The 72,089-nt window shown below is 36.3% G+C and overlaps 3 long non-coding RNA genes across 14 annotated transcripts; 2 read left to right on the top strand and 1 right to left on the bottom strand.

The window, feature by feature from the left end:
- Positions 1 to 37,716: 37,716 nt before the first annotated feature.
- Positions 37,717 to 44,400, top strand: LOC127737909 (uncharacterized). The gene is made up of 3 exons (XR_007999863.1): positions 37,717 to 37,871; positions 42,359 to 42,457; positions 43,694 to 44,400. It is a non-coding gene; the product is annotated as an uncharacterized LOC127737909 (long non-coding RNA).
- Positions 44,401 to 52,692: 8,292 nt separating this feature from the next.
- Positions 52,693 to 59,181, bottom strand: LOC127737910 (uncharacterized). 2 transcript variants are annotated; one of them, XR_007999864.1, is made up of 4 exons: positions 59,110 to 59,181; positions 54,991 to 55,035; positions 54,401 to 54,479; positions 52,693 to 53,451 (listed from the first exon to the last, which is right to left on the bottom strand). It is a non-coding gene; the product is annotated as an uncharacterized LOC127737910 (long non-coding RNA). The 2 variants fall into 2 exon arrangements; XR_007999865.1 differs by having other exon boundaries at positions 59,081 to 59,165.
- LOC127737911 (uncharacterized) lies at positions 55,042 to 57,177 on the top strand. Of its 11 annotated transcripts, none has more exons than XR_007999873.1 (5): positions 55,042 to 55,800; positions 55,904 to 56,068; positions 56,205 to 56,237; positions 56,706 to 56,837; positions 56,939 to 57,177. It is a non-coding gene; the product is annotated as an uncharacterized LOC127737911 (long non-coding RNA). The 11 variants fall into 11 exon arrangements; XR_007999870.1 differs by having other exon boundaries at positions 55,904 to 56,169; XR_007999871.1 differs by having other exon boundaries at positions 55,904 to 56,237; positions 56,939 to 57,004; positions 57,042 to 57,177.
- Positions 59,182 to 72,089: the final 12,908 nt, after the last annotated feature.

Below are 72,089 nucleotides of genomic sequence, written 5' to 3'. Positions count from 1 at the left end.
TCTGCTTATCCTTCCAGGGCACCGGAGATCACCGCAATTTTTTGGTGGAGTTCATGTGGGTTCATAGTGTATAGTTTTCTATGTTGTGTTTTGTATGCCTTTAGGTCCTTTACTTTTTATCAAGATTCATCAGTTTATCTTTGACTTACAATGACTTATGAGTTCTAATGTTCCTCTAGTATCTTTTGTCCTTTTTTCCCAAAATCAACAGACCACAACTCAGAGAAAAAGTAAAAATAAGATCCATGAAAATGGGGTATAGCGCATATCATTTAATTCCTTAAAACTGACATTACCCAAACTTTAACAGAAGACCTTATCAACTTTAACAACTTAACTGACCTCATCACAAACTTGTTTACCCTGCTGGAAACAGCATGCCTTTGTATGCCTGGAACACTTTGGGACAAAAAACCAACATGAAAAGTGATTTAAATAACCAAATGTGATTTCATTGCCACTTCTCTGATACATAAATTAAAGAATTGTAAATGAAATCATCATTATGTTACTGTTCATTCATGAAAAGGGATATTGGGAATTTTAGTTAAAAATTAATGTAAAATAATGATTTCATAATCTGCAATATTTTTAACACTCAATCTTCAAATACAATAACTATTAATCTACAACCCCCTCCATAGCCAAAAGATAACAATGTTTTATCAAAGGCGCATAATACAGCCATTGCAATAAGGAGAAAAAAATGTACTTTTGATAAATTGATTGGAATTAAGGAGTAAAATGACATTTAACAAATCTCTTACAAATAAGCTCTTTACTGGATTTTTCTTTCCTTCAGCAAAATCATTAGTAACACTCTTTCCCAAAAAAATTTAAGCAAAAGAACTTTTCTAAACATTAAAAAAGCTATGAAAGAGCAATATGAATTTTTAAAATTGTGCTTGAATTTTATTAGCATCTTTAAATCCACTGAAATGGTCAATTTTTATTCCTAAATCAAAAACATTAAGAGTTAAAAATTCCAATATATATTTAGCTTAAATTGGTACAGAAACACTTAAAGGGCATACTATACAGTTTTAAACCCACACTGATATTTTGATGAAAGTTTAAATACAAGCTTTTTTTCCCTTCAGTCAATTCAAATTTGAAATGAAAAAATAAAGCTTCATGTGCTAATTTTTGGAGATAAATGGAGTATTAATTTTGCACATGACTAGAATTTCTGGTTTCTTGGACATTTCTAATCTTTGCTAACATACCAACACTTCTTGTTTTAAAAGATAATTACAAAATAATATAAAATAAAATTTGAACGTCTTCTCTTCTCAAGTTTTCTTAAAATAATTGTTTTCCAAATGTTGCCAAATTTTTTTTTTGTAAGCGATTACATTACCACCCCTGTAACTGTTTCGTATGCCCTAAACTTATTGAGATTTCACACAAAAGAAGTCAATGACGGACTTAGTAATACCATAACACAGAATATTTCAGCCTCAACGAAATTCAAATGTTTTACCAACAACATGAAAAACATTGTAGACAATGATCTACCACTCTCCATGAAGTTGTACATTTTATTTATTGATTGATTGTTGTTTGCTTTACGTCCAGTGGCAAATATTTCATGCATGTTCAGGACAATACCTTTTATTTCAAGTTCCTTTTCATTTCACTACATTTAATAACAACAAAGTTCCATCTATTCCATATATTTCTTCAAATGTTCGTCAGTCATAAGTTTCAAATAACCCATAAATACCTAATTATAATTATTAAATTAGCAATAAAAAAAATCATTCAACAAAATGAAATGTTTTTAAACTGTTCCCAACAACATGAAAAACATTGTAGACAATGATCTACCACCCTCCATGAAGTTGTATGGCAGTTTAAAGCGATTTACTTTTAAATAGTAAAAATTTTAATAATTTTTCTTCTAGATTAACCAACCCATATTTCATGTATTTCTCAAGTAACTTAAAAACGGAAATAAAATGATTTAAATAGACAACTTAAAAAAAATAAAGAAAATTAGATCACTTCATTTATATAAGAAAAAAAATATCTCATTTGTTTCCTATATATATCAAATTCAGGGATGTCTTTCTTTAAAATTTGTTGGATTATTTATGGAAAGTGAAATGACCTTTACCTATTATAATATGAAAGGGGTTTTAAAAATGAATTAACTTAAAATCATTTAAAGGTGACCTAAACTTTTCCTTTGCAAGGTGTTAAGAAACGGACACAAAAGTTAAATTTCCATGTAAAATGATTTTTTTTTGTTCTTTAAATATAAATATTTCATTATTCAATATTTATTGGAAATAAGAATTTGGTAGAAGGGGCTAAAATTAATTGAAAAATTGAACAAATGTATGTTTTTTTGTAATTTACACCTCATCACAAGGCATTTCATCACAAAGCTCCAGAGCTGTAAATCATTCCATACACCAAATATAGTTAAACAGTATCTGATAAACTGACAAATCAGTGAAAAATTATCATTGACCAATGAACCATGAAAAAAGTCAAGGATGTATGAAACCTGCCAGACATACATGTATTCCTTCGTCATTTAATACACCAAATGTAATATACAAGAAAGAGACAAAACAACAAAAACAAAACATTGAACAATGAACCCTACAAGTTTAAAGTCACATTGGGATGAAACCTGCCAAACGGAAACTCACACCTTACAATCATTCAATACACCAAATAAAGTAGCCCTAATCATTCAATACACCAAATAAAGTAGCCCTTATCATTCAATACACCAAATAAAGTAACCCTTATCATTCAATACACCAAATATAGTAGCCCTAATCATTCAATACACCAAATAAAGTAGCCCTTATCATTCAATACACCAAATATAGTAGCCCTAATCATTCAATACACCAAATAAAGTAGCCCTTATCATTCAATACACCAAATATAGTAGCCCTAATCATTCAATACACCAAATAAAGTAGCCCTTATCATTCAATACACCAAATATAGTAGCCCTAATCATTCAATACACCAAATAAAGTAGCCCTTATCATTCAATACACCAAATATAGTAGCCCTAATCATTCAATACACCAAATATAGTAGCCCTAATCATTCAATACACCAAATATAGTAGCCCTAATGCTGAAATAGTATAGATCTGAGAGATAGATCAAACCAAAACAACTAAACCTTGTCAATCATTCAATACATCAAATATAGACATGTACATATTGAAAGGAACCTATATATATATACCAAATATAGTTATCCTTACGAGGTCAAGGAAAATAGACATATGACAGACGAAAACTTCGTAACAGAAGAACCCAGGTACTTAGTTAGGCACATGCAGACAGTAAGAACTTCTTTAAATTCCAAACTTGAAGGACTATTGAACTACCATTCTGGGTAAATACTTCCAATAGCCCTTCTGATACTAAAATAAAAACGTTTAGTACCTTCATCATTCAGATGAACACCATCACGCTTACTAAAATAACCCTCTGAACTTGTTATACCACCCCTGTGGTACCAAAACACAACACCAGGTGATGCATGCCTAACTGAATAGTGAGCATCCAACTCCCTATTCAACTTATCTTTTTCCTCATTATAAAAGTCAACATCAGTTTCCCGGACTTTAAGACGAGGAAAAATCTCGCACAGAACAACTTTTTGTACCTGGTATACGGTCTGGAGCTTTGTGATGAAATGCTTCACAGACTCCATGTACAACTGTGGATGATAATCTTTTGCTTTATCAATATCGTTGCCACCAATCTGTAGTATCACCATTTCTGGACGAAAACTATGGAGTTTGCTGTGAAGTCTCCCTGACAGATCTTCAATAAGGTCACTGATAACACCCCCCCTGAAACCAAGACAGTGAACTACAGCCTGATCAAGGTCAAAATCAGGTCTTAAAGAAGAAATCCTAGAAACATCATTTCCCAAACGAGCAACAAAACTATGTCCAAGCACCAGAACATTATGTTTCTCTGGTACTTGAACACAAACTAAATCTAAATTACTCATAATTTGTGAAAAAATATAAAAAATTAACTAATAACTATGCTTACCCTGAATACACCTGAAAAGTGTATACGATAAGAAAGTAAAATAAAGGGCTTTGTTTAAGTAGCAATCTTAAATGAACACCAGAAAATGACCTAATACATTTGTACAAGTATGCATGCTATATCAAATATTAGAGTATGTAAAAAACATTTCGTTTTAACTTTATGAACTATGAGTGCATAGTTTAGACAAGCAGATAAGAGACATTTAAAGTACTAGTCTTTATTGCAAAATTAAATATTTAGACTTAAGGAATGCTGACAATATTACCATATAATATAATTTTAAATTTGTAAAAAAAGAAATTAAAAAAAAATTAAAACACCAGTTTTTTTCAAACAGGAATAAATTCAAAGTAAATTAATATGAAATTAAGATGATCTGAATACACAGATACAACAGTATAAATGGTCATTTCTGGCCTCCAATTGAAAAATAAAATAACTGAAATTAATATGATAATGTTGTACATTATTATTTCCCTTCCCTTCAACCCTTTGTCAATGTGTCCAAAAACTAGTCATGTTCATCATTTACATTAATCTTAAAACCATTACTTATAAGGGGTTTTTGGCCATAATTCAATAAACTCATTTTTAAAGTGGTTGCAAGTACTGGATATACAGTATGCTACAGTACTAATTGAAATTCATTAGGATTTAGAATCCTCTTCGCACAAATTGGTGGACTGCTGTCTCACTGGCTATATACCACATAGGGATTTTTCTTTGTTGGTGGAATACTGTCTCACTGGTTAATATACAAAATCATCTTATTTTTATTGCTGGAGTGCTGTCTCACGTGCTATCATGGCCATATACCACATAATTGTTTTTGGGGAAATACTGCCTCACTGGTTAATATACAAAATGTTTATTTTTATTGCTGGCGTGCTGTCTCACTGGCTATCATGGCCATATACCACATAATTGTTTTTGGTGGAATACTGCCTCACTGGTTATTGTAGAAAATGTTTATTTTTATTGTTGGAGTTCTGTTTCACTGGCTATCATGGCTTTATACCAAATATTTTTTTTTTGTGGAATACTGTCTCTCTGGTTATTATACGAAATCTTCTTATTTTTATTGCTGGAGTGCTGTCTCACTGGTAATTATACCATAATCTTTCATTCTTGTTCAAAATTCACAGTACCACAAGTTCAGATGATGTACTTTAACTTTCCAGCAAAACTTAAATGTATATATACATGATATATGTATTATTAAAAAAACGGATCAAACTAATATACAAGTATATATTAAAGATCATCAATTTTGGAGTTGTCCTTAATCTCTGATTAGTAATTTCAAATATTGTAGTTGATAAAAATGAATCATAATGATAGATATTTGATTTCAAATTTGTACTTGGGGGATTCTGGATTCTAGTGTATTTCAATTTGTACTGTAACATATATATTGATACAATGGAATTAACAGGAACACACCATACAGCCGATACATATCATCCATATTAAAAACACAACAGATACAACCAAACCTTGCTGTGTACTTAAATGAGGGTTGGGTGGAGTAGGGAATAGGTAGATGGGGTGGATAAAGGGGATAGGTGAATGGTGGAGAAGGGGAGTTATTTGAAAAATGAATAAGAATGATAACTACACAAAAATAACTTTTCAGCAGAGGAGGAAATTAAACATATTCTACAAATTACAAAATGCAGGAGACAAATGTATGAAACTAAATACATACAGGGAGATAATTTCTTTTCAGTCAGCAATGTTTCACATGTTGGGTAAATAAAGATGATAGAACAGATGGGGCTTTGCTCATTGTTGAATGCCATTCTTACACTGATAGTTGCTTAAATCCACTGCACAAGGATAGCGGTCTCGTTGGCATTCATACCTTATCTCCTAATTTAATATGTATAAAATTGAGAATGGGAATGGGGAATATGTCAAAAAGACAACAACCCGACCATAGAACAGACAACAGCAGAAGGTCACCAATAGGTCTTCAATTACTTATCATTTACAATGTATTTTATCATAAATGGATGTTATTATTGAAATAATAATAGAAATAACCTTCAGAGCTCATTTTCCTAACTTAATACATAAGATATAAGCCTTTGATATAAATTTAAAAAATAATCTTAACAATTGTGTATCCTTGACAATGCATTTGCATAAACATACTTTTTTAACTTGACGGAAACGTTACTGATATTAAACTTTAATGTAAATTGCAAAAACACCTGATAAGAAAAGTATGCTTGATTTTTTTTTTCATGGACTTAACATATATTTACTTAATTGACTCTGAATGTCAGTGGTTCTCTGCAGGTTCCTCTACCAACAAAAATAGACGGCCATAACAATTCCACTGTCCAACAGTGATTAAAGTGGTGTTAAACGTCAATCAATACATTCTTTAATGGACTTTGGGGCTGCTATTTTAAATAGACCGTATTGTGCTAGGAAAATGGACTAAACTTAAAAATCCTAGTGTTATATAAAAACAGCAAGGCATGGTTGTATTGGAAGGGTCTTTAAACAAAATGAATCAATTGTAAGGTGCGAAGAAATACTCGGCAGATTTACAGATCTGGTACTAGCTCACCTGTTAAAAATCCAAAAGTATCCCAATATTGCTGAAACTCTTCTGATGGGTGAGATGGGGCAATTTGCACTTCATCCTCACCTTCATCAGAATTGGAATCAGAATCAATATCGCTACAAGCATCTAACTCAATATCAGAAAAACATTCTAATTCATCAAACAACTCTGGAAGTTCATTTTGACAACTAGCAATGTTCTTACAGTTCTGACACTTACAACCTGGACCACAATAACCACCAACACTAAGACCAGACTTCCTGCAACTGCATCTATTAGTGGTACAACCACTTTTGCAAGAGCAACCCTTGGTGTACCACTTAATAGTTTTCTCCACTTTATCTATGTTTACATCAGAATCCCAAACTACAGATACAATTGTGTTTTTAATAATCCAACCAGATTTGTCTATGGGTTCTAAATGCATAGAATTATCAAGTGCTTGCTTCCAGTACTTGGCAACCCAACAACTTCTATCCCAATGAAGCTGTAAAGCATCCGAATTGGGGAGCATATTATCCTCAGATTGTATACGCTCCCACATATGCTCACGTATGATCTTAACCAATGCTGTGTGACTTTCTAATCCGTCACCCAGTTCAAGTGTGTTATATAATTCACTAATAGAAGCAGATGGCCGAAAAGCAGGTCTATGTTTAGCAAAGTATACTGATGCTACCAATCTATAAAATGAACATAGCCCTGTTTCATCGTGAGTGGAAAGGTTCAAATCACCTGTAATAAACTGTGCATTCTGGTAAAAGCCATCTAAAAATGCTTTCTTACCACAACCATGGAAGAATGACACAAAATCACACCCACTGCAAATATACAACATCTGAATGCATGATTCAATATCATGTATACCTTGCAGAGAGAGGTCATGAGAAAGAAGTGAAAGGAAGCTCATCATATCTATAAAAGTCTTCTCATAGGGAGTCTCCTTAGTCTGTACAAAAACAGACTTCCTCAGAGATTTAACAATAGGGAGACCAATGAAAAAGGTGTCTGTATCAGGACTATAAATAATAACTCGACTGGCAGCTGTCTGAGACGCATGTAACCAAACCCGTGTATCACCTTCTTCGTGATTTGCAGACAGCTGTGCAAACTCTACAATGCCAACGTGAAGATAAGAGATCCCAAGTGCTTTGTCACGGTTGTCGTCGTCAAAACCACCAGCTGTAATGACAGTACACAATCCATCTATGAAAAATGACAATGCTAGTCTTAAAAGCTCATAGGACAAAAAATTCACCAAGTTTCTCTTGTTTTCACGGTTGGCTAGAAAAGACCTCCAACTGGAAGGCAGCAAAAGACCTTCATGTACCACTGAACTTAGCACAGTAGAGTCAGTCGCCTGAACACTACTATCTCTTCGTGACCTCTCCACATCCTTCGGACTACAACCATGCCTGTTTGGGTGATCAAACACAACATGGATTTCTGAAGCAGAAAACTGCTTATATGACCTAACAATCCACCTGTCAAATATAAACTTAGCGTAATCTCCAAAGGTCTTATGCTGAGGGGCTGGGTTGGAGTTAATCATAAACATGCCTTCCAGTATAACTGCAGTAAGTCCTGTCTCTGTGGGTAAAGCAGAAAGGAAGGCATCAGGATAGCATGACCTAAAATGATGAAGGGACAATGACTTCTGACCTTACAGGGGAATGCCTTCCGCATCACAAATAGCTCTAGGCAAAGCCAAAAACTGGTCCAGATCAGAAACTGGTTCTGAGGAGAGTTTTGAAAAAGCTATTTGCTTGCGTAAACAAGAGATCACAGTCTTATTATCCTTGATCTCTTTCTTCTGCTTATGAACAGTCACCTTGGGAGAAGAAAAGGTTTTAAGGTTTCGCCTTTTCCTGTGTGGCTGCTTAACTGAAATATCGGGGACCCTGATCAAGAAACACTGAATATAATTATTCATGTCCTCACTACCATAGTACCTGTACCTCAAAAGGGAATCTGCCTGGTCACTAGTAGCGGTGGTGTGTGTAAATATGTGATGAAGATTACCTACCAAATCGTCAACAAATAGTGAGGAAACCTTCAATTTTTCCACATATTGGAAAATGGTCTGCTCTTCACTATGAATGTAAGACTTTGACAATTCCTTGCGTTTACCTGACTGACCACTTTCAATATCTAACTTCATCTTCAGATTATGCAATGTTTCAGCTCTGTAAGGCAGATAATATGTCATGGCAGTCAATGAAGGTAAACTGAAGGTGTTTATTGCCTTTTTGGTCTTGAGGTTGATCTCCATCTCATGAGCTTCATCAAGAGCCACTGAAAAAAAATTATCCCCAGACAAAGACACTGCAAAGCAACCAGCCTTAAAATGGTGTATGACATCGAGAGGGAATGTAAGTAGGTCAGCAAAGTGATAAGGAATCATACGCATGTAATTATGCCTGTCAAAAGCAGTGAAAAGGCAAGCCAAGTTCTTCAGCGAGGCATTTCGTAAATCCCAATTCTGTTCCCTAATGGCAACGTATAGACCAAGGTATGCCATAAAGTCTACATGAATGAAATTATCCCAAAAACGAAATGTCTCGCTTTTTTCACTTGATTGCTTACGCCATTCATCGAATTCGACTTGTACACCTTGCAACATCATAGAAAACCTATCCTTCTGTTCCAAAACAGAAGACCATACCTTGAAATCTTGAATATCACCTTCAAGATTCCCATTACAGTCTCTACTAACTGTAATGTCAGCACTTTCCAAAATGACAGAAATGATTTTCTGAAAATCATCATCAAAACAAGCAACACCTGGTGACCTGTGTGACCTCATGAAAGACTCTACCTGATATCTGAACATGGCTTCCCAAACATGTGATAAAAACCGGTGGGTCATGGGAAATCTAGTGCACTCTGTTAACACCTTCAGAGTGGCACCATGATGAAACTTGACAGCTAGTTCTTTCAGACCAGCATCATAGTATATTTTCATAAACACTGGTAGCAGGTTTTTCAGAATATGCCAATCTCCAGGGTATGGCAAAACCCAATCTAGTGCATTACCATATTCTGATTTCAGCTTAATGAGAATATCGTAAGACTTACCATCACCAACTACAACTAAATAGTTGATCTTAGTTCCAACCTTGAACTTCTCATACAAAATATTGAGTGTCAACTCAACTGTAGCTTTGGAGTCAGCTGTTTCATCCAAAACTGCAATTGAGTGAAACTCAGAAACCTCTGTCTGGCTGAAGTCATATGCTAAATAAGCCTTAAGACCAGGAAGAACAATATGATTTGTTTTCAACACTGATTTAGAGAAACAGTACGCAGACAAATCTGACACATGTTTATCCCACGCAACTTTCTCCGCCTCAGATATGGAAAAATCATCTAAAGATAACCGAGTAAACCTATTTACTTTAATGTTTGAAGGTTCACCAATGTTGTCTCCAGGTTCCCTTAAGGCCTTAATCAAATCAGATGGAATACTCCTAGATACTGATTTTACACCGGTTTCCGAAGCACTCTGATCGGGATCACTAGACTCAGATGGCTTTGGAACATACGTAAAATCATGCTTAACACTCGGCTTTGGTGTAACTGCTTGAATAGTCGTGCCATGAAAACCTGATTTGTTTGCTCCTGTCCCAACTATAGCATACTTTTGGTTTTTATCCAAATTGTCAAAAGATGCAACAGTGAAACTGTCTGAACTTAACAAATTAGGTTCTTTATCAAGCTGAATGCACCTACTACTAATAAAACGCTTCAATGACTCCTTCGAAACAGTTGCACCAAGTCGATTGCTAATTGCTAAAAGTTCTGTAGAAGAACCACTGTATTTGTCCAAGACATCACTTAGAAGCAAATGAAGGGGTTGACCACATTTAGAACTTTGAGCATTAAAAATGCAGCTAGCAATAAAAAGCCTAGGAAATAATCTCAAACATGAATCATCTATACCTAAATAGCTGTTTTCCCATAAATTAAACACATCTCTGCGCAATTCTTTCTCCTCAATTTCATTTGCAGTAAGTCTATAAATGAAATTCCAAAGAACAGGGTCAAGCTTCCGTATCTCATCATGCACATCAAAGCATCTAATATCAGGTAGTTCAGAAGAATTAACACTTGAAGAAACATATGACTTAATACACTCTCTGGTGATTTTTAATGTTTCATCAAGACATTCAATCTTCTTCATTGCCTGCAAACTTTCTGACAAGTCATCAAGTTTAATCTGCAAGGCCTTATTCACAGCTTGAAGTTCATCAATACTCTTTTTATGACCATGAAGCTGTGAATGTGCACAGCGCATGAAGTCTGTACCTACTCTATATACCATCCTACCTGTCTTCAAACCCTCTGGCACCCAATAGTGAAGTGCAGAACCTAAGCATGACTTAAGCATTTTAAAAATCCACCTAATATCATGCTTAGTTCTATTTTCACTCTCAACATTTAATGAAATGTTTAAAGTGTTGCACAATTTTGAGACATGTCCACAATATTCTGAGTATAAAGACTGCAGTAAAAGTGGTTTATATGTCAAAAATTTGTTTACAACTTCTGCCAGAATCATCCTGAAACAAAATAAATCAATGTTTGTGACGTCAACTGATTTAATATCAATCTCATCAAACTCCTGTAAACAATCAACTAAAAATACATCAGACTGTGCATGAATTAATGTGAAATTAGTAGATTTTGAAAACACGTTGTATGATCTATAGCAACTCAAACATACTATCATGCTTTCAGATTCTATTTCTTTTTCAACATTTAATTCTTCTGTAATGTACAGGTTGAAATGGTCATGTTTATCTGGAGATATAGTAACAAACTTTTTTGAATATTTTAAAGATTTGTCACATATACAACAGTTTATATCATGAACACATTTCTGATACTCTCTGTAATGATCCTCACATAATGTAACCTTAACATCACTGGAATCAGGAAGGGGCTGCTGAGACGAGTCCCAAGTCTTAAAGCAATTCTTAAACTTGAGGGGCTCAACTGAAGCAACCCTACATGATATATCACAATGTAAAGATGAAAGGAAACATGAACCTGAAATAGAAACACATGAATCAGGTGCAACACTTGCACAATCACTGAAAGTGGAACATGAACCTGAAATAGATCCAGAAAAATCTGGTGCATTACTTGCACTATCACAGAATTCTAGACTTCTGCGTTTAGTAGGGGGTGTAACATCATCGCTCAAGAGACGACTGTCCCTTGTTAACTTTGCATCACATTTCCTGCAAATGCAATCTTCATCTTCTATAGAATGATGTTCCTTTACATATTCATAATATGCAGGTAATCGATCCTTTTTCTGACACATATGAACATAACGCTTTGTCTGATCATGTGTGCCACAAATTTTACAGGGACCTGGCTCCCTTCCACTATGTACCAAGCTACAATTAGTGTTTTGTGGCATTGTCCAACTATTAACAATCAATCAATCAATCAATCAATCTAATGCCCGTTACAATTAAAGAATAAAGTAATGCTAAGTGTACAGGGACAACAACGTATGAAAATACATGTACATGTTGAATAAAAAAGGATGGCAGCGTGTATTGAAACTGATAAACAAGGACCTAAATCGGTTGAATTTACACAGATTTGTGTTTACATTAACAACAAAACACGTCTGGATACTTCGTAGATGTTATAAGTATGTGTGTGTTGTTACAAGAGCTTAATATATGGAGATATTACAAAACAATTGTGTTTTTTTCTGGAGAAAATTGCTAATACAACCTTCCGTGAGAAGTCCTCTTCGAAAACAACGTGGTTATGTAACGATGGCTGGTAACGTGTAGCCACTTTATAACGGTAAATTTAATTGGATGATCTTCAAAAAACAATAAAAAAATTGCTCATAAATGATTGGATATGAAATTGTGTCAGCTATTACTTTGACGAAAAAATGTAAACATTGAAATCCGCCATTTTAACATACGGAACAAACTCCTTTTCAAAGTGGAATTAAAGATCATTGCGCATATTGCCAGCATATCATACCTAGTTAATCATGTAAATATATATATTTAAATATGTTTTCTATACTTACTTTTGTATGTTTCAGTTAATTTAAAGTTTTAATTCCCTAAAGAACGGATCATCGTGCTCAAAGACGACAAAGAAAAAATTATAGGTGGCGCTGTTTTGGGGCGTAAACATTTTACATACGGGTACTTTTTTTGTCGACAAATTGACCTCTATCTGTCAGATTCAGGCGTTTGCCGTTCAACTGCATAGTTCTTTATTAATAAGATCTGAAACTGTATCTTTCTGTGACCTAGCACTTAAATTATTTCTACATTCCATTGTTTTAATGTTGTCATATTTAACCATAGTATCAAAGCCATTTTGTAACCCATTACATTAATAATCAACGAAATGTTTGTCGGAATGATTCATTAGTTCACGTTTTAGCTGTTTGACATTGGCCGGTGTAGTAGCGTGCACATCAAATTTAGTTAGTCACATTTTGCGAGATGTTTTGAAGTTTCTATGTCAACCGGAGCTGTCTGATTGGATGAAAACGTTACTGATGGGCGTTTCCAAAAAGAGCCTGTGAATGTCCTGGCAAACGGAATTTGGTGCAAACATGTGAGAAAGAACAGGTGCGTTTTATACACACTCTACTGCTATTAAAATTGTTACAAATCTCTTTACCGTCCTGAAAATGTTTTCGTCGGCCGTACTTATCGCTACGATCATCATTTCTCAAACTATTTACCTCTTGATGATTTATTTTGTTTCTGAGCTGCAGTGAACAAAATTCGGTAGTGTGATTGCACATGTGGCAGAATTTACATACAATGATTTGAATCCTTGCCGCTACGAGGTTGAATACGTCACGGTCCCGTTTACTCCAGTCTTCTTTAACGTGAAGTTCTCTAAGTAGTGTCGACGCTTTGGCAAAATATAGTTTATGGTAATCATAATACTTCGAGCCGTAAAAATTACTTATATCAATAATATCTTCTTCGTATGCATCTAGTTCGGCGCGTCTTTCTGGGTAGGCTTTTGACATAATTCTTTTTTTTTGTGTCTGTTTGTTTTGTTCACGCATCGTTGTCAATATAATGGAATTTGATGCGACTGTCAAACAAGTGAGAGGTTAAGCTAGCTATAAAACCAGGTTCAATCCACCATTCTACATAAGAAAATGCCTGTACCAAGTCAGGAATATGACAGTTGTTATCCATTTGTTTGATGTGTTTGAGCTTTTGATTTTGCCATTCGATTAGGACTTATATCTAGAAATTGACTATGAGGGTCGGTTGAAAACAAAACTTTACGACTAAAGAGATGATTTCAGCTTCCCAATCATGACCTTTTCATTTTTAAACCAAGAGTTCTAAATGGTCCTGTTGAAATCATCACTCAGTAAATTTTACGGACGCCATCACGAGTCGGTTGACCCATGGAAGTAATATTTAATATTACTTCCATGGGTGACCGTTATGGAATATCCGTTTCACAGATGATATCGGATGTGTTCCTTATGTCGTAACTACAAACCCGTTCCCTTTTTACGAATGTGACCTACCGAATTAGACTATTTACCGGCTTTGTTAATACATAAGCATCACGATGGGTGCCAAATGTGGAGCAGGATCTGCTTACCCTTCCGGAGCACCTGAGATCACCCCCAGTTTTGGTGGGGTTCGTATTGCTGTTGTACCCTATTTGTGACATTTTTACCTATTGTGTCTGTTTGTTTTGTTCACACATCGTTGTCAATATAATGGAATTTGATGCGACTGTCATACAAGTGAAAGGTTTAGCTAGCTTTAAAACCAGGTTTAATCCACCATTTTCTACATAAGAAAATACCTGTACCAAGTCAGGAATATGACAGTTGTTTTCCATTCGTTTGATGTGTTTGAGCTTTTGATTTTGCCATTTGATTAGGGACTTTCCTTTTTGAATTTCCTCGGAGTTCAGTATTTTTGCGATTTTACTTTTCTTTGTATTTGCCGAATGCTTTGATAAATTCCTGAATGGTCAGTGTACGGTTAGATCTTATGTCGGGTTTCCCTGGGAGATTAACCTCAATGCTGTCAGCGATTACGGTATGCGATTGTGGGCATTCATAATTTGGAATAAGTAAGGCAGCAATATTAATACCTTACCGCCAATAATCTGTCGCTGCAGAGATGAAGATACAATATCTATGTTGTTAAAATCGTCGGATCTGGCTCCCTTGTTGATGTCTACGGATACACAATTCTCCTGAATTCCGGAATGAGAAATAGTACCGTTGTCAACGGTATAAGACTGGTTGTACCAATTTTGAAGGGTAAATCCGTCTTTGATTGTGTTTTGCTGCTCTTCTCCAGGATTCCTCAAAAGAAGTTGTGTAACAGTACTTTGTAAACTCGTAAAGCATTGGGACATAGAGACGAGCGCATTACACATGTTACTTATCGGAATAGCCTTCGGTTCTGGGTTGATGACTGCGCGTTGCTCCTGGGTGGATTGTTGGGTTCCGATATCTGGATTTACTTCTGTTAAACAAAAGATTTGCTTCACAATATAAAATAGCGTCCTTCTTCCAAAACAGAATTATCAAAGTTGGGTTCTGCCACGTGTATCTCTTCTAAATAATTAAACCATTGTGGTGACGTCAACCTATTCATTTACCGTGGATTCTTTTTCTAGAATCAACGCTTCCTAAATCTGCCGCTGAAATGGACTCACCAAATTATATTCAATTGTTTCCTTTGTGTCTCTAATTTCATTAAGTTTGAATTAGCTAATTTACTGATTTCTGTTCACTAATGGAATTAAATAAAAACTTACCATTAAATTTTGTAATTTGTAGATGCCTTCACTGGGAATTGAACCCTTCCTTGAAATCTGTTATGAATGACTGACATCAACACATCGACGAAACCTCTCGGCTACCAATGGGTTACAACTTAGATGTCTATTTTATATATATAAATGAACATCGGACACACAGGGGTTGTACCTTTATATATATATACAATGGGCAGTCGTATAGTATAAGTTGGTAGCCGCGAGGTTAGCATGCTTAAAATCAACGAGTTAAACGATAGGGATTTGTCGGTTTAGGTTCGAATCCCTGTATTATCTCTGTTGTCCCAATTCTGTGTTTTTTTTTCTAATTTTGCATATTATAGTGGATATTTTTGTAATAATAACGAGTTTTACCGTTTATTTTTTTTGGATTATTATTGGCTATTTCACATGTTTGAAACAAAAATGATTACATTATATTTGTCATTTTTTGTTGTATAAATATAGTATGATTTCATCTGTTTTACTACATAATTTTACAAATTCCTATGCGAGAAAATCGTGATGTGCCTAGAGTGCTAGAAATTTCGGTAACATACTTATTATATATACTTTATATATGCTCTTTGTTCGGGTTGTTGTCTCTTTGACACATTCCCCATTTCCATTCTCAATTTTATTAGAAATAACTTCGAAAATGTCTTATTTTGTAAAAACAGATAATTTTCAGATGCCTGATAATATAAAGATCTTTAAAGGTAGAAGTGTTATATTTGTATTTTGTTAACCAATTAATTGTGATCTGAGATTTATCAATGCATCGTTGGACACGATAACATGGTTATTTAAACTCACTTACAATACCTTCTAATTAAGAAAAGGTTTTAATTTTGAAAAAGAAATTAACACAATAGTTTAAGTTATAGATACAATGGATAAGCGTAGATTCATGAAAAACAAACCATTCGCCCTCCGGGCTCATGGTTTCTTTTTCAAGAATCCACGCTTATCCATTGTATCTATATAACGGAACAACCAATAAGAGTCGCACATGCAGACACGAGTTCTTTACACGAATAAACCACGCCTAAATTATGTGTAAGCTAACATTAATATATATCAAAACACTTGTTACCCAGTTTTGAAAGAACAAGCTTTTGTTGCAAATTTCAACGTATCTTTTTCCTCAAACAATCTGTTTTCTGATATTTGAAAAATGTTCTTTAAATTTTGTTAAACCTCCTCCTGTTTTCACCCAACTTGAAAGTACTTGCAAATAAAATTCCTGTATTTTCCTCAATTCTTTAAGTGATTTTACATTATCTAAACTTATGTTAAAGACAAGAAAGTTTTTACCCAGTTTTTTTAAAATATTTGGTAGGAATATTCTTCCAGTTAGGCAGATTGGTTGTTGTTAATTTGGAAACCCATGAAGATATCAGTGCTGTAAAATAGCTGTCAAAATCAAACATTTTAACCCCCTCTATGATATTCGCCGATAATTGTATTTCTTTTTAATTGTCATTTTCACCTTCCCAAATATATTTAAAACAGCAGCTTTCAATTTCTTTAAGAAATTTGTCATTACATTACATGAAGTAGCCAAAAACGTAAATTTTGGTAGTATTAAAGATTTTATAATCAATATTTTCCCAACCACTGTTTGTTTCCTTTGTTCCCATGCCTTTATTAAGGATTTCATTTTATCTGTTTTAGGTTCCCAATTTAACTTTTCGCATTCGTTTAATTCTTTTAATGTCGGAGGTTTGCCATAATCGCAAAGCCATAATTTCTTCTGACAAAACAAAAAGTAAAGCAGATAAAGGACATCCTTGACGGATTCCGCTAGGGTGTTCAAATATCTCGGATACCCATCCATTATTTATAACACAGGTCTGTATTCCTTTATATAGAGTTTCCAACCATAATATAAATGGTTCATTAAAACCAAAATGTTTTAGAACTTTCAACATGAATTCCCATCCAAAGAATCAAAAGCTTTTGTAAAATCAACAGATATAATAACCCTATCTTTTCCGTATGATTCTGCATAGTCGATTATATCTTGAATTTGCCTTCAATTTAATCCAATAAAACGATTTTTTACATACCCAGTTTGCTCTTCGTTGTTAGTTTAGTTAGCAGTTTTTTTTAAGTCTCAGTGCCAAAAGATGAGAGAACATATTCAAATCTACGTTTAATACTAGTAATGGTATAGGACGATACTTGTCTAAAGATAATTGGTCATTCTTTTAGATAATAAAGATGGTACACCTGTTCGTTGGGTATATGATAAAAGGTTTTCCTCATGTCCCTTATTAAGAACTTTAACCAACTGTTTTTTAAATAGCATTAGTACATTCCTCTGTATAACCTCCCCATTACATTCTTTAAAGTCTACATTTATGTCCATTTCTTAATAGTATCAGATACATGTGTGTGTATCAACTTTTTGTCTGGGCATGTATAATACTTTATAATAATTCTTCATCACTAAAATTTCTTCCTTATATGATGTTACTTCGTTGCGTTCGTTTTAAGCTTGTTAATAGATTTTTTAACTTGTCGATGCGTTTCTAATCCTAAAAAAAACGTTATTCTTCTCCCCTAGTTCTACCAATTTTTCCATTGATCTAATTTGAGCCCCCTTAGCTTTTTATTCATAAATTGCTTCCAATTGCACATCTAATTGTTTTATTTTATATCATTTGTTAAATTTCCGCCAACCAAAGTATGCCAATCGAGTTTTCCTTTATACAATTGTAAACCTTTTTAAAGAAAGAGTTCATATCTGTTCTGTAATTTGGTGCATAAAGACAAACTAATAACAATATCAATTGTCCATTTTCACATTTAATAAAATAAGCCTCTCGTCATTATCACAGAATTTATTAATTACTTCAATATCTGCGTGTTTATTTATAGCGATTGCTACCCCCTACTTATTGTAGTGCCATTGCTGCAGTATAAACTAAAATCAGTTTCCTTTTCAAGATTTGGTTTTGTTTCTTTATTAAAGTGCGTTTCTTGTAATAAGGCAAAGGAGCTTTTATTTCGTTTAACCCACTGTATAACTCTCAATCCCTTTTCTTTATTTTGTATACCCTTAATATCAAATGTACATATATTATTATTTTTCAAAATGATACTGATAGTTCGAAAAGTAATTTAATTTTGGTGATTTATCTACAAGATCTATAATAACGTTAAGATACAAATGGTCAATTAACAATAGGTAACAATATGTGAAGTACGGACGTTCCCAGGTATAAACTATTTGTTACATCACACGTAAAATTGTGTATTAGGGAGCTACCATTTAATTTTTATGGGGGATAGGATGAAATTTGAAAAAAAAGGCAGGACAGAAGTTTTGAGTAAAAAAAAGGTAGGATGAGCAACTTGGCAAAAAAAAAAGGTAGGATGAGCAACTTGGCAAAAAAAAAAGGCAGGATGACAAATTATGTATAAAAAGTCAGGATAAACAACTAAAAAAAAAAGCAGGACACAATTTTTCATCCTACCGGCTATTGTAGTAATTATTAAATAAAAGAACTCAATTGAAATTTAGATATTTTCTAAAAATAATCCACTAAAGCAGCTGTCACTGTAAAGACATACTATCTCCGTTCTCTTACTGTATAAAAAGCTGATATAAAAAAATGTAGGTCTGGCAAACATTTGATGGGTCTGACAAAACTTGCTACCCTGTAGGCCCCAATGTCTGACAGAAAAAAAAACTGTTTGCATCTCTGCTAGCCCCCCCCCCCCACATAAAAATCAAATGGTAGCTCCCTTAAGCATTGGATAAATAATTCTACCCCTATGGATTTAGTACTATTATGTTGCACAGTAGGTATAGTGTCCGGCTGCAATCATGTTTTTTTCGAGTGTGACCCCTTTTTTTCAGGTGAATATGATAAAAAAATGTAAACAGACAGACTTCCTTTCTGGTAAGGCGTAAAACAAGATGCTAGAACCTTATATTTAATATCATAGAAGGTAAATTAGTATTTGTGATAAAAATATATTATCAACACTACATAATTTTGTTTGAAAATCCATTAATTTAGCCTTACAATGCTTTATTCCAAAATATAGATTAAATCCATTTTTATACACATACCAATGCAAATTTTAATGGAAATGCATACATGGAATCTACATATACATAGATAGATATGCAGATAATTTACAAAAATTCTTGTTTTTGCAATGAAAATGAGATTTTGGAGAGTAAATTCATTTTTATATGTCCGTGTTTTTTCAAAAGCAGTCCGTGTTTTTTCGAGTGCATCCTTGTTTTATCGAGTGACAAATACAAAATTTCTATGGCTTAAAATGTCATATGTCAATGCATTTACGTTTAAAAAACAATAGAAAGGTTCAAATAAAGTACTTTTCAAAGCACGAAACAATGCATAAGCTGACTATGCGGTATTGGTTTTGTTCATTGTTGAAGGCCGTAGGGTGACCTATAGTTGTTTATTTCTGTGTCATTTGGTCTCTTTTAGAGAGTTGTCTCATTTGCAATCATACCACATCTTCCTATTTTTATATTAAACCAGTTTGATAATGCTGTATAAATAAGATTTAATCATTAAGCATTAAATCAATTTAATAAATTGAGAAAATCGTCTGCTAAACAAGAGTTAACTTTTCTTTAATTTTTAATGACATGAGCGTCTTACTTTTACTAACATATTCTCATAAGCGATTTTCCCGCTTTTATTTTATATATAATTGCATGCTTTTCGTGATTTATTCATTGCGTGATTTGAACCGAAGGAACACAAAAACCCACCCTATCCCACCCCTGAGAATATTATTTTCTGCTCTTTGTAGTATATTTTCAGATATTAACAAAAGAAGCGTCATGGATTGGACGGAATGTGAACTGAATATATTGTTTTTGCTGAATGGCTGAATTTATCACATTTGGCGTCTGGTAGCCTAGTTGCCATTTTGAGAAAACATATGCTGGTTTAGGAACGCCACAGCTGTCTTATGTGGAACTCTGATATTACGTTATGTTGGTCTACTACTGTGGATTCATTTATTTTCGTGGGTATCAATTTTCGTGGATTGGGGGAAATATCCTATTTCGTGGATATTTGATATTATGGTTTTGCAAATTGCTGCATACAAGCCAATAAAGAATTCCTTCTTCGTTGAACATTTAAATTCGTGGTTCACCTAAGCCCACGAAATCAATGAAAATTGATATCCCACGAATAATAATGAATCCACAGTATTACTTAATGATAGTTTGTCTTTACATAATATGGTTTTACCCCCAAGGGTGACTGGGGAATAGAAGTATGGTCACCATTGGTCTTCCTCCGACCGGCAGTAAAACCCTTGTTAAAGTGGGGGGTCCGTTTGGCTGTGCGGGATGTACAAATTTGCAGCCACGTCCGGTCAGAATGAGGACGTTAAATCCGATGCCTCGTGTAAAGAGAGTGCCAAGCTCTTTGCACGTTAAGAACCCTTGCAACAACTCTTTGAGGGGTCCGTAGGTGACCTGTTGCAAGGCTAAATTTCTGTCCCTATCAGTAGTGTGAGAGGGCCGATTCTGCCGCACTGCATAGGACCCCTAACCCCGAGGCTAGGATGCAATCCGACAGCGTCCCTTCTTAGCGTATAATAAATCATGACTTTTGTACACAATGGTTTCGTCGACACAAATGACTTCATCAGCGAAGACACCTTAGAGGGAAGGGTGCCCCAAATTAAAATAAATAAAAGGATGGCATCGGGTAAGAATATTATGGATCAGTACGCAGATTTCTTCTTGGAGAATGAGAAAGATTTGGAGGATAGCGCCTCAACCCCAGTTCCAGCTCCAACCCCAACCCCTCAGCAGTGCTGCGACAACCCAAATATGGCACAGATGGATCCGACCACCCAGATGTGTCAAAACTGCGGCGCTCAGTCGACAAAGCTGAAATTTGAAGACCAGCCAGAAGAATGGGTGAGACACACCTGCGGTGTCCCACTGAAGAGGAAGAAGGGGCAGTTCTGCAAGAGCAAATCGGGAATGGACGGTCTCTGCTGGAGACATAGGAAGCAATCACGCCAACAGGTCGATGACGAGAACATCCCAATCGTAGGCAAAATTGTGGTAAAAGAGACCATGAAGGCACTCCGTCGAATAGCTAAGGATGAGGGTCTGAGGGGGGTCAGCAGGATGTTGAAGGAGAAGTTGGTCAAACTAATCGAGGAAAAAACCAACCGGAAATTTACCCGCGAAGAGGTCTTCACAAAGAAGGAGCTGAAGGCCATCGCCAAAAGACGCGGAATCACCAAATATTCCCGACTAGGAAGAGCCGCCCTAACCGACCTGGTGAAGAAGGATATCGAAAATGCCCCAGGGGAAGACGAGATCAAGGTAGTCGACCGACGCGATGCATTGAAAGGAGTCTTTGGCACAGTCAGAATTGACCCGCTCCAGCAGCATGATTTGGAAACGTTTTTCCAGGTAAGTCGCAGCACCATCTCCAGGACGATCGAAGATGCCCTCACCCGAAAGAAGGGCTTAAAGGTACAGCTAGTGCTGAAAGTGGAGCTGGTCAAAACGAATCTCGCGACTGGGGGGGAACACCTACGTCATCCCTTACTTCAGATCAGCCCAAACAGTCATCACCGAATCAGCAGACCTTGACTTTGAGATTGCGGTCATGGTAGGGAAGATCAAGGAAAACATGTCAAGGTATATGCGCGAGGGTAGTGGATGAACCTTTGCCCACATTGAGCAGCTAGAGATTCACCTGAACGAATTTAAGCCACTTAGGGGCAGCTCCCACATACCACTCCCAAAGCCACTCGCTCAGAAGAAGGCCGTCATCAACATCCAAAACCAAGATCAGGAGTGCTTCCGCTGGGCCATTCTCTAAGCCCTACATCATGGGGAAGTCGATCAGAAGTCGACACACCGCGTAAGCCAGTACAAGCAGTGGGGGGGATGAGCTAAAATTCGATGATATTGACTTTCCAGTATCCCTCAAGGCGATCGATAAATTCGAGAGGCGGAATGCAGACCTTAACATCAACGTCTTTGGCTATGATGGTCTGAAAAATGGGGAAGAGGACCTCCAGATATATCCCCTAAGGATATCCAAGAACACCGGCGCGCAGCACGTAGATCTCCTTTTCCTAACCAGCGATAGCAAGCAGCATTACTGCTGGATCAAGAGCTTGTCACGACTCTTGAGCTCGCAAGTGACGGAGCACGGGCACGAGCTCTTTTTCTGCCGCAGATGCCTGTGCCACTTTTCTAGGCAGGACATCCTCGACGATCATATGGAGTACTGCGGCAAAAAGGATGCGGTCAGAATCGAGATGCCGAAAGAAGGATCCTTCATCAGCTTCCAACATCACAAGCGTCAGATGAGGGTTCCATTCACCATCTACGCGGATTTCGAGTGCTTTACGGGAAAGATGGATACCTGCCAACCCGACCCATCGCGAGCCTACACGAAGGCATACCAGCTACATCGACCATCAGGTTTTTGCTACCGCGTGAAGTATGCCCAAGGCGACTACAAGGAATCGGTCGTCTACTGTGGGGAGGATGCGGCCAAGGAATTTATGGAGTGCATGGAGAAGGAAGTTGGGGAGATCGACAAAATCTATCGGGACAACAAACCCATGACGATGACGGACGAAGATAAGGAGAGCTTCGCGGCGAGCACACTCTGCCACATTTGCGGTGGCGCATTGGGTGAGGATAAGGTACGGGATAACGATCACCTCACGGGTAGGTATCGCGGCGCCGCACACAACCAGTGCAATCTTGACTTTCAGCTCCCCAAATACGTGCCCATCGTCTTTCACAACCTGAGTGGGTACGACGCCCACCTTTTCGTGAAGGAATTAGGATTCGGGGAAGGGAAGATCACCTGCATCCCCAACACCGACGAGAAGTACATCAGCTTCTCCAAGAAGGTGGGAGACCTTGAGATGAGGTTCATCGACTCCATGCGATTCATGATCAGCTCTCTCGAAGCCTTGGCAGGGAATCTTACCAAGGACAAATTCAACGCGACGCAGAAGTGCTTTGGCGACCGCTCCGAACTGATGCTTAGGAAGGGGGTATATCCCTACGATTATATGGATGGGCCCGCCAAGCTGGAGGAAACGCAGCTACCGCCCATGGAGGAATTTTTCAGCAGACTCTATGGCACGCACATCAGCGATGAGGAGTACGAGCACGCGCAGCAGGTCTTTGAGAAATTCAGCTGTCGAATGATGCAGGACTATCACAATCTCTACCTGGAGATCGACGTAGCAATATTGGAAGATGTTTTCGAAGATTTCAGGGATATGTGCATCAAACACTACAAGCTCGATCCCGCACACTACTTCACAGCCCCGAGGCTATCCTACGACGCGGAACTGAAATTCACTGGGGTCCGACTGGAGCTTCTCTCAGATCCGGACATGCTGTTGATGTTCGAAAAAGCGACTAGGGGAGGTGTGGCCATGATTTCCCATCGACTTGGTAAGGCTAACAATCCGTATATGAGCAATTACGATCCAGCACAACCCACCAAGTATCTGACTTATCTGGACGCGAATAATTTGTACGGGTGGGCCATGACGCAACCCCTACCTACAGAATGTTTCGAATGGTTGGAATCGGAAAAGATTGAGGCCGTCTTAAACTTCCCCGACGATCAAAGGAGTCGCGAAGACCACCATCAAGCGCAACATCACCTTCGACGACTACAAGAGATGCCTCGACACGCAGCAGGAGGTCTACAAATCCATGAATATTATCCGCAGCCACCTCCACCAGATCTACACCCAGGAGATCAACAAAGTCGCCCTCTCTGCCAAGGATACCAAGCGCCACATCCTACCCGACGGCATCAGCACCCTCGCCCACGGACACTATCGAATCGCTGACGCCCGCAACTGAGGTGGGACCCTCCCTCTCACCACCCCTTTGCAATTAGCAGGCTCTGACGGGTGCGGATGCCCATCTCTCCTCTTCTGCACTTGAGTCTTTGACGGGTGTGAATGCCCATACCTAAATAAATGAGCAGCATACACATGCACGGCATCCTCCTCCCCCACAAGCCCCTGTCAAATAAGGAATTGGAGAGAGCCGTCACAGCCTTAGGAATCCCAAGTTTCAGAGGGGGTGTTCATGCGAGATACCCTACCACCCAGCCCGCACCGCATCGAATGTGGAATCTTGAATCACGATAGCTGGGAAGGTCCTGGAACGCATTGGACTTGCTGGTATAAACGTGGGTCGGAAAAGTATTACTTTGACTCCTATGGATTGCCACCGCCTGACGAGATGGTAAACTACTTACAGCCTGAAATTCGATATAGCACCGATGAATTACAGCAGCGAGGCTCGGTGGTGTGTGGTCACTTTTGCCTATTCGTGTTGAAAGTGTTGGCGACTGGAAAATCGCTGGAAAATACAATCTTCTCACTCTATAAATAAATGGATAAGTTTGGATCTCATGCAAGAAAGCGCGCATCCCTGCGGCGAATGCTACAGGATTTGGATATGAACGACAATCGCATTTCTAGCCTAGGACATCCCCAGGACAGCTCGGATGCTGTGACAAAACGGTGGGCAACCCAACAAATGAAAGATGGTATAAAAGACATCAATGACCTAGAGGCTGCGCTTGAAGCAATCTCGAAAGAGCTCGAGGCGATGAAAAAACACCTGAACGGTCTCGAGAAAGATGTGGCGAAGTGTTTGCCTATTGCTGGCGGTAAGATGAGTGGTGCCCTGGATATGCAGGGACACTCGATCGTCAATCTTCCAGAGGGGGTGGTGGCACATGAACCGGTGACCAAAGGATGGTATGCAAAGAACTATGCGGATCTAATCATGGCGGTTCAAGAGAAAATCAACACCATCGAACAGAAGGTGAAGTCTTATCACACGACGGACAGGAGCTGGCGCGAATTGGATTCCATATCTGAGGAGGACCGGCGCATCGACAGAATCAAGGCGGAACTCATGAAATTATAAGGTAACACAGCATAGTTTTCCTGTCCTATGAATTAGGACAAGAAATATTGACTAGTTTATTGCACATCTGTGGCTTTGACCCAAGAGTTGAATTCCGTGGGATACCCCTCCACTTAACGTAAAGCTCTTTCACCCCTCCCCGGGTTCTCCGGCGCAAGACCTTCTCGATGCGGTAGATGTTTTGATCAGTCTTTTGAAGTTCGGGCTCATAGAAGGATCCCTGAATTTCCTCGCCGCTGAAATCCTTGAGGCGATAGGTGGGCGGCTGAGTGTTCAACACTAGAGAAATGGTGAATACTTCCTCGGTCCAGCGGTATGTGTATCCCTTTCGAATGTACCTTTCTTCTTGGTGATTCGGACTTTGTCGCCAGCATGAAATCGCGATGGTTTCATGGGAGGTATGCTGCCGTAAAGGTTTCAATACACCTTGTTTTCATGCTCCTTATGACCTGCGGCGACAGGGGTCATCTTGATGGAGCGGTGCTTGGTGGTATTGTACTGGCGAACAAGATTGTCCAGGACATTGATAAAGGTGCGCGTGGAGTTGGCCGAGAAATATTTGAATATCTTCTCTTTCATGGTGCGATTCCAGCGCTCAACCACACTCGACTTCTCCTCATTCTCGGTGGAGTAGAGCTCAATATCATGCTTTTGAAGCAGCTGCTTTACATCCTTGTTGTAAAACTCAGTGCCTTTGTCTGTCCAAAGCTTCTTGGGCATACGCTCCTTGAACACCGCTTGAAAGGCATCCCGCACCGTCACCCCCTTCTTGTTTTTGAGCGGTATCAACCAGCCATATTTGGAGAAGACATCGATGATGCACAGGATGAACTTATTTCCCTTGTTGTCCCTAGAAAAGGCACTCATATCAACAAGGTCGGCCGCCCAGGTCTCATCCACACCACCCTCTACCACACGGCGTTTTTGAAACTTACGTCGAACTGGTTTGTGCAACTCCTCAGCTAAATCATCGGTCCAGCGAACTTTTTTTTTTTTAACACCCAGACCGAATCGAGCTTTGGTACCGATGATGGGTCCGACAATGCTGCGGTCCATGCGTTCGCGTGTGGTAGGGTTGGGAATGGTGTTTAGCGAGGCTAGCATAGCTTTGTCACAGATGGAGTTGCGTGCGGTTGTATCCTTGTGCTGGGCATAACAAAGATCGTGGTGATATGCAGCCTGGTCCACTCGATTAATTGGTTTGGACCAAGCCTTCGGGGTGCCATCGGGGAGTAGTCGCTTGCTAAGTTTAGTCCCTGGCCCGGTGAAGTTGTGTCCGGGGAGATCCATTTCCATGGGTAATCGGTTGATTAGTTTGTTCATGAACCCTGCAACGGTTGTAGCAACAAACTGAGACTTCTTGGCGCCGCACACCTTGCAGTTGCCAAACTTCCTCCGTCGCCCGTTGCTGGTAATTGTTTCGCCAGGGTTAACTGTGTCCGTCTTCTTACGACATTTCACGCAGAAGATCATCGTTATTTTATTTAAATAAATAAACGTCGAAGACATTTCCTACAGTGCCAACGCCCCCAAGAGGAGCAATCACTACCTCCTTCCGCAGCGGTCGATCAGAGGGTTGATCATTGGGAAGTCGGACTGTGGTAAAACAACGCTGTTGAACAACCTACTCCTGCGCGATGGATGGCTCGACTACGATCGATTGTACGTCTTCGGAAAATCGCTTCACCAGCCCATTTACCAGCTGTTGCAGCAAGCGCTGGGAAAAGGTTTCCCTAAGGAAGATATTCGAGACCTCCTACAGTGTAAGAGTAATTCACCCTACTCGTTGATTGATGTGGTCGACGCCTTACCACCACCACGACACCCGAGTGGTATCGACACTTTTTTCTTCGAGCAAGGGAGCGATGTACCAGACCCCCGGGAACTCGATCCCAGCCGCAAAAACCTCATGGTGTTCGACGACTTGATGCTGAGCAAACAGAACACGTGTGAAGACTACTACGTGCGCGGTCGACACAACAACGTCGATTGTTTCTACCTGTGTCAGAACTACTTCAAACTACCCCGACAATCGATCCGAGAAAATGCAAACTTCCTCTGCCTCTTCCAGCAGGACGCAAAGAATCTCGACCATATTCGGCGCGATCACTGCAACGATCTTACCAAGGAACAATTTGACGCTCTGTGTAAGCATTGCTGGTCCCAACCCTATGGATTTGTAACCATCGATCTCACAAGCCCCAAGTCAGCAGGGAAATACCGATGCAAATTAGATGAGTTCTATGAGGTATAAAATAAAAAAATGGATCACTTGCAGGAATTTTTCCTGGAGAATCAACGGGACTTGGATCGGGAGTTTGAGAATGCTCCCAAGCCCTCACGACCACCCCATGAATGCAAGCACGAGTCGGACTCAGTCGATATGACAAGTATGTGTTGGAAATGCGGTCGCACGATCATCCGCCCGATCGATAGCAGTGGAGGTGATTTCGACGCATGGAACTCTGGCCGTCTGTATGGCAAGGTGGAGCGGTTTCCTCAACCCCAATGCCATACCAAGACGATTCGAGGCCATCAGTGCACATACCCATGCCGTCCTGGTAAAGACCTATGCGGCAGACACTTTAATCTTGCAAAGAAAAAGGGAATCGTAGTGGATACGGTCGATACCCCTAGCGATTGGGAAAGGCGTCTGAAACTTTCCCCAGGCGCTTCGGAGCGTTTCTCCTAACGCTTAAGGGCGTTCACATCAACGCTATTGGGCGATCAATCCAACGCTTAGGGGCGTTCGATCCAACGCTTAGGGGCGTTCACACCAACGCTTAGGGGCGTTCGATTAAACGCTGAGGGGCGTTCAATCCAACGCTTAGGGGCGTTCGATTCAACGCTTAGGGGCGTTCAATCCAACGCTTAGGGGCGTTCAACAGCGTTCGATCCTATAGGTAAATGACGTTTATCAAGATTACCGACCCTAAGCAGCGTGAGGCACTTGCACTTGCAACCGGAAGATTCAAGCCAGTAATATGCAGCATCGTCTCGACAAGATTGGACTCAGCCGAGACCTTTCCAAAGTGTTTAAGCCTGTGGTTGAGGCTCAGCGGGAAGCGGCTTCAAAGATTACCAAGACGATTGAAGATCTTCCTGCAGCGGTGCCAGCCCTTCCTCCCCCACCAGCCAAGTTTTCTGATCCGCTACCCATTGCATTTGCCACAGACACCGTACTTGGACCCTTAGCTCAGCAATACCTCAAACTCATTCGGATTGAGGGTGGAAGACAACACCTACATGACCGGGAATTCACCGGTGGAGTTCAGTGGTGATGATATTTTCGTGGATGGAGTGCGCTACGAAGGTACCCCCGGCCTATGGGAACTCATGGTAAAAAAGAATCCAGAATCGTTTGAGCAAATGGAAAAAGAGGACTATGCACATATCCTGAAAAGTTCCGGTGCCATGTATCAAGGCAATTCCACCCTCTCGAGAACTTCGAAGGGGAATAAGGGTTATAAGTGGAAGGAAATCGTATCCCACATCTACAAGAAGGATACGTTTGGTAGTGGGCTGCAAACCATATTTCTTCCTTCCAACTTCAAGCAGCTTCTTGATCGCTTGGAACTGTGTGCCGCAGCATACCGAGCAGGAAATAATGGTGTGCGCAACGAAATTGTGTCGATTATCGATGCTATGAAGAAGGGTAGACATATCAGCATCGAGGAATATAAGGCACTGCGTCGTAGCATCCTATACATAAATGTTGCAAATCAAGAAAGGTTACGCTCGAAAGTACGCCTACGGTGGTAAAGGACTGTTTGACACAATCGCCAGATTGGCTGGACGCATGTTTACTTCCTCTGCCGCCAAAAACCTAGGAAGTAAGGCCGTGAGTGCTGCCACCAATGCGGCCTTGAAAGGTGTTGAAAAAGGAGCCTCCAAAGCCGTCGACCATGTGGTTAATAAAGTGACCCGCCCCAGAAAACGCAGTAAAACCCCTCAACAGTCTAGTGTTCAACGCAAGAAGCCAGAGCAAGTTCGGTTAAACAATCTCATCTCCGGCTCTGGTATCAAAACCATTCACGACTTCGTCCAACGCTATAAATAAATACATTATGTCTAACATTCTTACAATCACCGAAGGATTAACCTTCGACGAAAGTCTCCAGGAATATCAGGTTCGAGAATACGAACCACAAGCCGGTGCCCAGCTGAACAATGCCGGTGCTGAAATCCGAATCAACATCGAAACCCAGGATTTGTTCTTACACCCCGCCGAGAGTTATCTCGTGGTAGAAGGTCGACTTCTCAAGAATGATGACACAGCATATGCCGATGGCGATCTTGTGTCGCTCACCCATAATGGGATCATGTATCTCTTCAAGAGCATCAGTTTCAGGCTTTCCGGTCAGCAGATCGAACATATTAACGACCCCGGCATCGCCACCACTATGCTCGGAATGTTAACCTACCCCGACGACTTCTCCAAATCGCAGGGTCTCAACCAACTGTGGTATAAGGATTCTTCCACCGATGCTGAGGCTGAGAACACTGGATTTGCAGCCCGCATGGATACATTATCACCAAGCCCACCAACAAAGGATCGTTTTCGTTTGCCATCCCCCTAAAACATATTTTTGGATTCGCAGATGATTACAACAAAATAGTGTACGGGTTCAGGCACGAACTCTCACTCGTTCGCGATTCAAATGCTAATGCCATTCTGAGAGCAGCTGCCGTCAACGATCCGGCAAAGATCGTCCTGAGTAAACTATCGTGGTTCGTCCCTCACGTCACCCCCTCAGACGAAAATAAGATGCAACTGTACAAAACCATCCAAAGTAAATCCAAGATCCACTGTGGATTTCGCATGAGACAGTGCGATTCCATAGCCGTTCCCCAAGCCTCACAGTTTAACTGGCGCCTAGCTGCCAAGAGTGGTCGCGAAAAGCCTAGATATATCATTGTTGCCTTACAAACCGACAAAAGTGGTGACCAAACCCATAATGCTTCCGTGTTCGATCACTGTCGATTGCGAAATATCCATGTCACCCTCAACGCTGAACGTTATCCGGCAGTCGACTATAATGCAGTTTTCAACGAAAATAGGATCGCCAGAGTGTTCAAAGAAGCCTCTGACTTCAGAAAGAAATTCCACAACATGGACAGTCTCCTCAGTAATGGTGGTACTAATCCCTCCGATTACATCGACTTGTACCCCTTGTTTGTAATCGATGTGAGTCATCAGTCTGAGCGTCTTAAAGAATCTACGGTAGACATTCAGATCCGGGCCGAATTCGCCCGCAATGTTCCAGACAACACCGAGGCGTTTGCACTTGTCATTTCCGACAGAATCCTACAGTTTGAATCCGATGGTCAAAAGATGAACGTTGTGTACTAAAAGTAAATGGATAAAATTCACCTACAACTCCTCTTTGCCAGTCGCCCCGCCGAAGTCTATGCGATCGTTGTGAAGGCTAGTAAACAACTCAAGGAGCAGTATGACGGTATCGAAGAGTGGAAGCAAAAATATGTGACAATGGTCTACCATAAATAAATGGACAACACATTGTTGCAGCAAATTGCTAATAACACCGACCCCAAGCATGGGTTTTCCTTCATCGTCTCTGGAAACGATAGCCAAATCCTTACCCGGTTCAACCCCTCACTGCATCTCAAGGAATCTAAGACCTACGAGATGGCATTGGTGAACCTGGAAACCTATAACTCCATCCCCAACATTCATACAGGTAACAATTCCTTCCGCTACTCCCCCGACGATGGTGCCAACTGGTTTCCCATCGCACTGAGCACAGGTTCCTATGACATCGAAGACATCAACGATGAGATCCAGCGGCGGCTACGGCTCAACAAACATAAAACGAAGATCATCATCGATGCCAACCGGGCTACCCTAAGAGCAACGCTGACCCTCGCCAGACACTATCAAGTAGACTTCAACGTTGTCAATAGCATCAGCACCGTCTTGGGATTCGAGCGGCAGATTTACATGTTCGATATGATCACAAACGGCTATACTGAAGGGGAACACATTGTAAATATCATCTGCATCAACAGCATTCTGGTGAATAGTGATATCATCCATGGAAGTTATGTGAATGGTACACAGCAGTCTACCATCTACAGCTTCTTTCCCGCTGACGGTCCTGGTATGAAGATCATTTAAACCCCTAAAAATCTAGTATACTTGCCAGTAACCTTGCGAACCATCAATCGCATGCAAATGTATCTCACCGATCAAGATAGTAGGCCCATCGATTTCAGGGGTGAACATCTCACCATCCGCTTTCATCTTCGTGAGGTATAAATAAATGACTTATCAAGAACATGGTTTAAACTTGACAAAAGGTCAAGCTGATAAACTACAACGGGCTGCAAAGAAAGGTTGTCCGGTCTCCATTCGTTTGTCCCACGCAAACCTGCAAGGCGAACACAAGATGTGGCTCACCACCCGCCAGGTTCAAAAGATCGCCAAGCGCCTACAGAAGGGTACTGGTGGCATGGTCCTAGAGTTGAGTGCGACCCAGTTGAAGGAAAACATGCAGAAGGTGGGTGGCTTCCTACCCATGCTGGCGGGGCTTGCAATGAGGACACTCCCCATGTTAGCAAAAACCATTCTACCCGCCTTGGGTGTTGGAGCCTTGAGTGGTCTAGGTGGTGTAGCCGTCAACAAGGCCTTAGGGTCTGGATTGTACCTGAAACGTGGTGGATGCGTTTGCACAGTGAAACCTAGTGGCAACGGTCTCTACCTCAAACCCTCAAACGACCGGATCACCTATGGTGATGGACTTTACTTGAAGCGTGGTCAGCAATTCCACGATTGAGCCGGCCTGATCTTAGGTGCTAACAGTCCCTTCAAAAATATTCCCCTCCTCGGTATGCTCCTATAAATAAATGGATGATTTAGATTCTGGATACCGACAGACCAGAGTCGAATGTATGGAGAATCGACTCGATGCAGAAATTCGAAGGTATCAACGTACCTTGAACACCTATAAACGTCTGGACAAAGTTGTGTCTGTAGCACAGGGTGTGTGTTCCGTAGCCAGTTTGATGTTGACCAGCTGCACCATGGGTTCAGCTTTGACCGGTATAGGTATTATAGCCTCCCTTCCCCTAGGATCCCTTGCTTGCTTGAGTGCCACTGGCGTGATGGTACTCACACTGATCTCAAGGCGTATCATAAAAAAGAAGAAAAAACACCGCGACACCTTGCGATTAGCACAGTCCACAAAATCCTTCGTGGAACAATGTATCAGTACTGCTTTGGCTGATGATGAACAAATTGATGATGCTGAGTTTGGAAAGATCGCCACCTGCCGCAAGTACTACTATGATGAGAAAGATCAGCTTCGACAACCTTCCACCACTTTTAGTTATGACCTTAATGCGCATGCGCCGTAGGGAGGGTTCTTCCAATCGCGCCTCGCTCCCCGCTCATTCCCGAACCCTCCAGATCAAAGTGTTAAGTGACCAAAAAAAATTTCCCAATCCGCTTTGGATTGGGAAATTTTGCGTCCTTACCCCTAGCCCTCGGTTATTCTTTTTTTTTTTTTACTTCCTCACCAGATCGTATGAGAGATACTCCTGCTTGGACTTTTTGCTGAGCTTGAACCCAGTGCTTCATACGAAGGCTCCTTGCAAAGAATATTTCTCCTTATTAAGCGTGCGGATAGCCCATACTCTACTGGTCTCTCCTTGACGGTCCTTCAGGGTGAGGATTTTGCTTTTTCCAAACTTACCATCCACTTCAGCCACCTCCAAGATCTTATAGATCACCTCGGTGGGCAAGTCTTTCCATTTGATGGCTTCCTGATTCTGGTCCTGCATCTTTTCCTGAAAGGTGTCTTCGCTGATGAAGTCATCTGTGTCGACGAAACCATTGTGTACAAAAGTCATGATTTATTATACGCTAAGAAGGGACGCTGTCGGGTTGCATCTTAGCCTCGGGGTTAGGGGTCCTATGCAGGATTTCCCCTTAAAATGGGGGAGTGCGGGAGAATCGGCCTTTTCACACTACTCCTATCCAATATACCCTCATTTCCCGTGGCAGTCTAAATTACTGCGACCTTAATCCCGGACGCCTCTATTACAGAACCTACCTATTGTATTTATTGTTAATTTGTTCTCGTCCTGAATATGCATGAAATATTTGCCACTGGGCGTTAAGCAACCACAAAGCAATCAATCATAATATGGTTTTGACATTACGTAATGATGTTTTGATATAACTCAATATGGAATAGTCATTACATAATGATATTTCGATATTACATGATATGGTTTCGTATTGACTTGATATAGTTTTGTTGTTACTTAATATGGTACTGTCATTACTCGATGTGGTTTCACCATTATTTGATGTGGTTATGTCATTAGGCAATGTGGTTTTAACATTACTTGATGTGTAGGTGACATAACGTAATGTAGTTGTTTCATTACATGATGTGGTTTTGTTATTTCGTAATAATGATTTGTCAATTCTTTATATGGCTTCAATATTACGTAATGATGTTTCAAAATTTGACGATTTTACACTACATAATGTGTTTGTTTCAGTATTTGATGTGGTCATGTCATTCTTTGATGTGGTTATCCCATTACTACTACGAGGTAAAACCACGTGACCATTTTGGAAAAAAATATGTTTTATTTTAAGACCGATTTCCACATGTCGTTTGTGTAATGCGCTTTGTATGAGTACCGCTATTCATTAAGTTAAAGTTCAAATTAAAGTTCAAGTTGTTGTTCAGAGTTATTTGGTATGAAAAAGGGGAACGACAGACAAAATTAAGAAAAAAGTACTAAAACATTTACAGTTATTCGGACATAAGGGGGATATCCCAAAACCACTTGCCTATTTTTTCTTAATTCTCAAATGGAAGCATTATTATAATAAATTCGTAAATGATTCCAAGGAACACTGCTTTATCTTTGTCCTGCAGAATAATTCCTTTACAAGTTTTATAACAATTCATGGAGGTTTACAAATTTAGCATGTCAAAATAGTTTTAATTTGGTAATATTCAATGCCAAAAACACCTTACATAGAAATAAAAAAAAATGTGGTATGATTGCCAATGAGACAACTCTCAACCACATACCAAATGACGTAGAAGTTAACATATTTGTGTGACTGTATGGTCTTTAAGAATGAGCAAAATTCATACCACATATTAAGTTTAAAAAGGTCTCGAAATGAATAATATAAAAACAGTTCAAACTAGAAACCTAACAACCTAAATGATGAAGACGCCGACGATACTACCGACGACGGCATATATGTTTGTTGTATCTCACTGTCGCTACATTTTTGTCGCAGGTTCAACACAAGTCAAAAGACTTGTACTGTATTTTCAACAAATGAGACACTTTAAATCAACTCGCACTAAAGTTAAAGGGAAATGTGGGGGGAGGGGGAAGGGGGGGGGGGGGGGGGGGGGGGGCTGGGGGTGTGCTAAGCAACAAAGCATCAATTCTATAAAATAAGAATTCTCCAGGTTTTTTTAGCGTGTATGTTCATTTGAACATACGAATATTAAACTTTTTTTTTTTATTAATTGCTGTTTCTGATATACCACGCACTAATTGAAAAAAAAACTTTTTGAAATATCTGTTTCACAGGTGACGACGAATAGGTTCCAGTTGTCGTAACCACAATCCCGTCATCTTTTCCTCGAATGTAAACTACCAAAAAAAACAAATCACTGGGTTTGTACTTTCACGAATAACACGACGGGTGCCACAAGTTAAGCAGAATCCGCTTACCCTTCCAAAGAACCCGAGATCACGCTGATGGATTTATGTTACCCAGTCATACTGATCTATTTAGTTGAGCCAATCAAAACTGTCTACATTTTCTTCTTATGCTGTGCTATGATACACTAGGTTAGGATAGGGATTAGAACTTACATACATGTTAAACTCCGCCGCGTGCACTTTCTTTAAATGCCTGCCCCAAGTCAGGAACCTGTAGTTCAATGGATGTCGTTGTTTCATGTGTGTCATATTTGTTTTTATACGTCCGTCAAAATTTTGACGGGACGTATTATGTCGTCTGTTCGTCTGTCCGTCTGTCTGTCCGGCGTAAACATGTCGCACCGTAACTTGAGAACGACTTATCCAAATTTCATGAAACTTAACATAGTTGTTTCTAATGATGGTCAAACGATCTGTATACTTTTTGGTAAAAATAAGATTTAAAATTTTTCGAGTTACGGGACTTAGTAACTAAAACAGGTGTGTGTATTTTTTTCACATGTCACGCGGTATCTCAAAAACAATTTATGATTATTGCTTAAAACTTTACACACTTCTTAGTTATATTAATCTTAAGATCTGTATACTTTTTGGTGATGATTTAAAATATTATTTTTGAGTTATTGAGTATTTTGTAAAAAAAGGGGGAGGGGTTTTTCACATGTCGCACCGTATCTCAAAAACGATTTATGATTATTGCTTAAAATTTTACTCACTTCTTAGTTATATTAATCTTAAGATCTGTATACTTTTTGGTTTTGATTCAAAATTTTATTTTAGAGATATTGAGTTTTAAAAAAAAGGGGGGGGGGGGGGTTCGCATGTCGCGCCGTATGTCAGAAACTATTTATGATTATTGCATAAAAATTCACACACAAGACGACGGGCGTATCATGCGGTCATGGGGCAGCTGTTTATTCGTAGATTGTTTAGCTATAAACTAGACAATTAGTTTTCTCGTTTGAATTGTTTCACATTTTCACGTGGTGGTCTTTTGTAGCCGACTATACGGTGTGTTGAAGGCTGTACGGTTGCCTATGATTGCTTGCATCCACTGCATTTAAACTATGGTGGATAATTTTCTCATTGGCAATCACACGACATCCAACTTTATTTCAGTTTCTATGTTGTGTTTTGTATGCTGTAAAATTGTTTATCTTTTGTACGCATACCTACCCCTGAATCCTCTTTTCGGAAGCTTGAGCAAAAGCCCTTGATCCACGATAAAAAAAATAGAACTCATATTAGATAACTCGAATTCCAACTCTTAATCTGAATCTAAATGAGACTCAAATAAGAGTTTACCTCGAACTCTACGCCAAAAGGTGACTCAAATTTAAAGTTGGAGTCCAATTGTAACTCTATCTTTAAATGTGACTCAAACTCGAAGTTCAACTCGAAATTTAGTATGTGGTTAAGAGTTGTCTCATTGGCAATCATACCACATTTCTTAATTTTTATATAATTTAATTTTGGATGTAACGCGTCTTCCGATTGGCTGACGTTGTTTTGTTTATCAGCTCATAGACATAATTTTGTCATGTGACCTTGACGTCATCAACGTACTTCCATGATTTATTCCGGTTTAGAATGGAACTTGATTAAAAATTAAATTATACTACGCGGGTTATTCAGTGTGCACCACATTTTTGATGTTTTTCTTCATAGACAGAAAAAATATTACAGTCATTCCTTATATAAGGTTTTTTTTAATGCATTTGATATTACCGAGTTAAACTGTTTTGACATGATAAATTTGTAAACCTCCATGAATTGTTATAAAACTTGTATAGGAGTTATTCTTCAAGATCAAGATAAAAGCATCTACAGAAAAACATGTTTTCCTCCGTTAAGTGTACCGGTTAATGTACTGTATAGTCAGTCAACATTTAATTTACGCTTTTACACTGACAGCAGAATTATCCGGCGAGACACAGGGTTAATAAGAATCTTTACTTTATTTATTAATTTACAGCTTCCATTTGAGAACTAATGATAAAACGGCAGGACCAAATGGTTGGGATATGTCCGAGTTACTGTTAATTTTTTAGTACTTTTTTTCTTATTTTTTGTCTGTCGAATGAATTGTTATAAAACTTGTAAAGGAGTTATTCTGCAGGACCAAGATAAAGCAGTGTTCCTTGGAATCATTTACGAATTTATTATAATACTGCTTCCATTTGAGAACTAAGGAAAAACCGGCAAGTGGTTTTGGGATATAACCCTTATGTCCGAATTACTGTAAATGTTTTAGTACTTTTTTTCTTAATTTTGCTGTCGTTACCCTTTTTCATACCAAATAACTCTGAACAACAACTTGAACTTTAATTTGAACTTTAACTTAATGGATAGCGGTACTCATCCAAAGCGCATTACACAAACGACACTATGGAAATTGGTCTAAAAATAGAACATATTTTTTTCCAAAATGGTCACGTGGTTTTACCTCGTAGTAGTAATGGGATAACCACATCAAAGAATGACATGACCACATCAAATACGAAGTATAATAGTTGGGGTTCTTACGATCTAAAAACCACGATATGGACCACGCTCTGATTGGCTTATTTATTTTTCATTTTTGTTATCTATCATACGATTGGTTCTCAATGTAACTCGGATTTATTCTACGAAAAAAAGAGTTTCCGAAGTGTACTTTCTGTTTCGATTTCACGTTATATTTATACTGCTGTTAATTGACGGGCAAGAAGTCCTAAAGATGCGGAAAAGGGTAAACACTAAAACAAAAAATGCATGTTTACGACCAAATAACAAACATACCTTTGTTTTAAACATTAAGGCCAAAATATCAGGATTTGGTCCAACCTGGGATTTATAAACTTAAAAGTTCTCAGTATAAGTCTATAACTAATGAGTGGTGTGAGCATGTTGATAGTAAGAGATACTCATATTCATTATCATATGTTTACACAGTTGTGCCCCTATGATTTTTTTATTATTGCCCTTAGTATAGGGGTTCTAATTTTTTTTTGGGGGGGGGCTCTGATCCTGGATCCCACTTATTGTTCAGTGAGAATCCCGTATCCCTCTTCTCATTGCCATAATAGCGCATGTAATTTCCTGTGTCCTGCCGGACTTCGTTTCCTGTTTTTACGCTTAATTATTTGACCATCACGTGTCATGCTTAAAAAAAATCAGCCAATACCGGGTCACGCTTAGACCCGAATGAGACCAACTTAATTAGTATTCATAACCATATGATTAAACAGTTAGGCTGTGATGATCATCTGATTATTGCCCATTATAATCATGATTATATGATTAAACAGTTCGGCTCTGATCATTGTCTGATTATTGCCCTTGATAATCTTGATCATATGATTAAACAGTTCGGCCGTGATGATCGTCTGATTATTGCCCTTGATAATCAGTATCATATGATTAAACAGTTAGGCCATGATGATTGTTTGATTATTGCCCTTAGTATTCATAACCATATGAATAAACAGTTAGGCTGTGATGATCGTCTGATTATTTTCCTTGATAATCATGATCATATGATTAAACAGTTAGGCCCTGATGATTGTCTGAGTATTGCCCTTGATAATCATGATCATATGACTAAACAGTTAGGCCGTGATGATCGTCTGATTATTGCCCTTGATAATCATGATTAAACAGTTAGGCCATGATGATTGTTTGATTATTGCCATCAAAATTCATGATTATCTGATTACACAGTTTGACCGTGATGATCATTTGATTATTTCCCTTACTTTTCATGATTATCTGATTACATATTTTTGATTATTGCCCTTAATATTCATAATTATCTAATGTAAGGTTTGATTGTTGCCCTTGATATTCATGATAGATTAGATAATGTTATATCGCACTTTGATCATGTTAATCATTTGATTATTCCCCTTATTGTACATGATCCAGGATTTTGAAAAAGGGGTAGAGGCCCTATGGTAAACCAGCATTTAGAGCAATACGTTTATAAAGTCTATACATTTATCATATATGAAGCTCCCTGCTCCCTCTAAATCTGCCTTTGATGATAATGTGATTACAGGGTTTAATCATCACTTCAAATTGATTGGTTAATTATTGTCTTTTATAACCTTGTTTAATCATGCCAATAGTTTTGATTTCTGCCCTAAAAATTCATGATCATGTTATTAAATAGGTTGATCATTAAATAGTTAAATAGTTTGATCACTGCAATGTAATACTTATATCAAGCCTGTACCTAAGAACCATTTCAAGAAAACAATACATACATGTCATATAAACTGTACCTAAGAACCATATAGACAAAACTTATAACCTGAACCTAAGAACCATATAGACAAAACTTATAACATAAACCTAAGAACCATATAGACAAAACTTATAACATAAACCTAAGAATCATAAACAATACATATGCCCTCAATATAAGAACCATAGAAAAATATATAAAGCCTATATCTAAGAACCATAGAAAATACATATATACTGTAGACTATACTTAAACACCATAGACAAAATAATAAGCTTATATCTAAGAATTATAGACAATATATACAGCCTATTTCTAACAACAATATACTATACATATATACTGAAACTAAGAACCATAGACAAAACATATCATGCATATATCCTTTATCGAAGAACAATAGATAATACATATAAACTAAACCTAAAAACCATAGACTATACATATATACTCTACCTAAGGACCACAGACAATACATATAGACTGTACCTAAGAACAGTAGACAATACATAATACATATAGACTGAACCTAAGAACCATAGAAAAAACATATCATGCATATATCCTTTATCTAAGAACCATAGACAATAAATATAAACTAAACCTAAGAACCCTAAATAATACATATAGACTCTACCTAAGAACCACAGACAATACATATAGACTGAACCTAAGAACCATAGACAATACATTATACATATATCCTTTATCTAGACCCAAAGACAATACATATAGACCAGTCAGGCATATAACTCTACAGGGTTATTCCAGAAAATATCTTACATGTGTTATTACAGATACTTTCATGAGTTGTCTACTCTTTAATCCTTTAATTGTCTGAATCTGTGAGAACATATGTTTGTGATAAGTAAAATAAATCATAAACATTTTAATATTTAGTGGGCTCCAGGGAACTCTTGAAACTTTGTGGAAAAACTAAATGCATAGCCTTGAAAACTGATTTTTGAATTTTCATAAACCATGTAAAATCAATGTGATGAGGCTTTTAAGGGATAAACTTAGCTGTAATAACAAGGCTTAGATATTAAAAGCATGTGACTTATTATATGAGACACTTGGGAATTACTGGGAAGCTTGCAGAGAACCTCATTACATGCTCTGATCCTTATTTCTTATAATAAACTAAAAAACATTGTAATTAAGCCTGATGTATGTCTGAACAAATGCTTTGGAGTGATGTAGAGAAGCTGTAATAACACCCTTTTAAATAGTTATTACAGGCATATTTTTTCTGTAATAACAAGTTACATAGATGTACTATGCATGTTTGGCAAGCTATGAACTGTTATATCTTTCTATAGTTGTGTATACATAGGACATGAGTAATATCGATAGAACTTGTAAACATTTTAACAAAACTAATTATGTATATTGTCCCGTTGAAACATGTAACAAACATATGTTATCACAGTTCCTTGATTTTTAGTCCACAATAACAAATATATGTTATTTTTCTCTAATAATCCTATAGAGTTATATCCTTGACTGTAGATGGAACCTAAGAACCATAGACAATACATATAGACTGGACCTAAGAACCACAGAAAATACATATAGACTGAACCTAAGAACTATAGACAACACATAATATATATGTATATAGACTGTACCTAATAACCATAGACAATACATATAGACTGTACCTAAAAACCATAGACAATACATATAGACTGTACCTTAGAAACATAGATAATACATATAGCCTATATCTAAGAACACTAGACTGTACATGCAGACTGAACCTAAGAACCATAGACAATACATATAAACTCTATACATAAGAACCATAGACAATACATATTGCCTATATCTAAGAACCATAGACAATACATATAGCCTATACCTAAGAACCATAGACAATACACGTAAACTTAACCTAAGAACCATAGACAATACAAATAGCCTATATCTAAGAACCATAGACAATACATTTAGACTACCTTAGAACCATAGACAATATATAGCCTATATCTAAGAACCATAGAATATACATACAGACTGAACCTAAGAACCATAGACAATACATATAGACTGTACCTAAGAACCATAGACAATACATGTAGCCTATATCTAAGAACCATAGACAATACATATAGTTCTGTGCTGAAGGCCGTACTTTGACCTATAATGGTTTACTTTTATAAATTGTTACTTGGATGGAGAGTTGTCTCATTGGAACACATCTTCCTATATCTATATACCTTAAAACAATAGACAATACACGCAGACTAAACCTAAGATCCATAGACAATACAAGTAGACTGAACCTAAGAACCATGGACAATGCATATAGACTATACCTAAGAACCAAAGACAATACATATAGCCTATATCTAAGAACTATAGACAATGCATATAGTCTATAACTTAGAACCATAAACAATACATATAGACTATACATTAAAACCATAGGCAATACACATAGCCTATATCTAAGAACCATAGACAATGCATATAGATTGAACCTAAGAACCATATCTAAGAACCATAGACAATACATATGGACCATTTCTAAGAACCATAGACAATACATATAGACTGAACCTAAGAACCATAGACAATACATACAGACTTAACCTAAGAACCATAAACAATGCATATGGACCATTTCTAAGAACCATAGACAATACATATAGACTGAACCTAAGAACAATAGACAATACATATAGCCTGTATCTTAGAACCATAGACAATGCATATAGCCTGTATCTTAGAACCATAGACAATGCATATAGACTGAACCTAAGAACCATATCTAAGAACCATAGACAATACATATGGACCATTTCTAAGAACCATAGACAATACATATATACTGAACCTAAGAACCATAGACAATACATATAGCCTGTATCTTAGAATCATAGACAATATATAAATCCAAATGTAACAACCATAGACAATACATTTAGCTTATACATTACCTGTAATAATTGTTATATTGAATTCAATTATTTTTCTGTCTAAAGAGTTCCAGGAGACTTGGTGCATTCATTCTTAGTTAACAAATCACATTGTAAAGGTTTTGGACACACTCTGTAATGTCACACCAGATGTATTAGATACTGGTATGTATATAGACAATATCAATATTGTTTTATTTTTAGATTTGGTAAGTGCCCCATGCATTAACTTTGAACCCCATCATTTAAAATTAAAAATTCCCTTTTTCTCTATGAATTAATCCATAGGTTTTTGGACTGGAAACATAGGTATAAAAATAAAAAGATGTGGTATGATTGCCACCAGAGACTAATTGACATAAAGGTAAGGAACTTAAGGTCATTGTACAGCCTTCAACAATGAGCAAACCCATTAAAGAACAAATAAAAATGTTCAGCTGATAAATGGCCTAACTCATCAGATCAATACAAACATGACAATTAAACCACAAAAACAACTGGAGCCAATTTATCAGGAAAAAAAATTTTTCTCATCATGTTTGTTGTGATATATGAAATATTTAGCTTAAAAATTAAGTCTGCAAGGCCCTGCTATTTATGTTTCCTAGGCTTATAATATTGGTTGAAATTCTGACCATTTGTTCACTTTTACAACAACCTCCATTTTACATAATTGAAGTGTCTTGGGCAATTTTCTGTATTAAAAGATAAACAAAAAGTGTCCTGTTTTAATACTGTCTTACACATGTAATCATCAATTTGAAACACTTTCAGCTTGTTGCAATGGCCAGAAAAGACATTTCTTAATCTACTCTTTTATATATTTCTAATACATTATAAAATATGTGGCAAGGAAACCCTTGGTTATTTATACAAGAATGTTATTCTATGCAAGAGTGTAATATTGATCTTCTTGCAAACCAAATGGAACTTTTACATTGGGTCATCTTCTTTTGGTCAAGGTATTTAAACATTTATCTGTTCTATTACCAATTGAATTATTACAATAGTTATAAGTCTCTTTATAGTTTATTCACTTGGACCTTTAAATATCTTCTAAGAGAAATCTATCACTCAATGATTAATTTACATGAATAACAAAGATGAAAAGACATGTATCAATTCACAAGACCTCTTGCTTGCCAATTCTATGAATTCTGCAAGATCATGCATGAAAAAAAAGATATTTTCGTCAGAAACTATTTGACAGAATGTGGTCAACTGCTATACAGTAATGAGTTGTAGAGAGTTTGCTCTTTTCAGGTCTTTCATGCACCAAATTCTACACTTTCTTCTCAAAATGCAATGTGTTCTGTCTGACTTCTTTGAAAATTTATAGTTTAAGTTCTAAAAGAATTAATGAGAGCTTACACATTCTAACATACAAATTTTATATTTCAGGTTGTTCAACATCTACTATGTCAAAGTTCACATAAGACCTCAAGGAGTTAGCACACAGATGGTTGAGCAGAATAACTGAACAAAACAACAAAAAAAGATTTTAACATTCTGTAATACATGAACCATTGAAATTTTTCATAGGCACTGCACATAAATGTATATGAAAAATTATAAACTTTTGATGTCTTTATTTATAGGAACTATTTACAAGTTGTCTAGTATATAATAATGACATGAAAAAAATACCTATTTTAAAAATATTTTTGTAATATTTAAATTATCCATTGAAGCTTTTTTTTAAAATTTCATTGGATAAAAGAGATGGTAGATGGAAATTCTGCTTAGATAATATGAAAACTAACTAAACAAATAGTATACATGTATACTACTTTTGGAATATGATACATACATCTTTATCGAAGCATAATTGAGTATAACCATAAAATCAATACCATTGATTGTTTGTAAATATTTATGCTTATATTTCAATAATGAGTAAAAATCATTATCATTAATTGAAACAACTTGCTCAGAAATGCTTACCAATAACTAGAACCAAGGTGTGAAGGACATATTATCCATTACATTTTGTAAATTATCAGAATATATGTGACATTAGCAAAAGGACTATTTTAGTTTTTGATTATATAAGCTTAATACTTAATGAGGCCATCACTTGTTATATTAAAAACATATTTTGACGTAAAGGCATATTTACAAACACATTAGTTTTAGATAATACAGGTAATAACAGAAACAAAGGTATTAAACACATTTGTGTTACAATTCTGTTGTTTACAGAGTATACACATATTTATAAACAACTAATAAATATAGATTCTACCACTGCATCGAGTGTGATACGATATTAATCCACTCGAGACAGTTAAATTTTCAAATTTAAAACGAGAAGAACTGAGATCAAACAAACCACACGTTGATTAAATTTTTTTATACAATAGGTGCAGAAAGGGATAAATTGACGAAAAATTAGAGAAAATAATATAAACCTGAAATATTTGTTAGCTGTGGTTATTATATACAGTCTATATATATTGTCTATGGTTCTTCAAGAAAGTTTATATAAATTGTCTGCAGTTGTTCGATACAGACTATATGAATTGTCTGTATATGAATAAGGAGATATGGTATCTTTGCCAATGAGACAACTATCCACCAAAGTTCAAATGATGTTAGCAGTTATTGACAACCATACAGAATTCTACAATGAGAAAAATAACCCATACCATATAGTCAGCATTAAAAGGCATCGACATGAAAAAGAATGAAACAATTCAATTGAGAAAACTAATGTCTTAACTTATGGCAAATCAATTTACAAATATGACAGACATGAACCAACAACAACCACTGAACTTCAGTGTCCTTACTTGGGAAAGGCACACCAATAGTGCAGTTATAAGATACAGTCTGCATTTATTGTCTGTGGTTGTTAGATACAGTGTGTATATGTTATCTGTGGTTGTTAGATGCAGTCTGTGTATATTGTCTGTGGTTCTTAGATACAGTGTGAATATGTTGTTTGTGGTTGCTAGATACAGTGGGTATATTTTGTCTGTGGTTGCTAGATACAGTGTGTATATGTTGTCTGTGGTTGTTAGATGCAGTCTGTTAATGTTGTCTGTGGTTCTAAGATACAGTGTGTATATGTTTTCTGTGGTTCTTAGATACAGTGTGAATATGTTGTCTGTGTATATTGTCTGTGGTTGCTAGATACAGTGTGTATATGTTGTCTGTGGTTGTTAGATGCAGTCTGTTAATGTTGTGTGTGGTTCTAAGATACAGTGTGTATATGTTGTCTGTGGTTCTTATATACAGTGTGAATATGTTGTCTGTGTATATTGTCTGTGGTTGCTAGATACAATGGGTATATGATGTCTGTGGTTGCTAGATACAGTGTGTATATGTTGTCTGGTTGCTAGAAACAGTGTGTATATGTTGTCTGTGGTTCTTAGATGCAGTGTGTATATGTTGTCTGTGGTTCTTAGATACAGTGTGAATATGGTGTCTGTGGTTCTTAGATACAGTCTGTGTATATTGTCTGTGATTGCTAGATACAGTATGTATATGTTGTTTGTGGTTGTCACATGCAGTCTGTTTAAATTGTCTGTGGTTGTTAGATGCATTCTGTGTATATTGTCTGTGGTTCTTTGTTTTTGGATATTGTCCGTGTTTGTTAGACACAGTCAGTATATGCTGTTTGTGGGTTTTAGATACAGTCTGTATATTGTCTGTCACAGTGGTTGTTAGATGCATTTGTTTTTAAATATTGACTGTGATTGCTAGATACAGTGTGTATATATTGTCTGTGCTTGTTAGACAGAGCCAGTATATGCTGTCTGTAGGTTTTAGATACAGTCTGTATATGTTGTCTATGGTTGATAGGTGAATCTAGAAAAGAGGCTATATAGAAACAGGGAATGTGTCAAAAAGACAACCGATGTGTCTTTAACGAATAGAGAAAATCCAACATCTGGAGGCGGGCTTCAGTTTGCTCCTAAAATAATGTATACTAGTTCAGTTAAAAAAAAGGAATATATATATAAAAAGAAGATGATGTATGATTGCCAATGAGACAACTCTCCACAAGAGACCAAATGACATAGAAATTAATAGCTATAGGTCATCGTACGGCCTTCAACAATGAATAAAGCCTGAAACTGCATAGTCCGCTATAAAAAGCCCCGAAATCACTAATGTTATACAATTCAAAAAACAAAAAACTAACGGCATAATGTACAAACAAAAATGAAAGAAAAACAAATATGTAACAACAAAAAACGACAACCACTGAATTACAGGCACCTGGTTGAACATGTTAGCGGGAGTCCAACCCTCTCCTAACCTGGAACTGTGGTGTAACAGTACAACATAAGACCGAACTATAAAAATCAGTTGAAAAAGGCTTAACTCATCAGATGATACACATAGAAATAAATATAACAAAACAACGTGGACGTGACCGGGTATTGTACATCCCAACAACATAAAGACACTAAGTACAGATCCGAGAGTACTCGATCGAAGTTACCGGCAGCTAGTTCAAAGCCAATATCAATTATATAAAAAAAAATCATTCATCCAAGACTTAATTATTAATCAGTACACATCCACCATCCAACGGATTTAGTGTAAAGACATCATAAACAGTCAGAGAAAAACATGACCTTGTGCAATGCCAAGATACGAGAGTCGATAGATTGTAGATCAATGAAAGTGTGTATATATATATATATAACAATAATATTGAGTTTGCTTTTAACTGACTGATACCAAAATCAATATTAACACACAAAAAAACATCACTCAAAGATTTACATGGTAGTTATATAATATGAAAAAAGTGTATACCGTTTTGTATGATGTAATTGGACCTTATGATACAAAGTATACGGTCATTTGATAATTCTGTAAGTGTTGTATGATGTACTAGTAATTGGACCTTATGGTATAAGGTAAATGGTTATTTGGTACAGTCTATAAAGACTTTGTAAAGAATCACTCTGATTCAAATAAAAAAATTCTCTGAAACTGACATTATCAGATGCTTGATTTCTTGATTGACAGCATATTTGTTACGTTTGGAGGACGTGTTTTTCAACAGACTGTCGTCATTCCAATGGGAACCAATTGTGCCCCTCTTCTTGCCGACTTGTTTCTTTATTATTATGAGGCTGACTTCATACAGGAACTTCTTAGGAAGAAAGATAAGAAGTTAGCAATATCCTTTAACTCTACATTCCGCTATATAGATGATGTTCTCTCACTAAATAATACAAAATTTGGTGACTTTGTTGAACGAATCTATCCCATCGAACTAGAGATAAAGGATACTACAGATACAGTTAAGTCTGCCTCATATCTTGACTTACATCTAGAAATTGACAATGAGGGTCGGTTGAAAACAAAACTTTACGACAAAAGAGATGATTTCAGCTTCCCAATTGTGAACTTTCCATTTCTATGTAGCAACATTCCAGCAGCGCCTGCATACGGAGTATATATCTCCCAATTGATACGATATTCCCGGGCTTGTATTTCCTATCATGATTTCCTTGATAGAGGATTGCTACTTACAAGGAAGCTATTAAACCAAGAGTTCCAAATGGTGAAGTCATCCCTTCGTAAATTTTACGGACGCAACCACAAGTTGGTTGACCGTTATGGAATAACCGTTTCACAAATGGTATCGGATATGTTCCTTATGTCGTAACTACAATACCCTCCCTTTTCACGAATGTGACTTACCGAATTAGACTATTTACCGGATTTGTAATAACATAAGCAACACGACGGGTGCCACATGTGGAGCAGGATCTGCTTACCCTTCCGGAGCACCTGAGATCTCCCCCAGTTTTTGGTGGGGTTCGTGTTGCTAAGTCTTTGGTTTTCTATGTTGTGTCATCTGTACTATTATTTGTCTGTTTGTCTTTTTATTTTTGGCCATGTCGTTGTCAGTTTGTTTTCGATCTATGAGTTTGACTGTCCCTCTGGTATCTTTCGTCCCTCTTCTATAAGTGCTGCATGTGGTTATTTCACCTAATTGTATATGGTATGTTGTTTTTTAGTACAGTCTATAAGTTTTGAGACAATTCGACATTGAGGTATGAAGTATATGGCTATTTGATTCATTCTATGATTGTTGTCTGAGGTATTTGGATCTTCTGGTATAAGATATGTAGCTATTTAAAACAATATAAATTGAGTGTTGTAAGAGATTATTCGAATTAAAAGGGTACGTCAAGAGAAGTTTTGAATCTTGATAGTAATTGAAACAAGCATTATTTGTTGAATAAAATTATAATGTTGTTAAAAAAATGTGTTACAGTACATACAATTATTATTGAAGCTTTTAATGGATTCTGCTTCGTTTCATGCAAAATAAATGGCCAACGTAGCTTCAAAAGTCTTTGTTTAGGGTTGAATAAATCGCACTTTGTAAACAAACAAAAAACTCTGATACAATTTGTATCACGTTCGGAGGACGTTTTTTTTCCACAAACTATCGACCGAATCCCATGGAAAGCAACTGGGCTCTTCTTCCTGCCGAATTGTTCCGTTATTCACATGAGACAGACTCCATACGGAGCTTCTACGGAAGAATGAAAAGGAGCTAGCATTAATTTATGAGTTCACTTTTTGCTATCTAGATAAGGTCATCTCACTGAATAATTCAACGTTTGGTGACTATGTTGAACAAATCTATCCCATCGAACGTGAAATTAAGGATACACTATATACAGATAAATCTGCCTCATATCATGACTTATATCTAAAATTGACAATGAGTATCGGCTGAGATCAAAACTTTACGACAATACAGAGATGATTCAGCTTCCCACTGTACATTTTCCGTTTCTATGTAATGACATCCCAGCAGCAGCTGCATATAGATTATTTTTATCTCACAGTTGATATGATATTCAACAGTTTGCATTCCCTATCATGATTTCCTTAATAGGGAATTGCTGCTTAAATGGAAGATATTGACCTATGAGTTCCAAGTGGTAGAGTAATCTATAGACAATATGTATCTAGGAATCACACCATCTACAGACATCTTGTATCGGGGAACCATACCATCTATAGACAACTTATACCGAGGAAACAACACCATAAATGACAACTTGTATAAATTTAAGAACCACACATTCTATAGATAACATATATCTAGGAACCATACCATCTGTACACAACTTGTATCAAGGAACCACACCATATATGGACAACATGTACTTAGGAACCACACCATCTATAGACAACTTGTATCTAGGAACCCCAACATCTATAAAAAACTTATATCGAGGAACAAAACCATATAAAGATAACCTGTATCTAGGAACCACACCATATATAGATAACTTATATCTAGTAACCACACCGTCTGTAGACATTTGCTATCTAGGAACCAAGCAATATATAGATAAATAAAGGCATCAGTAGTACACCGCTGTTCGAAAGTCATAAATCGATTGAGAGAAAACAAATCCGGGGTACAAATTAAACATGTTAAAACCGAGGGAAACACATCAACTATATGAGGAAAACAACGTAACAACATAAACATTAAAGTGCAACAAAAAACCAAACGACAATGCAACACACACAGAAACGAACTATAAGATAACAACTGCCATATTCCTGACTTGGTACAGGACATTTTAAGAAAAAATGGTGGGTTGAACCTGGTTTTGTGGCTAGCCAAACCTCGTGCATTTATGGAAATGTTAAATATAACACTAAAAGGACAACATTACATGACAAGACTACAGTACAAATAAATGCAAGAACTTTCAGGACAAAGAAATACACAAATAAACAATACAATAATACATGCTAATAGTTAGCAAAGGTACCAGGCTTATAATTTAATACGCCAGACGTGCGTTTCATCTCCATAAGACTAAGTTATTTTATTTTTGGCCATGGCGTTGTCAGTTTGTTTTCGATCTATGAGTTTGACTGTCCCTCTGGTATCTTTCGTCCCTCTTTTATTTCTTGGAACCATACCATCTAAAGACAACTTGTATCCGTATCCAGGAACAACACCATATATTGTATTTAGGAACAATACCTTCAATAAATAACTTATTTCTAGAAACCATACCATTTATTTGAAACTTGTATCTGGGAACCACACCATCTATAGACAATTTGTATCTAAGAACCACGCCATCTTAACACACCATCTTAAGATAACCTTAGGAATAGATTACCTTAGCTGTATTTGGCAAAAAAATTAGGAATTTTAGTCCTCAATGCTCTTCAACTTCGTACTTTTTTGGGCCTTTTTAACTTTGTTTGATTCCAGCATCACTGATGAGTCTTTTGTAGACAAAACGCGCGTCTGGCGTAAATAAAAAATGTAGTCCTGGTATCTATGATGAGTTTATTTATATCTAGGAACCATACTATGTATTTAAAACTTGTATCCAGCAACCATTACATCTATAGAAAACTTGTATCTAAGAACCAAACCACATATAAACAACTTATATCTAGGAACCACGCCTTATATACGGGTGCCACATGTGGAGCAGGATCTGCTTACCCTTCCGGAGCACCTGAGATCACCCCCAGTTTTTAGTGGGGTTCGTGTTGCTTAGTCTGGTTTTCTATGTTGTGTCATCTGTACTATTATTTGTCTGTCTTTTTATTTTTGGCCATGGCGTTGTCAGTTTGTTTTCGGTCTATGAGTTTGACTGTCCCTCTGGTATCTTTCGTCCCTCTTTTATATGAATAACTTATATCTAGGAACCATACCTTCTATAACTAACGTATTTCTATGAACCATACCATTTATTTAAAACTTGTATCTAGGAACCACACCATCTATAGACAACTTAGATCGAGGAACCACACCTTATATAGACAACATGTTTCTAGGAACCACACAATATATAGTCAGCTTGTATCTAGGAACCACACCATCTATAGACAACTCATATTGAGGAACCACACCGTATATAGACAATATGTATCCAGGAACCATACGAAATATAGAAAACTAGAATCTAGGAACCATACCCAGACAACTTGTATCTTGATATTATAGACATCGTGTATCCAGAAACACACAATGTATAGAAATCCATCATATTGAACTAATTTTCTTTGATAACCAACCTGTATCTAAGAACCATGTTATGTATAAACAAGAGAGGCAAAAGATACCAAAGAGACATTCAAACTCATAACCGTTGGTTTTCCCGTTTGAATGGTTTTACACTAGTCATTTTTGGAGCCCTTTAGAGCTTGATGTTTGGTGTGAGCCAAGGCTCTGTGTTGAAGACCGTACTTTGACCTATAATGGTTTACTTTTATGAATTGTAACTTGGATGGAGAGTTGTTTCATTGGCACTCATACCACATCTTCTTATATCTATCATAAGCCGAAAATAAACTGACAACACTATGGCTAAAAAAGGGGAAAAAATACCAACAAACAAAATTATACAAAACACAAAACAGAAAACAGACAACTAAAGACTGAGCAACATGAAACCCACCAAAAACATTAACTGTATTGAAGAACAGGTAGTTGTTTTAACAGGTAGTTCGTGGTTCTTAAAACAAAAGGATTCAAATTGGTATGTGTCTTAAGTACTGGTTATGTAAAAAAGCTTACAAGGCTTTTTTACATAACCAGTACTTAAGACGCATACCAATTTGAATCCTTTTGTTTTAAGAACCATGAACTACCTGTTAAAACAACCTGTATCGAAGAACTCCACATTATAAAAACTACTTCATATGAGAACCATATATATATATATATATATAAACCATGTAAAAAAAACCTGTAGATTTGAACCTTAGATATACTAGTATATATGATTAATATACGCCTTTACTCTGTATTTTTATTTGAAAATTCAACCAGTTATTCCTTCCAACATTACACAACAGTATTAATATAGGCTATGGTTATGAAGAGACACTGTTCACATCTAGAATTTTGTCACTTGGTTGCATTTGGTAGTGTATACGATATTTTCACACAGTTTTATGGTCAAACGAAGATAATTGGTCACAGGTTGTATGTTTAACTTTACAGTCCTCAATGTATTCTTGCCTTAATTACTCTTAATGTTATGTATGTTTGTATATTTCAACAGTTTTTTGTTAGTGAATTTCAATAATATTTTGACAGAATCAAAGTGTTGTTTTGGCTCTGCAGCATACTTGGGCATATCATGGTCAACTGTTTTTCCCAGTATTAGCCAGCACAAGTAAATGCTCATAAATTGGGATTGTGCTTTCATTGTAGGAAGAAGGCTGCATTTGTAATAATTTTGATACACGTAAATAATTAGATGACTGAGTAAACAATATTTTTGGCTTTCCAATTATATTTTACAACATTTCAAATACAATAAAATCAAATCAAACACGAATAAAGAGTCTATAACCTAATACAAGTTGGTTGGTCATGCAATCTAAACAATGCCATATACAAAGATATAAAAAGATAAATAAAAGATTCACAAATATTTATTTTCTAAATTTATCCCCTGGTTGTATTTCAGCATTTCCTGTCACATGAAAAATCAATTTTGTATCAATTACATAAATATCTAAGAAATTTGTGCTGTTCAAAATCAATTGGATTATTAAGATGTTCTAATTTCAACAAACTTTTTAGCTTAAATACATCACTGAAAATGTATGCATATAAAAACAAGAATGTGTTCATAGTACATGGATGCCTCACTCGCACTATCATTTTCTATGTGGACCGTGAAATTGGGGTCAAAACTCTAATTTGGCATTAAAATTAGGAAGATTATATCATAGGGAAAATGTGTACTAAGTAACAAGTTGATTGGACTTCAACTTCATCAAAGTCTACCTTGACTAAAAACTTTAACCTGAAGCGGAACAGACGGACAAACGAACAGACTAGAAAATGTAATGCCCCTCTACTAATGTAGGTGGGGCATATAAAAGAATATTTCTTTTTTACATGAATTGTCGCTTTCATTTTCTATTATACTACATGTCCCTCATGTGTTGTTGTATTGACACATTAAAAGTGTGACCACCTGCCACACGCTGAACACCTTATTCTCCATGACAATTGTACCAGCTAATGGCATCCCACTATGTCATACGTTTCTCTTGTCAGCCATTGGCAGTCTTTTAGCAACTTGCATTGTTCTGTTCACCCTGAAGAATAGCCTGAGGATGTTCAAACCTGGATGTGCCGGGCTGATGTATTTTAAGTCCTACACATTCTGTAAAAAAATTAGAACACATATAAAATGGAGGAGAAAAAATGTATAGTTATACATAAAAAGTTGTCATCGATCTAATTTCAGTACAAAGGTAGCTAAATTAAATAATGTGTCCTTTGAAACACATTGACTAAAATTAAAAAAACTTATCTCAAAAAGCTATGATAGTGCATACTGGTACATGACCAGACATGAGTACATGTAAAGTTATCCATTCTTTTAATACTTATTCTAAAAGGTAATCAACTAAATATTTTTTATCTGTTCTTTAATTGATTTTGTTATATATGAATTAAAACATAACTAAATATGTATTTTTATACAGTTGTGAACACTTCAGGAACTACATATTGTTTGATACTTAAGTTTTGGAATTGCACAGTGTCATGGTTTTCTTAGACTGGTAATTGCATCTTCATATTAAATCCACTGGAGGTAAACTGACTGATATTTCAGTCTTGAAAACCTGTTTTTTAATTTTTTTTAATTGGTTTTGAATAATGGGGCTTTGTATTGATTTGATGAGTCAAGCCTTTTTCAACTGGTTTTACAGTTCGTTCTCAATTTGTGCTGTAACACCACTTTCTCGGGTTAATGGAAGGTTGAGCCCTCATTAACATGGTTAACCCGTACTCATTTAGTAAGTTATTGTCCTAAGACATTTTGTCATTTTACTAGCTTTTATAGCTTAATTTCTAGTATAGTTTTTGTTCATTGTTACAGGACCATATGATGACATTTACTTACTTAGATATGTGGTATCTGATGGATAGTTGCCTCAGCTAAAAAAATCTCAATATATGTTTTTTTTCTCGATATATTATGGTTTGTTTGTTTTTCAACATGTACTTTGGATCCTTAATGGTTTATGATCATTTAATGCCACAACTGTATTTCCTAATCAATATAGTATACTCATGAATAGATATTGTACCATTTGTGTGCTTACTTCAAAACTCAATGGACTTGGTTTCTTTGTTCAATATAATTGACACCACGGTCTCACCATTTTCCAACATTTTATTCACCTGGAAGTAAAAAGAAATGTCCCAAAAAGACTTGGACAGAACAAGTGTTCATAGAACCTAGAAAACATAGGTAAAAATCTATTTCTTCTCTGTGATTATTTTTGGTCAATGTAAACTTTTAAAAAGAACAATTTGATCAAAATTATCAGTTTAGATGTATAACAAATTTAACGAAAATGCCAAACACCAGATATTTTGACTTATATCAAATTTTGAGGATTGTGGCTTCATAATTATTTGTGGAATACACATTTTTGTCGATTTCTTGGGCATGGGTAAACCGCTACTTCAAATTTAAATACATTGTATTTAATAAAGAAGCCATTCTGTATTAGCTTGAATGCAGCCTTTTGCAAAACCATGAATCTAAATATCCATTAAAGTATGATTTTTCTCAATCAATGAAAAACAAAATTGATCCAAATTAATGGATGTAGCTGCATATATAAATCTAAAGTATAAAAGGTAGAACTCCTAGTAGAAATTGTTGGATTATTTAAATTTAACTAACCAGCTTCTTCGCCTTTTCCCAATCTTCCTTGTTGTTTTCTTGGTCCTATAAATAATTGGTAAATTATTTATCAAACTAGATCAGCTATTACATGTATTATGCACTACCATTTATTTTTATGAATCATTATTACCAAAAGAAATAAAGAAACTTAGGCCTGCACAAGTAAGTGGAAACAAGATGTATATGTTGTGCTGGCTGTATGTTCTAAACCCCTCTAAATCATGTGTGATTTAACATTCCTCACATCTCAGGCTTGACTAAATTTAAATCTATTGATTTGGTTGATTTTTGCAGCATTGACTTACTTCAAGGCAGACAATTTTTGTTGGTCGAGGGAGCCAGAATGCCAGAAGAAATTGGAATGCTATTATATTTATATAAAGTTTACCAATAATGCTTGTGGTACTAAGCCATTGTATAGTGTCCCCCAAAGAGTGAATGTCATGCTTGAGCAATAGATCTTACATTCAGGCTATATGTATTGTCTATGGTTCTCAGGTACAGGTTGTGTATTTTCTATAGTTCATAGGTACATGCAATTTGTATTGTCTCAGTTTTTTGTCTGTGGTTCTTGGGTAGAGTCTATATGAATTGTCAGTGGTTCTTGATATAGGCTATATGTATTGTTTATGGTTCTTAGGTTCAGTCTATATATATATTGTCTATGGTTCTTAGGTACAGTCTATATGTATTGTCTATGGTTCTTAGGTACAGTCTATATGTATTGTCTAAGGTTCTTAGGTTCAGTCTATATGAATTGTCTATGGTTCTTAGATATAGGCTATATGTATTGTCTATGGTTCTTAGGTTCAGTCTATATATATATATTGTCTATGGTTCTTAGGTTCAGTTTATATGTATTGTCTATGGTTCTTAGGTACAGTCTATATGTATCATCTATGGTTCTTAGGTTCAGTCTATATGTATTGTCTATGGTTCTTAGGTACAGTCTATATGTATTGTCTATGGTTCTTAGGTTCAGTCTATATGAATTGTCTATGGTTCTTAGATATAGGCCATATGTATTGTCTATGGTTCTTAGCTTCAGTCTATATGTATTGTCTATGGTTCTTAGGTTCAGTCTATATGAATTGTCTATGGTTCTTAGATATAGGCCATATGTATTGTCTATGGTTCTTAGCTTCAGTCTATATATATATTGTCTATGGTTCTTAGGTTCAGTCTATATATATATTGTTTATGGTTCTTAGGTTCAGTCTATATGTATTGTCTATGGTTCTTAGGTTCAGTCTGTATGTATTGTATATGGTTCTTAGAAACAGTCTATATGTATTGTCTATGGTTCTTAGGTTCAGTCTATATGAATTGTCTATGGTTCTTAGATATAGGCTATATGTATTGTCTATGGTTCTTAGGTTCAGTCTATATATATATATTGTCTATGGTTCTTAGGTTCAGTCTATATGTATTGTCTATGGTTCTTAGGTACAGTCTATATGTATTGTCTATGGTTCTTATGTTCAGTCTATATGTATTGTCTATGGTTCTCAGATAAAGGCTTCATGTATGGTCTATGGTTCTTAGGTTTAGTTTATATGAATTATCTATGGTTCTTAGAGAAAGGCTATATGTTTTGTCTATATGGTTCCTAGGTTCAGTCTATATGTATAGTATATAGTTGTTAGATAAAGGCGTTATATATTGTCTATAATTCTTAGATATCAGCTTGATATGTTGTCTATGGTCTTTAGGTACAGTCTATATGTATTGTCTATGGTTCTTAGGTACAGTCTATATGTATTGTCTAAGGTTCTTAGGTTCAGTCTATATGAATTGTCTAGGGTTCTTAGACATAGGCTATATGTATTGTCTATGGTTCTTAGGTTCAGTCTATATATATATTGTCTATGGTTCTTAGGTTCAGTCTATATGTATTGTCTATGGTTCTTAGGTACAGTCTATATGTATTGTTTAAGGTTCTTAGGTTCAGTCTATATGAATTGTCTATGGTTCTTAGATATAGGCTATATGTATTGTCTATGGTTCTTAGGTTCAGTCTATATATATATATTGTCTATGGTTCTTAGGTTCAGTCTATATGTATTGTCTATGGTTCTTAGGTACAGTCTATATGTATTGTCTATGGTTCTTATGTTCAGTCTATATGTATTGTCTATGGTTCTCAGATAAAGGCTTCATGTATGGTCTATGGTTCTTAGGTTTAGTTTAAATGAATTATCTATGGTTCTTAGAGAAAGGCCATATGTTTTGTCTATATGGTTCCTAGGTTCAGTCTATATGTATAGTATATAGTTGTTAGATAAAGGCGTTATATGTTGTCTATAATTCTTAGATTATCTATGTTGTCTATGGTCTTTAGGTACAGTCTATATGTATTTTCTATGGTTCTTAGATATAGGCTTAATGTATTTTCTATGGTTCTTATGTTTAGTTTATATGTATCATATCTGGTTCTTAGATATAGGGTACATGTATTGTCATTTGTTCTTAGATATATGCTTTATTAATTGTCTATATGGTTTTTAGGTTCAGGTTATAAGTTTTGTCTATATGGTTCTTAGGTACAGTCTATATGACATGTATGTATTGTTGATATGGTTCTTAGGTACAGGCTTTATATATATATATATATATTGTAATACCAGTGCAGTAATCAAACTACTAACATGATTAACATGATCAAAGTGTAACTACATAATCATAAACATTAGGGGAGAATTCAAACTAATAAAATGATCAACCGATATAATAACATGATCATGAATTTTTAGGGCAGAAATCGAAACTATCGCCATGATTAAACCAGGTTATAAAGGACAATAATCAAACAATCGATTAAAAATGATGATGATGATTAAACCCTGTAATCACATGATCATCAAAGGCGGATTTAGAGGGGGCAGGGAGCTTCATATATGATAAATGTATACACTTTTAAACATATTGCTCCAAACGTAGGTTTTCCATAGGGCCTCACCCCTTTTTCAAAATCCTGGAATCATGGATCATGAATAATAAGGGCAATAATCAAATGATTAACATGATCAAAGTGTGATATTACATTATCTAATCTATCATGAATATCAAGAGCAATAATCAAACCTTAAATTAGATAATTATGAATATTAAGGGCAATAATAAAAAATATGTAATCAGATAATCATGAATAGTAAAGGCAATAATCAATAGATTATCATGTTTAACTATTCAATCATATGATTATGGTTATTAAGGGTAAAAATAATCAAATGATCGTCATGTTCGAAACTGTGTAATCAGATGATCATGAATAAAAGGGCAATATTCAAATGATCATCATGTTCAAACTGTGTAATCAGATGATCATGAATATTCAGGGCAATAATCAAACGATCATCATGTTCAAACTGCGTAATCAGATAATCATGAATATTAATGGTAATAATCAAACAATCATCATGGCCTAACTGTTCAATCATATGATCATGATTATCAGGGGCAAAAATCAATCAATCATCATGGCCTAACTGTTTAATCATATATGATCATGATTATCAAGGGCAATAATCAGACGATCATCATGGCCTAAAATGTTAAATCATATGATCATGATTATCAAGGGCAATAATCAGACGATCATCACGGCCTAACTTTGTAATCATATGATTATGAATATTAATGGCAATAATCAAACAATCGTCATGGCCTAACTGTTTAATCATATGATCATGATTATCAAGGGCAATAATCAGACGATCGCCACGGCCTAACTGTGTAATCATATGATTATGAATATTAAGGGCAATAATCAAACAATCATCATGGCCTAACTGTTTAAACATGATTTGAATGTGTGATCAACTTATCATGAATAATAATTTCTTCTAACTATCAACATAATCACACCGTGTAATCATATAATCATGAATATCAGGGGAAAACTCTTACTATCAACATGATCACACTACTCACTAGTTATAAGACTTAAATGTATAGTGATTAACTTATACAGGGAATTTTATAAATCCCAGGTTGGACCAGAGCCTGATATTTTGGCCTAAATGTTTAAAGCAAAGGTATGTTTGTTATTTGGTCGTAAACAGGCAATTTTTGTTTTCGTGTTTACCCTTTTCTGCATCTTTAGGACTCACTTACCCGTCAGTTAACAGCAATATAAATATAACGTGAAATCGAAACAGAAAGTACACTTCGGAAATTCTCTTTTTCGTAGAATAAATCCGAGTAACATTAAGAACCAATTGTATGATAGATAACAAAAATGAAAAATAAATAAGCCAATCAGAGCGTGGTCCATATCGTGGTTTTTAAATCCTAAAAACCACTACTATTATACCTCCAAATACTGAAACAAACACATCATGTAGTGTAAAATCGTCAAATTTTGAAACATCATTACGTAATGTTAAAGCCATATAAAGCAAATCATCATTACGAAATAACAAAACCACATCATGTAATGAAACAACTACATTACGTCAAGTCACATACACATCAAGTAATGTTAAAACCACATTGGCTTATGACACAACCACATTAAATAATGGTGAAACCACATCGAGTAATGACAAAACCATATTAAGTAATGACAAAACTATATCAAGTCAATACGAAACCATATCATGTAATATCGGAATATCATTAAGTAATGACTTTCCATATTGAGTTATATCAACACATCATTACGTAATGTCAAAATCATATTATGTAAAGACAAACTATCATCAAGTAATAACAGAACAACATAACGTAATATCAGAGTTCCACATAAGACAGCTGTGGCGTTCCATAATATCTGGTTGCCCTTCAATGTTTTCATCTTGGACATTAATGAGACATTGTCGATGAATGCAAATTCGTTGGCCAGTTGATGTATAGTTGAACTGTCCTAATAAATCCATGACACATAATTGCCAAAATTCAAACTTATTATTTGTTGTTTTTATTATGATTATGGGGGCATACTGTAAAACATGGTATGGTACGATGGTATGGTATGTGTTATGGTATGGTGGTATGGTACGAATACCACCATACCATGGTATGCATGAATGGTACCATGGTATGGTATGATGGTATGGTACAAATTACTATACCGTGGTATAATTTGATGGTATGAAGCATGGTATTGTTTTTTGATATAGGAAATTTTGAAAAGTTAATTAAGGCAATTTTGAAACATGATTTTTTTTAATTGGCTGACATTATGTATCTGTTTTATTCATGAAAAGAAAATATTACTAAAAAAAGTGGATGTAGACAAAACAGATCACTTACATAAATTTGTGAACAGAAAACAAGAGAAAACTCAATTTAAACATCTCTGATAACCATAAAGTTAAGATAAGATAAATATTATGTCCCGTCCTAAAACATTGAAAATTCTGTCAATTAGTCTTTGAAATTTTGGGAAGTGCTGCATATCTTATGATTATAAGCTAGATAATGTAGTTAAAGTTTTATTGCTTAACCTTCTGTCAATGACCAACTTTTATATTGTTTTGAAATATGACACTTTCAACAGTTGCATATTCTGTGTGTCTACATGTATGCCCAAGAAATCACATTTAAAAAATGTGAATAAAAGGTGAATGTATCTGCTGCATCAATTAGAAAACACCATACTTTCAAATTAAACTGTCACTCATATAATACTATGTTAGTTGATAGATACCACATGTTTTTATATGTGAAAATTGTTGCACGAAGGAACAGTTAATACACAATATCAATCAAAGAATGTGTCTTCTTTTATTATTATTTATGATTTATATTTCAATTTGTTGTAGAATAAAAAATATACATGTATGAAAAATCTGTTAACTCAGTCCCTTCACACTATCTACAAATATAAACAAAACACTGGTCTTTAACAATGCAAATGCACATGCAAACCATTTAATTATTTTAGTGAAATATAAAACTACGTGTACCGGTACTAAATACTCCTCCAAACTGAATATTTTCTTAAATCTAGATAATTGATTCGCAGCAAAAAAAAAAATCTTCATTTTAACCTCAATAATTTAAAAGCTTTGACTTTCATGGAAATAAAATCTTAATTTCAATATCAAACTTTTATAAGATAGAATTAGCATATAATAAACAACAACAAAAAAAACCGACATACATTCCAAATATCTTTACAGAAAGAGTATACTTATATGTTATATGTAATAATTCATTCATCAAACAAATCTTTTTGATTCTGTTGAAATTGACTCACCACATATGGTGCTACATATACTAATGATGGAACAAAAAAGGTATTTTTTGACTTGATGCATTGTTTAGACAGATGAAAATAAATATTGTTTATTTCTCCATATAATTTTGTGCAATCTTTGAAATATGCATGTCTCCCTCTAGAAACAACAACTAAATTCCCTGGTGGTTGGGGTATTTGCCCTTCATGTTTTAAGTTTCCCTTCATCCATAGCATTTCGACTCTTTATTGTCATAATCTTTTAAGAAAATATATTATATATCCTCCATCGTGTGGACTTGGAGCTGGAACTTTTGGTTGGTCTTGATCATCCAAATAAGTTAAACTTTTTTGTTGATTTTAATGGCCTCCCCTTTACGCTTCTGTGTTGCTTTGTGTGGCTTTTTACCTCTTCCGCAAGGCATATTTATATTTGCAAGACCTTTACGATTTAAATTAATGGTTTTGGTTAACAAACTTTTCAAGTAAATTACAGTGTTCTGCTGCTGCAATCGAATGGGAGCATACTTTATACATTTCCCATATTGGACAGTTACTGTCACATGCTACTTGACCTGTGCATAGTAAAGTTACCAAATGAGGTTTTTCAGCATTGGTAGAGCTGGTGATAAAGTATTTGCCAACGATGTTTGATGCTCCGGGTTTCCCAGGGAATGAAACTATATCAGATCTACTATGATATCAATTTCATTTTTTTCTAACTATTTTCTGAAGTTCTTAACTTACTTAACGTATGTCAATATCCTGACTGAAGAACTGACTTATCTTTTGAATGTGTGTGGGCCATTCTTTTCTAACTTAATTGTTTTGATTCTAAATGTCTGGGAAAAACATGCAAAAGGGAATTGAAACAATAAATATTTTTTTACATTGTGTTTCAATACTCTTGTTTCTGTTTCTCATTGAAAAAAAAGTTTGTTTTGGATAAGGTCAAAAAGAAAAGAAAACAGATAATAAATAAAATCCTGTTTCAGAATAGGTTTATTAATTTTTCTAAATTTCCTACTTCAAAAAACCATACCATGCTTCATACCATGGTATGGTAATTTGTACCATACCACCAAACCATACCATGGTACCATTCATGTATACCATGGTATGGTGGTATTCGTACCATACCACTATACCATAACACATACATTACCACCGTACCATACCATGTTTTACAGTATGCCGATTATGGGATAGTTTGACTTACAATTAATCTATAACGAAGGTAATTTTGAATCGTTGGAAATATTACAAATTTATTTGAGCTCAGACATGTTGGACTGAGACGTACGTACGCATAGTGTGTGAAGCGGGTAAATGTGTGTTTTTTAACAGAAAATACATCCTAAATGTTTCATTCACTGTTTGTTTTGATGATAATATGTTTTATCGCTCTAGAAATGGATTTCAAGAATTATGTTCAAATGCTCCTACTGTGAAGAGGAGTCTGATCAAGCATATGCTATACTTGGTCATACACAAATAAAGCACCACCATAGCATCATTTCCATCAGAAATTAAATAAAATTATATTTGTGAGGTGTACGCATATTATATAGTACACATTTCTTTTTGTTTTTATTATTTCAAAAGGATCGTATTAAAGTTTACAGATTATTTATTTCATTGTTAATTAAATACATTGGATAATTCCCCGAGTTTATTATCAGCTCAGTAGTCAGTTCTTCGGATTTATCAATTATAACAAACCTTTCTGAAATTGTTTACCTCCAAGGGGGACTGATTGAATGATTTTTTTTTCATTAAATACATAAATGTCTGCAGTTTCTTGCAATAGTTATGAATATACTGATGATTGTATTTTTTTAAAGGAGAATCACTGTTTAAAGACAAATATGAATTTCTGCACGAAAAAATCATATGGTTATATAGGGAAACAAGAAATGAATGTAACAGGATGCTGTTACGAAGTCTCCCAAACGAAGCTCCCATAATTCGTAATTCCCAGGGTCGCCTGACATTGGGCAACTTCCAGTGAAGATTGGTTTGGTCCAGTAAAGTTATATGCATTAGTGATGTCTGGGGACTAACCTTGTATATCATTCAAATCATCTTGGCATGACAAACCAGAATATATATGGTTTAGGGGTGGGGATCTCGACCATTTACAAGATACTAGAACATTGGGGGTGGGGAGGAACCCCATGGGACTGGCCCTATACGTCAATCAAATGTTCATTACATGACGAACAGGAATATATATGGTTTAGGGGTGGGGATCTCAACCATTTACAAGATATTAGAACATTGGGGGTGGGGGGGGACCCCTGGGGACTGACCGTATACGTCATACAAATGTTCGAGACATGACAAATAGGAATATATATGGTTTAGGGGTGGGGATCTCAACCATTTACAAGATATTAGAACTTTCTCAAATGGCAGGGGGTGGGGGTGACCCCTGGGGACTAACCCTGTATTTCATTTGATGTGCTTTATCATGACAAACCAGAATATATATGGTTTAGGGGTGGGGATCTCAACCATTTACAAGATATTAGAACTTTCTCAAATGGCAGGGGGTGGGGGTGACCCCTGGGGACTAACCCTGTATTTCATTTGATGTGCTTTATCATGACAAACCAGAATATATATGGTTTAGGGGTGGGGATCTCAACCATTTACAAGATATTAGAACTTTCTCAAATGGCAGGGGGTCGGGATGACCCCTGGGGACTAACCCTGTATATCATTCAAACCATCTTAGCATGACAAACCAGAATATATATGGTTTAGGGGTGGGGATCTTGACCACTTAGAAGATATTAGAACTTTCTTAAATGGCAGGGGGTGGGGTGACCCTTGGGGACTAAACCTGTATTTCATTTGAAGTGCTTTATCATGACAAACCAGAATATATATGGTTTAGGGGTGGGGATCTCGACCATTTACAAGATATTAGAACTTTCTCAAATGGCAGGGGGTCGGGATGACCCCTGGGGACTAACCCTGTATATCATTCAAACCATCTTAGCATGACAAACCAGAATATATATGGTTTAGGGGTGGGGATCTTGACCACTTACAAGATATTAGAACTTTCTTAAATGACAGGGGGTGGGGGTGACCCCTGGGGACTAACCCTGTATTTCATTTGATGTGCTTTATCATGAAAAACCAGAATATATATGGTTTAGGGGTGGGGATCTCGACCATTTACAAGATATTAGAACTTTCTCAAATGGCAGGGGGTCGGGATGACCCCTGGGGACTAACCCTGTATATCATTTAAACCATCTTAGCATGACAAACCAGAATATATATGGTTTAGGGGTGGGGATCTCGACCATTTACAAGATATTAGAACTTTCTCAAATGGCAGGGGGTCGGGGTGACCCCTGGGGACTAACCCTGTATATCATTCAAACCATCTTAGCATAACAAACCAAAATATATATGGTTTAGGGGTGGGGATCTTGACCACTTACAAGGTATTAGAACTTTCTTAAATGGCAGGGGGTGGGGTGACCCCTGGGGACTAACCCTGTATTTCATTTAATGGGTTTTATCATTTAGAACATTTTCAATTAAAAAGATTGTGTCTATCACAAACGGTTTTCAATTTATAATCATTTGAAAATTTAAAAAAAAAAAATCCCATAGGGTTCTATAGTAAAACCCTCTTTTCTTTTTGCCCCTCAAAGTACCCCTTTATAAACCCCATTGCACAAACAAAACCCTGATTGCACCACTAGACATGTTAGTCTAACATATTGTGAAACCCTAAGTTAATCTGACAAGCGGTTTTGGAGAACGGGTGCGGACAAGTTCAAATTTAAAAGCGGCGGAAGAAGAAGAAGAAGAAGAAGAAGAAGAAGAAGAAGAAGAATAATAATAATAAGAACTGAGCAAAAACAATAAGTCTTCCCAAACTTCGTTTGGGAGACTTAACAAGAGTGCACACGCTGAAATGTCTCGCCTTCTTTACTAATCATTGATATTATGTTGATAGACCTAAATATAAAGCTTTATTACAACTGTCACATAAAGTTAACATTAACCAAGTAAACTAAACATTGACCAATGAACCATGAAAGTGAGGTCAAGGTCAGATGAACCATGCTAGGCAGGCATGTACAGCTAACAATTCTTCCATACAACAAATATAGTTGACCTATTGTTTATAGTTTAAGAAAAACAGACCAAAACACAAAAACTTAACACTGAGCAATGAACCTTGAAAATGAGGTCAAGGTCAAATAAAACCTGCCTGACTGACATATAGATCATAAAATATTTCCATACACCAAATATAGTTGAACTATTGCATATAGTATTAGAAAAAAAGACCAAAACTCAAAAACTTAACTTTGACCACTGAACCATGAAAATGAGGTCAAGGTCAGATGACACCTGCCAGCTAGACATGTACACCTTACAATCATTCCATACACCAAATATAGTAGACCTATTGCATACAGTATAAGAAAAACAGACCAAAACACAAAAACTTAACTATAACCACTGAACCATGAAAATGAGGTCAAGGTCAGATGACATCTGCCAGTTGGACATGTACACCTCACAGTCCTTCCATACACCGAATATACTAGACCTATTGCTTATAGTATCTGAGATATGGACTTGACCACGAAAACTTAACCTTGTTCACTGATCCATGAAATGAGGTCGAGGTCAAGTGAAAACTGTCTGACGGGCATTACTTATAATAAGAGAAAATTTAACATTACAAAAAATCTGAACTTTTTTTTCAAGTAGTCACTGAACCATGAAAATGAGGTCAAGGACATTGGACATGTGACTGACGGAAACTTCGTAACATGAGGCATCCATATACAAAGTATGAAGCATCCAGATCTTCCACCTTCTAAAATATAAAGCTTTTAAGAAGTTAGCTAACGCCGCCGCCGCCGCCGCCGCCGCCGGATCACTATCCCTATGTCGAGCTTTCTGCCACAAAAGTCGCAGGCTCGACAAAAATGACACCTAATTTCAATATTTGTATAATGATTTCTCGATAAAGGCATGTCATAAAAATATTTCATAATAACCATAAAAAAACATTAAAAATTTCATCAAAATATAAAGCTTTTAAGAAGTTAGCTAACGCCGCCGCCGCCGCCGGATCACTATCCCTATGTCGAGCTTTCTGCGACAAAAGTCGCAGGCTCGACAAAAATGACACCTAATTTCTATATTTGTATAATGATTTCTCGATAAAGGCATGTCATAAAAATAGTTCATAATAACCATAAAAAAACATTAAAAATTTCATCAAAATCGGACATCAAGTTAGTTTTTGACAATGTTTAAAACAAAATAGTTTATATATGAAATAATTATAGGGGAATTTCGGAATGGTGAAACACTTTTGACCTAAGACTGTATGTATCAATCATAAAATATTATTGACGGTAAAAACAAAGGTAGTGAAATTGAAAAGATTATGAGTCCCTCTCCTCGGTTCTGAAGACCGTTTTAAAAAAGACCCAGTGATTTCTTACATATCGTACTACTTCAAATTTATAATAATATGTTTTCAGAACAGAATGTTATCATTTTATTGAAAAGGATTAAATATGATCAATAGTTATCAAAGGTACCAGGATTATAATTTAATACGCCAGACGCGCGTTTCGTCTACATAAGACTCATCAGTGACGCTCAGATCAAAATAGTTATAAAGCCAAACAAGTACAAAGTTGAGGAGCATTGAGGACCCAAAATTCCAAAAAGTTGTGCCAAATACGGCTAAGGTAATCTATTCCTGGGATAAGAAAATCCTTAGTTTCACATAGTAATGGCTGTGTTTGGATATACGCCTAAGGCAGCCTATGGTTACCCATAGGTATCTTTGGGTACCCATGGTTTGATATTTTGATATATAGAATATCAAACCAAAGGTACCTATGGATAACCATAGGCCACCTCTGGCATATATCCAAACACAGCCAATATGTTGTATGACTTATTAAGAATAAATAACATTGTCCTTCACTTAATACAATTACAAAGAACAAAAGTCAGTTTTTAAGCCCAAGAATGTCTTCTTTCTTATTCACATTTTCTTAAAATAAACCCGGACCATTAGTTGAAAAACCCGGACGTTTTAGATGTTGCTCTCGAAAAACACGGACAATATAAAACATTGAATTGTGTGTGAACTACAAGGAAATTGTGCGTCGTAGATGCTCAAAACATGTATTATAGCATTCAGAATAAGATGAACAGTCACGAAGAAAACTATTATATTCGCGAAATAGCAGTAAATCGATCTGATCGCATGTAATATCACTTGAAAAAACCTGATCTGCATTCGAAAAAAGTGGGCGATTCACTCGAAAAACACGATCACAGCCGGACACTATACCTACAATGTGTTGCAGAATACAGAAGATAAGTAGAACAAAATCAATGTTTGAATACACCTTATTGGTATTTAGTCCAATCCGGGAAAACAGTTACTTAGGCTGTGTTTGGATATACGCCTAAGGCAGCCTATGGTTACCCATGGGTATCTTTAGGTACCAATGGTTTGATATTTTGATATATAGAATATCAAACCAAAGGTACCTATGGATAACCATAGGCCACCTCTGGCGTATATCCAAACACAGCCTTAGACAACTTCCTGTTGAGGTCAAGTGTTGCAAAAACAAAGGTCATTAGCAATGAGATGAGGGAGGAAAGTGAACATTGTAAAATTTTGATAGTTTATGAAGCAATTTCTAAAAGACAAATTAAAGTAATTAAAAATGCTTTGTTTAATGTGTTTACGTTGGTTTAAACGTGTCCCAATGAAAAGTTTTATACACAATACTGTGGCTGTGTTCGGATAAGGCAGCCTATGGTTAACAATAGATACATTTGGGTACCCATGGTTTGATATTTTGATATATAAAATATCAAACCATGGGTACCCGAAGGTACCTATGGGTAACCATAGGCGTATATCCAAACACAGCCATTGATTTAACAGGGTCCCAGATAGCTTCAGGTACCAGTCTTGTATTACAACTCCAGTTTCCAGTGCATGTCAAAAACTGGAATGAAATAAAATAGTCCATTTTTTTCTGAATTTTTTTCTGGACTCAATTTTTTCTGTTTGATTAAAAGTTTAGGATGAATTGAAACATTTATCTAGATTTAAAAAAAATACTGCATAGTTTTTAGGATATCAAACCAGGAAAGTGGAAGGATATCATGTTTACTGGAAGTGGAGCGGCCTTGTAAAAACAGCAAACAGAAAGTAGAAAAAAGTAGTTTTGACTTCAGGGTTTCATAACTTTTTATTCTTCGTGGCATGATGCACTTTTTTTCCTTTAAATCATAATTTCACATTACTACATACGTGATATGAATATGAAAAAAAAATTCTATGTAGCATTTTATCTTAATATAATGGCTGTGTTTGGATATACGCCTAAGGCAGCCTATGGTTACCCATAGGTATCTTTGGGTACCCATGGTTTGATATTTTGGCTGTGTTTGGATATACGCCAGAGGTGGCCTATGGTTATCCATAGGTACCTTTGGTTTGATATTCTGTATATCAAAATATCAAACCATGGGTACCCAATGATACCTATGGGTAACCATAGGCTGCCTTAGGCGTATATCCAAACACAGCCTTTGATATATAGAATATCAAACCAAAGGTACCTATGGATAACCATAGGCCACCTCTGGCGTATATCCAAACACAGCCATTTTTTCGAAGATCAGCTGTTTTGCATGTAAGAATTACAAAACTGGTTTGAAAAAGTTGTGTAATTTTAGAACTTATCCGGATTTGAATAAATACCTATAAGGTGTATTGGACGTTTCTGAAAAAAAAAAAAGTTAATAGTGTATATCGCAATTGCCTGATGCACTTATATAAGTGGTAGACAAAAAGTCACACTAGTTGGGTCTGAATTCAGAAAGGATTTGATTATTAATATGGAACTCAGACACAATTGTCTGTTTGTAGTATTTTTACGATTTTGGAAAGACGGCGTTCTGAAGAAAAATAAATTTTTAATACGGTAAGCATTTTTGAATTTCTTCAAAACAAGTTGATTTCACATTTTTTGTTATAATTTACTTTGTTATGACTTAAATCAAGTGATTAGTTTTTGTTATCAACTAACAATATGTACCAAAAAGTATTGCTCGAATGAGATATATTTAAATCGCATGCACGCCTGAGTTCATTATAAATATCTGTGTACAATGTAAGTAATAACTGCCATACATACATGCGTTTACAGGTTTTGAACAAATAGCAAGTTCCAAAATTTCACAATTTTCAATGCCGTTTAATCTGTCTAAAAATAGACATTGGAAAAACCAGTATTGTAGGTAAGCACAAAATGTCATCGACATTCCAGTTAAATAATCATACGATATTTTATAGAATAAGCTCATAACTTCACATGGTAATCTATGTTTTGTGAAACCATACATGTTATACATTGTTTGCATTTCAGATATGAACATTTCAAATTTAATCAGTTGACTTAGTACAAATAATATATGTAGTTAGTACTGCATATGTGAACCAAAATTTGTTCCTGTGAAAAAAGTTCCAGTGGAACTAATATCACAGGAAATATGTTCTGGGAGAACTTTTTTCACAGATAATTTCTATATAATTTGTTCCATCTCTATAAAATAAGTTCCACACTTTACCTGGTGAAATAAGTTCTGGGTTTGTGAAATTTGTTCCTTACCTAGTGAAATAAGTTACGGGTTTGTGAGTTTTGTTCCTTACCTGGTGAAATGAGTTCTGTGTTTGTGAGATTTGTTCCCCACCTGGTGAAATAAGTTCCTTGTCTGTGAAATATGTTCCACTGGTTAAACAAGTTATCTTATATACTGAGCATTTGTCATCAGTGAGTTTCAATTTATCATTCAAGTACATTATAAAAACATTTAGTATATTGATAATGTAATAAAATAAAAGTGTAAACATCAAATTTGGATCCTTTGGAGTATGTAGTATGTTTAATAAAATACTACATAAAAATACCAAAATGACACTTATGAGCCAGAAAAGAGTAGAATAAGAAAAATCATTCCGAAAAAAGTATAGTTAAAGATGAACATGTGTACTAATTTGAAAAGGCCAAAGTAACTGATCAGTTATTTTAAAAGACATAAAGAAACAAAAGATATGCTGAGCCTGACTCAGCTAGTATAACCATGTGATTGTATCGCAATCTCGGCAAATTATAAAGAATAACAACTTGTGTGTGAAGATTGTAGATTATAATTCCACCAGAAGGGATACAGGAGTTTTTACAGAGTGTGTACTGTTTGGTAAACTGAAAGAAATAAAAATACAATATTTTACAATATGCACGAAAGAAATATTTGAACGTTCAAGACAATATTAATATCAAGTCAAAAACGAAAGCAGAATTCTCAGTTCAATTCATAGAAATAAACAATTACAGTTCATATTTGTTGAATCAACGTGTTTGTCAATTTAACGGAATTTATATTTAACAGTTTATAATCGATTTGAAACGTACTTGACGGTGATTTGTCACAATATCCACAGGAGCAGTTTTGTCGTGGCATCCATTTGTAATAGACAGGTGAGGAAGAGAAAGTAAACGGTAGTGAACATACGGATAAGTCCAGATCATTTCCGGAAAATATGAATGTCTGAAAATTCAATCCAATAGATGCCGTAGCAAATACAATTGATAACGTGATCCAGAATACTCCCTGTCTGAAATCTATCTGATATCACTATTCCATAAAATATAACACATGTGAATGTCCTATCTAAATCCAATATATATATATATATACACATAATTACATAGGGTTGTTCTCTACGAGAAGAATCATGTCCACGATAGGACGTGTGTAGGTTGTGGCTTTTCCATTAACGATTACTCGCACTTCTGCTTTTCGGACATGTTCGTCTGAACTTTTAAATGAATTCACTATAATTCCAACGGGCCATTGGGTACGGCAAAGGTTTTTATCCTTTAGAAGAATGACGTCTCCTTCGATGAGATCACGGCGATCTTCGGTCCATTTTCGTCGTTGTTGTAGTAACGGCAGGTACTCTTTCCTCCAACGGGACCAGAAAACACTGGCCAGAGCCTGTACTCGCCTCCATTCGGCAAGACAGAGATCTCGTTTGTCGAATTCTCCAAGATGATCTGAAGTGAAAATGTAGTCGGTTTTCGGTGTCAATAACATAGCCGGAGTTAATATTAACGGATTCTCTGGATCTGTTGATACCGGTACCAGAAGTCTAGAGTTCACTATTGCTGAAACTTCTGCCATTAGTGTGTTGAGCACATCATGTGTTAGGCTTCTTCCGGCTGCGTTTAGAAGCATAGAATCAAGAATTCTCCTGGTAATACCAATCATCCTCTCCCAGGCTCCACCCATGTGGGACGAATGCGGCGGATTGAAGATCCAAGTTGTACCAGAATTATACAGAAAGTTCTTGAAGGGTCCATCTTCAACGTTGATTGAGTCAATCTTTAAATCGTCGATTGCGCCAATAAAGTTCGTTCCACGGTCAGATCGGAAAATCTTAACTTGGCCTCTTATAGCGGCGAATCTCCTGACGGCGTTTATGAAGGCTGAAGAACTCATTTCCTCGATTAATTCGATGTGAATAGCTCTTGTCACTAAGCATGTGAATAAAATTGCCCAACGTTTAGAGTTGGCGTACCCACCACGTGTTTTACGTGAAACAATTGTCCAGGGTCCAAAGGTGTCTATTCCAACGTTAGTAAACGGAGGTGACGGTTCAAGACGGTCCTCTGGCAAATCAGACATGATTTGATACTCTGTTTTTCCTCTGAGTTTGCGGCATGTTACACATTTGTGAACAATAGAAGAGATCAAGCGTTTTGCTCCAACGATCCAAAATCCTGCGGATCGAATCGCTCCATCTGTGAAA

This window comes from Mytilus californianus, unplaced genomic scaffold (assembly GCF_021869535.1).
Source record: "Mytilus californianus isolate M0D057914Y unplaced genomic scaffold, xbMytCali1.0.p SCAF_4, whole genome shotgun sequence".
NCBI classification, from domain to species: domain Eukaryota; kingdom Metazoa; phylum Mollusca; class Bivalvia; order Mytilida; family Mytilidae; genus Mytilus; species Mytilus californianus.
This window is presented reverse-complemented; position numbering and strand designations above follow the sequence as displayed.